The 53,502-nt window shown below is 38.5% G+C and overlaps 5 protein-coding genes across 6 annotated transcripts; all 5 read left to right on the top strand.

Moving 5' to 3' along the window:
• The first annotated feature begins 220 nt into the window (after positions 1 to 220).
• LOC125235354 lies at positions 221 to 8,967 on the top strand. The gene is made up of 6 exons (XM_048141896.1): positions 221 to 314; positions 2,227 to 2,284; positions 5,573 to 5,654; positions 6,258 to 6,429; positions 7,295 to 7,427; positions 8,373 to 8,967. The coding sequence occupies exons 2-5, from the start codon at positions 2,234 to 2,236 to the stop codon at positions 7,311 to 7,313; spliced, it is 324 nt and encodes a 107-aa protein (XP_047997853.1). The 5' UTR covers positions 221 to 314; positions 2,227 to 2,233; the 3' UTR covers positions 7,314 to 7,427; positions 8,373 to 8,967.
• A 9,197-nt stretch (positions 8,968 to 18,164) lies between these two features.
• Positions 18,165 to 26,914, top strand: LOC125235533. Of its 2 annotated transcripts, XM_048142120.1 has the most exons (4): positions 18,165 to 18,275; positions 19,654 to 19,875; positions 25,949 to 26,107; positions 26,138 to 26,914. In XM_048142120.1, exons 1-4 carry the CDS (start codon positions 18,264 to 18,266, stop codon positions 26,216 to 26,218), a joined length of 474 nt encoding a protein of 157 aa, XP_047998077.1. In that variant the 5' UTR covers positions 18,165 to 18,263; the 3' UTR covers positions 26,219 to 26,914. The 2 variants fall into 2 exon arrangements, with proteins under 2 accessions (XP_047998077.1, XP_047998076.1); XM_048142119.1 differs by having other exon boundaries at positions 25,949 to 26,914.
• A 7,956-nt stretch (positions 26,915 to 34,870) lies between these two features.
• Positions 34,871 to 37,361, top strand: LOC125235367 (cornifin-A-like). Its single transcript, XM_048141919.1, has 2 exons — positions 34,871 to 35,007; positions 36,443 to 37,361. Exons 1-2 carry the CDS (start codon positions 34,954 to 34,956, stop codon positions 37,085 to 37,087), a joined length of 699 nt encoding a protein of 232 aa, XP_047997876.1. The 5' UTR covers positions 34,871 to 34,953; the 3' UTR covers positions 37,088 to 37,361.
• Positions 37,362 to 45,675: 8,314 nt separating this feature from the next.
• LOC125235518 (putative uncharacterized protein DDB_G0286915) lies at positions 45,676 to 47,344 on the top strand. The gene is made up of 2 exons (XM_048142095.1): positions 45,676 to 45,815; positions 46,871 to 47,344. Exons 1-2 carry the CDS (start codon positions 45,804 to 45,806, stop codon positions 47,069 to 47,071), a joined length of 213 nt encoding a protein of 70 aa, XP_047998052.1. The 5' UTR covers positions 45,676 to 45,803; the 3' UTR covers positions 47,072 to 47,344.
• Positions 47,345 to 51,854: 4,510 nt separating this feature from the next.
• On the top strand, positions 51,855 to 53,220 carry LOC125235401 (5'-3' exoribonuclease 2-like). The gene is made up of 2 exons (XM_048141948.1): positions 51,855 to 51,938; positions 52,433 to 53,220. Exons 1-2 carry the CDS (start codon positions 51,927 to 51,929, stop codon positions 53,057 to 53,059), a joined length of 639 nt encoding a protein of 212 aa, XP_047997905.1. The 5' UTR covers positions 51,855 to 51,926; the 3' UTR covers positions 53,060 to 53,220.
• Positions 53,221 to 53,502: the final 282 nt, after the last annotated feature.

The raw sequence follows: 53,502 nt of genomic DNA, 5'->3' as shown, positions 1-53,502 counted from the left end.
AATGTTTAAAAAATAAATAATTATCATTTAAAAAATAGAATATTAAAGTTATAATTAACAGTTAATGGGTATTTATCATTTTAATTTAACACTTATATAATATACATTCATCGATGCTATAGTCTCATTATACTCAATCCCCTTTGATGATGCGGTGTCTGTTTGTGTAGTCTGTGTATTGGGTACTCCCATTTTTATCACTGGACGCAGATGCAGTGCAGTCGCGAGCTATTTATACCAGTCGCCACTCTGGCGTTGTCCCTACGCGTGTCAGTGAATCGTGATAAATAAAGGAAAATTGTCACATACAAACTGTAAGTATATTTTTAGTTTGTTAATAGCTAGGTCTTATAATAGGTTTTAAAAAAATATATTCGAAACTAAAGCGTAAAGTTTTATATATACAAAAGAGACATTCAATAGAATGCGTATTGAAATTATTTTGGAATATCGACTAAGCCAGACTGCGTTTCATTCGGCAGGACATACTGATCGTCATTTCTTTTAAATTTATAAATGAAAATATTTGAAAGAAAATCATATTTGATGACCAGTCTGACCTAGTCGGTAGCACAGAATACATATTAGTACCAACCCTGCCTGCTAAGACGCGGCCCTGGGTTCGATTCCCAGTAAGGGATGGGAAGTCATGGATGTTTTCTATGTACGTATAAGTAGCACCCATAGTCAAGCAGTATTTAAGTATGTACATATATCGTCGTCTAGCATCCGTAGTACAATTTTTTTTTAGTTTGGGGCTAGGTTGATCTGTGTAAGGTGTCCACCAATATTTATATTTATAGCCTTTCCACATTACGGTACTACTCGTTTCGTATATTATTTAGTTTTTTGTTACGTTCTCTGCAATTTATCATACTGGCTAGACCCCCATGCAATCATGGTTGCGCGATAAATGAGAAAACATAAGATCGTCCCTATCGCACATACGAATAGTGCGATAGAGACGGCCAATATTTCCAATTTTGTAACATTTTATCCTGAACAGGAGGGCGATTTTTTAATCTCGCATACGGGATTTTGTCACTAAAATACCGGTTGAAAACGGTGATTTGCTTATTATTTTCAGTGACAATTTTCAGAATTCGAACGCGTGAGACTCAAAAATCGGACCGCTGATAAATAAAATGATTGCACTTGTAAACATGACAGCGTTCGTTTCAATCACAACATGTTAAATAGGTAACGTAGTAACGGTTAATTATCAGTTCTGTTGTGCCAGATTGTTAACGTAGTCCAACACCTCTGACATATGTGTCATGTCGCGATAAGGAATATATTTGCGTACAATACGTATCATTAGATAGAGAGGGCCTATCACGAATTGCTTGTTAATTGCTATCTACTTACTCTCTAATTAACTCGCTGTCAGTTTTGTGAAGACAATTAAGCATAAAATATGTCGAAAAATTTACTTTTTTGACATTCTGGATGTAGATTGTCGCTTAAAGTTTATGTAACTAACACAAAAACAATATTTTTATTGAAATTTCATGCTTAATTGTCGTCACAAAACTGACAGTGAGTTAATTTTTGTTAACAACTTACGCTAATTGGGGTGTCCTAAATTCTGAAATTGCCCCTACAATGAATGGGGTAGCCAGGTATATGTTGTGGTATATGTTTTAGATGGCGCCATGGTAGTTTGAATTGTCAATCCTTTTAAATATGTCAAATTGGTTTTCTTTTGAATTTTTTGTCCTAAATTCAGCCCTTTGGCAAAAATCTCATCGTCAAATCAAGGGTGAACAGACATCTTCTGGGCGAGCTCACTCCATCGTAAGCCACGCCTTTGCCTTTCGCTGGTCTGTGGTCAAGAGTAAGCCCATTCATAATTTAAAAAAATCTGTGATGTAGACACACTTAGGCATAGACACATATTAATACAAGGTTTACTTAATACATACATACATACATACAATCACGCCTGTATCCCATAAAGGGGTAGGCAGAGCACATGAAACTACTAAAGCTTCAGGGCCACTCTTGGCAAATAAGTGGTTAAAAGAAAACGAAACTGTGACATTGCAGTGACAGGTTGCCAGCCTCTCGCTACACCACAATTTAACCCATATCCCCTAGTCGCCTTCTACGATACCCACGGGAAGAAAGGGGGTGGTGAAATTCTTAACCCGTCACCACACAGGCACTTAATAATAAAATCAAATAGGTTTACTTAATAATAAAATCAAATTTGTATATTTTCAGGACTAAAATGAAGATCCGCGTTGAGGACGTCTGCCTTGCCCTGGCCATCTTAAATGCAGTAAGAAACTTTATTGAATGAAACTTTGAATTATTCAACTGTTTCGATACTTTCGATGGATCTCATATGTATATTTTTTGCCACATTTCAAAATACTATAATTATATTTCAATCCGTGTTAAAAATATCGTGACAACTGACTCCGATTCTGATTTGAAAATATGTTTTGGTTTTGACGATCATCTTATCATTTTGCATACAATTTAATGAGGCTTTTTTTTTGATGTCGACATTTTCTAAAAATGTTATAACGATATTGATGCAACGATCGATTTAAAATGGAGCCTCTACGATAATTGACTTTTCCCCTCACTAGCTCGGAAACACGTGTTTTGTCCTTTAATACCAGCGGGTAAAAACGCATTTTATCCACTAGTGGGTAAAGTAATTTGACCTTGAATAGAGGCAAATCTTCTGCTTTAAAATTGATAAAAGTGGGTTAATCTAGTGATGAAGATGTTTTACCACCTATGGAACTACTGGAAGCAGTGATAAAGGCGTTTTTTGCGTTGTACTTTCCTCGCTACAGTGAGGGGAAAAGTTTTGTGTTACACACGAGTGTAAATGTATTTTACTTCTCGTGTGTTGAAAAACTCGCAAGCTCAGGATTCTAGTCTCGAACCACTCGATTCGCTCGTGGTCCAATTACAGAATCCTTTCGCTTACTCGTTTTTCAATTCCACACTCGGCGTTAAAATACAACTTTGCACTCTTGTATAACAAATAACTATTTTGGCGTTTTTAAATACGTTATTCAATATCATAAACGTCACAGAAAATGGTATACATCGCATGGAGAAAATAAACAGAACCCCCAAATAACTAGAACCAAAAATTACATAGATTTTCCCTCTCCTAAAATTTACGTTATCGACGTTTTAAATAACCTAACCGCAAAATTTTGAAAAAACCCCGACATAATGGACCGATTTCCATCAAACATGGCTAAATAAGAAAAACTAAATGTAAATCGGTACTAGACGTGTGCGCCGATCATAAAACGATCGGCGGCGGCGTTTGCCAAAAAATCGGCGGCGGCGGCGTATTTTCGGCGTGAAATCGGCGTGACCGTGATTTTATGTTTCTTATATAAAAATCATTTGTTTGTTATTATTCTTGAAATATTGATCAATACAGGTGTACTACGTATAATTTTATATAAACTATGAGTTAAATAACACATGGAAATGAACACGGAATAGGAAAAAATACTTTCGAGTAGGTATACGCTAATAATTATCCTTTGCTGGCACAAAACCTTTTTTGATCAATGTTGGCTTGCATTTAAGGATTCCTCCTTTAAATGTTCATGAATCTACAAGCAACTCTTTCATTATGATGAGCTTAGTGATGATAATGGGAAACTTGTAAATTGGGTCTCTCACTTAAGTTTTCCATTGGCGCTGTAAGAAGATTCATATCATCAACATAACAGCGACTATTTGATTTGCAGAATGTTACTACTACACTTAACTACTTCTACTGCTACTGAACGATATTATTATATATTATAACCCTAACCTAACCCTAAGTAATCCAGCATGAATGTAGTCTGAACCAAACGTTTAATTTCCACCTTTATGCTTGTATTTGCGAGAAAGCTGCAGAACCATTCGAACAATCTCTTATGATGGAAGCTTCGAAACAAGAACTTGGTGCCAATCGCGATCGTAGGCTGCAGCTACGTATATCAAAGCCAAAGCTAATTTTTTATTATGAGGTTGGGTCTACGTTGAAAAAGAGGTCTTTGATATTGATGACCTCTCAGAAGCATACAACTTCAGCACAATTACAAGAATTCCATCGTTATCACTGTCGAGGAAAAAAGAGCTTTACATGCTGAACTATGCTGGAAACGAACATCCGGCATATAGCTCTCGGCAATTTGAGTTGGACGCAGACAGTGGTTCTGTTTTTTTCTTCTTGGATCACTGAATAATTTTCCATGTGCTATATGATACGTGCAGGACATGTTTGCCGAATGCACCTGGATTGGTGGGCCAAAGTAGCAACTGAATGGTTACCGCAGCTTAGCCGGGGCAGAGGTAGATGAAAAAAATAGATACAATGACTGGCGGGAGCGGGCATCAAATCGTGATGAGTGGGGGAAAGAAGAGGAGGCGTTTTCTCAGCAGTGGGACACATATTAGGCCACTCAAATTAGGATCAAAATGAAGTTTGGTACTTGAAACCACAGAGAATGGAATGAAAAGCTTCATTTCCTGCAGAACAAAATTAGGATTATGCGAAGTGAAGCAAACCTGGGTTACCTGGGTAGTATACTTCTAAGAGTAAGACGCAAAAAACAATCGCTTCCTATTTCAATCTGCCGATTTACAGTCTTACACACGGCTATAAGCAATTTCCCGACGCGGTGGGCACGTAGGCATTTTAGAACGGACAATATTTCAAGGAGCCATGCAACCTTGAATGGATTACAATATGGTAGTCATCCAGATGAAACGATAACAGAAGATCCAACAGGGAAAGTTCTTGGCTCTCCACGTGTGGTTTTCTCGTAGACGCTGAAAACCATTGTGTCAAGTCGTATGCTAGGTCAACGTTGTCACTACCACAGATCTCCCCGCATATCCGGTTTTCGCATGCCATTATAACTTCACATTAAGGTTCCTAATCTTTCTTAGTGCTGAATATATAATATTTTAATAAAAGTAAAGTATATATAAGTCCAAAAATTTAATCAAATACTAAGTCTGAGCAGTTTATTAACCACCAAGGTCACGCCGATTTCACGCCGATTAATAATCGGCGGCGGCGGCGTGGCCAAAATCGCCGGCGGCGGCGGCGCGCCGGCGCGGCGCACACGTCTAATCGGTACATCCGTTCGGGAGCTACAGACAGACAGACAGACAAACAAACAGACAAACAGACAGACACGTCAAACTTAAAACATCCGTTCGTTTTTGCGTCGGGGGTCAAAAAGTAAGCGTCAACGATACATTACGAACCGAACTATTGTATTATAGATAAAATTTAAATTTAAATTCTAGGTAAAAGTACCTAATCTAATTAAAATTTCTTATGTCCTCGGTCATTCTCAAGACGTAAGGGCGAATTCTAATTACCGCGTTTCATTTGTTTCAGTGGAGTTTCAGTTCTAATTCTAATTTATTAGAATTCAAATTCCACTGAAAATAAAAGCGTCGCGGCAATTAGAATATGGACTAGACTATTGAGAATTACCGTCCTAAGACACCGTTAAGAGATTCGCTCGTATTAGATTTACACAGTGTATCAGATTTACAAAACATACGTGTTTATTTTCAGATCACCACAGGACTGGCTCTGTTGGGGAGCATTGTGCTGATGTTCATATTTATCGCCGGTGTGCTGAGCGATACCAAGTATTAGGTCAGTTCAACTTTTTTAAAGACGTGATTGGTTTCTTGACGTAAAATATATCATCATCATCATCATCATCATATCAGCTGAAAGACGTCCACTGCTGGACATAGGCCTCCCCCAAAGATTGCCACAATGACCTGTCCTGCGCCACCCGCATCCAGCGGACTCCTGCGACCTTCACCAGGTCATCAGTCCACCTTGTTAGGGGCCTACCCACGGTTCGCCTTCCGGTACGACCGATACTACTTTTATAACATCAAGAAAAGCGCGTACAGTACACCCATCATAAAGACCAACAACACAACTCCAACCTTCCTGGTGTTTCCAGTGTGGACGTCTATGGGGCAGTGATCACTTACCATCAGGCTACATCTACTTGTTTACCTCCTATCGCAAAAAAAACAGAATTTTGACAATATTATATAGGCCTGCGAATTTCTTGGAAATTAACCAAATCATTAAATTTGACGTTACCTGGGTAAAGGGACCTATATCGGTGGCGCTTACGTCCCGCGGCGTTGTATTTGTACACGAACACCGCTCATAACGCCATAAGCGCCATCGATAATAAGATCCCTTTACCCAGATAATGTCACAAATATCATTACAGGTGCAGGTCAAGAAATATACGACAGCAGCAATGGCGAAACGTACCAAAGGATGTTCGTGTCAGACGAAACTATATTCAACACGTTCTTCGGAACCTTTATAGCTGTGCTGGTGATGGGTTCCCTCATCGCTTTATATTTGCTGTGCTTCTCTGCAATGGAATATCCAATGTAAGTGCGGAGATTTTCTGTAATATTTAATGAGACTCGCCCTCTAGCCAAGACTGCAATGGTTGACGATTCATGCTGCAATCATTGTTATCTCCCTCTATCGCTCTTTTATACGGGTTCAACAGTGCGATAACTATTGAAGTTTTGTCTAGAGACGGTACGAGTTGTGGGCCAAACTCACTACAGAATGGGAGCATGAAAACTCTGATCGAGGAATTCGAGGATGCGATGACCCCGACGGCAATGTCGGGATGAAATGAACTCATTCTTGAACGAGTGACCAGACAGCACAGGATAGGCATCAGTAAAGCAATTGGGGAAGGCCTTTGCCCAGTAGTCGGACACGACAGGCTCCAAATGATAACAAATATGGTTCAAATAATCGACAGACCCTATATAACTTACTCCACCTCATCAAAACCTAATAATTAAATAAATAAATATTGGGGACACCTTACACAGATCAACTTAGCCCCAAACTAAGCAAAGCTTGTACTATGGGTGCTAAGCGACGATGTACATACTTAAATATATCAATACATATATATAGAAAACATCCATGACTCAGCAACAATACATATATAATATATCTGTCCTCATCACACAAATAAATGCCCTTACCGGGATTCGAACCCAGGACTGCGGCTTAGCAGACAGGGTCACTACCAACTAAGCCAGTCCGGTCGTCACATTGATGTGCTACATTTTGTCATATGGAGCCTGCATCCTGCCTTTGCAACGAGGTCCATAAGTTCATTAATCCACTCTCCTCCACTTCACAGCTCAGCACTGGTAGAAATAGGTTTGAGCATTTCTGTATCCATTCCAGGTGTTTAATATCTAATTATACCTATCCTATTTCCAGCGCCAGCCAGGACAAGTGAAGGCCTACTTCATCTACGGTGTGATAATCACAGCCATGGCAGCTCACTTCACAGCAGCGATATTGTTCGATGGACGTGACCTCATGACTGGTCTTCTATCGCTACTTGGCTGTGGTAAGTTCAAGCTAGTAACAGCTTTCTATAGATATCGGATGTGTCAAGAACCTAAGAGAAAGATCAGCTGCTAAAAGAAGCTATCAAGAGTGGTTTCAGCGCCAGCTAAGGCAGGTCCTACCCTTTTTTTGTTTAGGAGGGGGAAAATGCTTTACCATACCACTGACCCGAGTGGTTATGTGGGACTCCTTGTTAAGTGCTCATCCTAAGTCTACCCATTAAACAACCCTCCCGTCTGCCGCCATTATGCTGTGGCGGTGGGCTGCAGGTACGCTCGCGTTTTACTTCTACAGCACCACCAGCACTAGTCCGCTTTGCAGAGCACCACCTCCGGAGTCCTTTGATAGCCCCATATACTATTAGACCGTATTCAGTACGGTCGCATGTGTAAGGGATGGCAGGCGTCCCCGTGCCTGTCATCCTGCGATCAACCTACGGAGGCAGGCAGCGGTAAGGCAGGTCCTACCTTTTTTTTATTTTTTTTTAAGAGGGGAAATGCATTACGCATACCACCCAGGCGCGGGGACGGGCCTGGGATGGTTATGTGGGACTCCCTAGGCTGATGAGACCTGGTTTACCCACTATAACCCCTCTGTCGCCGTCGCCTTGCTATACGGCGAGGTCCCAGGCACTCCGAAGTACTCGTCCGCAACCTCGCTAGCGAGCGTCCAGACTCGAACCCGACTCTTAGGGGAAAACACCCCACCGTCTCAGTGGAAGGCAGGTCCTACCTAACCTAACCCTACCACTACTTAAGATCTACTTCATCTTTGGCATAATACCCGTAATGACGTACCGTACCGTATGCTAACCTAGTACTCCTCATCTTCTTCTTTATCAATCGTTATCGGTGCTACTTTCAAACTTCCCCTACTCCTTAATGCCGAAGGGGAAAGCCCCTACTCATTAATGAAGCTTATTTATTTAATGACATTTTTGTTTCAGTACTCCAGTCGCTATTCCTCGTGCTAGTCTACAAGACTTACACGAAGTTGGGCAGAGAAGCGATGTTCAAGAACCACGCTCGTCTGATAGAGAGTTAATTTTAAGTTAGAAGTTTGTCACTAGAAAAGTTGAAAAACCGCTTTATCTAGTGATGGAAATAGTATGACAGACTATAACCAGAAACCCACCTTATATCACAAAAATAAAACAGGGGGCCTAGTCAATGATACAGTTATTCAAAAGTAATGGATCAGACCACCTGCTCGATTCGAACTTTAAGATACGTCCAATATTAGCTCTGGATACGAAAGGGATCGGATATGTCAGAATCAGAAATGACGTTTATAAATTACAAATATTTTCCGTAACTATCTAGTAGGTAACTTATGGTAGCCATAATATAGTGGACTAACTGAAGCCCTTTATTTTTTTTTTACAATCTTTGTGATAAGAGAACGAAAGGTATTGTGTTTTGGGTTCTTAGATTCATTAATGAGTAGGTACTAGTTGCAAGAGTATATGGGAGAGTCGATCAGTCGACTATTAAAACCTTGTGCCAAAAAAAAACATTTAGCCAAAGACTTGTCATTTTAAAAATATACAGGGTGGGGCCTGTAACAAAAGCAAAAAATTAAACTGTAGGCTATACTCCTTAAACTGACCAACATTTGTTCAGTGACTTTTAAAAATTATGAAGTCTTTAATACGCCATTATTGTTGTCATTGACGTTGTCTGTCACACTTTAGACTTAACAGAATTCGCAATACATTACCTCTTAGAAAAAACTTTCAATGGTAATAAAAATCAAAATACAAGTTATTTTTAAAAGTCGCTGAACAAATGTTGATCAGTATAAGGAGAATAGCTTACAGTTTAATTTTTTGCTTTTGTTACAGGCCCCACTCTGTATGTTAAGTATAATAATATCACGTGCTTATGTTAAAGTGTTTACAAATAAAATATTATGATCACTGATTTTTGTAGTCGTTTCGTTATTTTTTCTAGCGTTATGTCCCTTGTCCCTTGTGATGACGGGTTAAAATATTCGCCATCCCGTTTCTTCCTCATGGTGTCATGTTATAGGTGTAGGGAAGCGCTGGTGGCCTAGCGGTAAGAGCGTGCGACTTTCGATCCGGAGGTCGCGGGTTCGAACCCGGCTCGTACCAATGAGTTTTTCTGAACTTATGTGCGAAATGTCATTTGATATTTGCCAGTCGCTTTTCGGTGAAGGAAAACATCGTGAGGAAACCGGACTAATTCCAATAAGGCCTAGTTACCCTTCGGGTTGGAAGGTCAGATGGCAGTCGCTTTCGTAAAAAATTGTGCCTACGCCAAATCTTGGGATTAGTTGTCAAAGCGGACCCCAGGGTCCCATGAGCCGTGGCAAATGCCGGGATAACGCAAGGAGGATGATGGTGTCATGTCAGGTAATCGTAGAAGTTGACTATGGCATACGGGTTAATGAGGAGGCACAGTGACATTTTATCCCTGTAAAATCGTTATTTTTAACCGACTTCAAAAAAGGAGGAGGTTCTCAATTCGACTGAATGTTTTTTTTTTTGTTTGAAAAGGTGCAACGATTTTTTCAGAAATGGTTAACTCGTCCCTATATTACACGAAAATGATATACGACTTGCCCTAGTCGCTAAGAGCAAGAAGAAGTAATGCCTAGATTTCAACGAGGAAACTGGCCCTATCCCCTTGTCTTTGTGGGGGGTAGTGACGTGCGATTTCATGACTATTGAGCTAAATCGGATCAGTTTGACCCAAGGAACAATTTTGTCAAGCAACATCGCCACAGGTAAAAGAGCAAAGTCGCTAGTCTTACTTATCGTACAGGTCATCAAACAGAAATATTGTTAGGGGAAAATGAGCATAGTTTGAAAATTATAAGTTCTAGCTATATACTTCCAAAGAGAATATTGTAAAGAATATTATGGAGAATATACTTCTCCTAGACATCGTGATGGTAGCTTTCACGGTTTTCTTGGAAATATTAAAAAACTGAAATCAGGGATACAAAAGTGGGGGGAAATAGGGGAAACATTGACACCTCGGCGTGTTTCTACTTCAATTTTTTTCTTATAACCCTGTAAGCTATATACATGCCAAGTTTCATGCTTTCTGCCAGACCGGACTGTAGATCTGGTAAAAGAACTCGTATAGTATTTGATGGAATCAAGCGTTAGGTACTTGTTACTTTGCGGAAATCCATGTTAATCAAAATCTAGAACATTTCCTTGCTGCATTCCGACCGTTATCTATTCACAGATTAGCAAAGGAATGTTCCAGATTCTTACTAATATAAGTACAATACAATACATTACTCTTTTTTGAACAACTCACATAGTTTACAAATAATACACAAGAACAAAATAACCTAACCACAAAATTAAAATTTTGAAAAAACACCAACCCACACTCCCGACTAACTCAGCTTTCAAGACAAAACAAACTAAATCTAAATCGATTCATCCGTTCGGGAGTTACGATGCCACAGACAGACACGAACACAGACAGACAAACAGACAAACAGACAGACAGACAGACACGTCAAACTTATAACACCCCGTCGTTTTTGCGTCGGGGTTAACAATTGATCAGAGGTAGCAACAGGCGGTCTTAACGTTTAAGAGCGATCTCTTCCAGACAACCTTTGGGTACATACAGATAAGTCTCCAAAAAATGGTAAATCCTAAACACCAAGGTCAAATTAAGTTTAGAAATAAGGAACCGGTTTACCATGCATTATCGATGACTTTGACAATGAAGTATTAAAATAAGTTCTCGCTGATGAGAGATAAGAGATTATCACTTACAAAAACAACTTTAATAGCTTTTACGTTAACGGTGTCCCGTTACGTATAGAAAACAGCCGCTAAATGATTCGGTCAGTCAACCGCGGAAAGATCCGCGATTTAATAAACATTGATCTAATTTTGGAATTGATATAAACAGATGGTTTTTTATGGTCTGTGACGCAAGGACATTCAGGACTTTGCATTAGTAGAATGTTAGCGCGGGCTCGGAGTGGTATAATTCTTTTAATTTTATTTCGTGTTTTTCCTTGTAATTCGGAGAAGAAGAAGATAGGACGCCCCTAGCTTGTGTTTAGTTGTGTTACAGTCACCAGCAATAATATGGTACACAACGAAGGCTGCAAAAATATCTGACACTTTCGCGAGAACAATCACTAAAAATATTTTTTCTAAGGTAGGTAAATTTTATGTTTTTCCTACTCAGAATCACGAGCCCTTTCCATCTAGGACAAAAAACGACAGACAAAAAAACGGTCCCAATTTTTTTTTTTTGCATACTTTCCACTTTGTAACCGCTGTACAAAGCGTGTTAAAAATGGTAACAAAATGGAGAAATTAAATTTGGGACTCTTTTTTTACCTAGTAGGACCGTAAGGGTTCGTGATTCTGAGTAGGAAACACATTAAATTTACCTATTTTATAAAAAAGTTTTTTTTTTTTTTTTCGCGAAAATGCCCATAAGAGTGTGTCACATAAGAATAACATGTTATTGCAGGTGACTGTACCAAAACCGAATCTAGGTATATTTAACATTATTTTACAAATACGATATGCCCTTGTTAATTTTTGTAACAACGACCTTATAATATTACTGTTACTTATACTAGGTTCTAGACTTGTGTGTCGAGCCATAACAAAAATACCCATTTTTTTAAATCTTGAACTTGGAATTTGCGTCACTAGTGAATAAAAGTGGGACATCATCACAGTTATAAATTATACAGATCTAAAACCGTAATGACCGAAAAGATGCGGAAATACAAGAAGTACTAGCGGTACTTCTTGTATTTCCGCATCTTTTTCTAGTAGAATAATTTTATTACAGGTGTGGTAATTTTTTTGTCTTTCAAACTTAAAAATAACTCTAAATTAATTATTAGCTTATTGTAGATATACATAATTATGTAAACGAATAGATGTTCTTTTGCGACAATTAGATGAATACATTGATATAATATAGGTACGCTTTACAAAATAAAGCAAAGAGGATCGAGTATTATAGAGAGTTACTGTCGAAGTAAAATGTGTAATCACAGTGCATAGAGTGCCATCTCTTGACACAGGCTTAAAACTTTTGAACCTCAGTTTTGACAATTTGGCCCATATTCTTAGCTTGATATGTTTTAAAACGTCAAATATTAATATTAGCGCCATCTAGCTGAGCGTACCCCAAAGGTGTAATGCCATCTAGGCCACCGTACCTTTTTCTCTATGGTACTGAGGTACGTTTTCGTTTTTCTTAGACTTTATCTGTCTATACGGAGTTATATATGTCTTTGAATAAATGGACATTGTCCACAATAAGTATATATAGGTAGTAAACTACAAATTATGCTACTTTTACTACGACTACAAAGACTGTGTATCTACTCATACCCAGAAAACTTTATTATATTCATCCCAACTTTGGGAATAAACCAATTTATACCAAATGTTTTGAAATTTACTTTCAAGTGACCGAGATTATTAATGTTATTATTCACATAGCCGCTCCCGGCCTAAATGCCATCATTTATCAGTATCAGGATTAGTTTGTTTATTGTGCGATCTTAATTACCTACTTATAGAGGTGAATATGACAGGGTGGGGTCGCTATGCGAACCGTTGGTAGAAAAAAACATAGGAATAGACTGGGCAGGATATGGTAACTAGCACATTAATAAACACCAAATGTCAACCTATTTTTAAATTTTGCTATTTTTGTATCACAAAATGTAATAGGTAAATAATTCTCAGAAAATTCAGAAATTTCTTTTTAACTAAGACGAAATGATCCCAAACATGAATAAATAACAGAACTTATATTATCTTATCTTTCAATAATTTTGGTACATTAGGTACAGGTAGGCAAAACAAAGTTCAAATTTCAGTGGTTGGTGAAAAGGGATGGTAAAATTGTCAACCAATCATCACACGGGGGTACACAATTTTGGTAATCCTGAAATACCTGAACCTTAGGTACACATCATTAATTCGATGGGGCTTCGTTATCTATCAGTCTGGCGGAGCAATTAATTGTATGAGTAAATAGAAAATCTATCATCATCATCGTTATAGTTAATTATACGAGCAATAGGCTACTTGACCCTTTTTCAAAGTATGTCTTATATTATTAATTACTGTCTAATTAAACCAAAAAAAATAGTACCATAATTATTTTACTACGACTTAAAAACCCGCAAAAAAATTATTTAAAGTTTACTTTTACGTGATCACTGTGATCAGGCAAAAACAACATCAGCCATATTAATCTATAGAATATCTATGACATGACGTCAGTATATTTAGAAAAAATATTTCACATTGTCACACCCGTCAACGACTATGAATTTTAATACAATAGAGGTTGCTTCTATGGAGATCAGATTACTACCTCTAATTTCCATAGTTGATCTGAATTATGTGACGTCACTCCATTGGCCAACACCGTTTTCGGAGTCCATAATTTAAAAATAAATTAATAGTTTAAAAAACACTATAAAACACGCTTTTATAAATGCACGTAAAAGCCAAAAATAAATTATGGATCGTTCAAGTTGTCTCTATTTGTGAGCTGAAGTTTAAAAACTATGTGCTTTTAATTATAATATTTGATTGTAAAAGCGTGGGGCGCTGGAACAGGAAAGACTTTTTGTATAACTTGCTGATAAATCAAATTATGCTATGTTACGGGAAGGAGGTTACACAGATTGACGCGCTAACTGGAGTTGCTATGACTAGTAGGTTCTACATTAAACAGTCAAATCAATTAAAAGTCAGTGTTCAAAGTAGGTACCAGTTTGTCGAACTCAGACAAAATATGCGCTAGTAGCGAGGAGAGTCGACAGTCACCGACACTTAGAACGCCGCTTTTTTCTGGTAATCAAAGTACAAAAGGGGAAAGTGTCTACAGTGACAGGATGCAGAGTTCTTGTTCGTGGACGAGATATCTTTGGTTCTCTTTGGTAACCCGGCGGCATATGTAAACGTTATGTTCTTATGCAACTTCATTCGCCAGGAAGTTCGGATTAGTATTTGTTTACAAGAAAGTCTTTCCTGTTCCAGCGCCCCACGCTTTTACAATCAAATATTATAATTAAAAGCACATAGTTTTTAAACTTCAGCTCACAAATAGAGACAACTTGAACGATCCATAATTTATTTTTGGCTTTTACGTGCATTTATAAAAGCGTGTTTTATAGTGTTTTTTAAACTATTAATTTATTTTAAACTTTTTAGTCATTAATAATGAAATACTTTTAACATTTATACATAAATTTATTTCAAGTAGGCGGATTTTACATGCCATTTGTGGCTTAACGTGTACTTATTGCTAATTGATACTTAATAATAACTAACAGCTACCTTCTTATTACGGTATTATCATAGAAATGTTTATATACCTAGTAAGTTATCCGTAAAAGATAGACAATATAGAATGTGCCATCGCGGACTTTTTGAAGACATTAGAGAGACATACTTTCGCCATACATTGTTTTGAAGCTCTCAGCTAGTGGGATTTTGTTTGACTCGATTAGAAAATATTGTCACATTTCAACTAATTCAAACAAAATTTAAGTATTTCTTTTTTGCCGAGCCCCCCTTTATTTGCTCTTAAGGGTCACAGGAAAACCATTACCCAACTTATTTTAAATACAACGTTGATCATTCTTTTATGCGGGGGCTTCGACCCCCGAGCCCCCCTTTGTTTGCTCATAAAGGTCACAAGAAAACGCTAACCCAACTTATTTTAAATACTACGTTAATCTTTCTTTTATGCGGGGGGGGGCTTCGCCCCCCGAGCCCCCCTTTTCGTTACTCTTAAGGGTCACAAGAAAACCCTAACCCAACTTATTTTAAATACTACGTTGATCTTTCTTTTATGCGGGGGGCTTCGCCCCCGAGCCCCCTTTTCGTTACTCTTAAGGGTCACAAGAAAACCCTAAACCAACTTATTTTAAATACAACGTTGATCTTTCTTTCATGCGGGGGGCTTCGCCCCCGAGCCCCCTTTTGTTTGCTCTTAATGGTCACAAGAAAACGCTAACCCAACTTATTTTAAATACAACGTTGATCTTTCTTTTATGCGGGGGCTTCGCCCCCGAGCCCCCTTTGTTTGCTCTTAAAGGTCACAAGAAAACGCTAACCCAACTTATTTTAAATACTACGTTGATCTTTCTTTTATGCGGGGGGCTTCGCCCCCCGAGCCCCCCTTCGTTTGCTCTTAAAGGTCACAAGAAAACGCTAACCCAACTTATATTAAATACTACGTTAATCTTTCTTTCATGCGGGGGGCTTCGCCCCCCGAGCCCCCCTTTGTTTGCTCTTAAAAGTCACAAGAAAACGCTAACCCAACTTATTCTAAATACTACGTTAATCTTTCTTTCATGCGGGGGCTTCGCCCCCCGAGCCCCCCTTTTCTTTACTCTTAAGGATCACAAGAAAACCTTAACCCAACTTATTTTAAATACAACGTTGATCTTTCTTTTATGCGGGGGCTTTGCCCCCGAGCCCCCTTTGTTTGCTCTTAAAGGTCACAAGAAAACGCTAACCCAACTTATTCTAAATACTACGTTGATCTTTCTTTTATGCGGGGGCTTCGCCCCCCGAGCCCCCCTTTTCTTTACTCTTAAAGGTCACAAGAAAACCTTAACCCAACTTATTTTAAATACAACGTTGATCTTTCTTTTATGCGGGGGCTTCGCCCCCCGAGCCCCCCTTTGTTTGCTCTTAAAGGTCACAAGAAAACGCTAACCCAACTTATTCTAAATACTACGTTGATCTTTCTTTTATGCGGGGGGCTTCGCCCCCCGAGCCCTTCTTTTCTTTACTCTTAAAGATCACAAGAAAACCTTAACCCAACTTATTTTAAATACAACGTTGATCTTTGTTTTATGCGGGGGGCTTCGCCCCCCGAGCCCCCCTTTGTTTGCTCTGAAAGGTCACAAGAAAACGCTAACCCAACTTATTTTAAATACTACGTTAATCTTTCTTTTATGCGGGGGGATTCGCCCCCCGAGCCCCCCTTTTCGTTACTATTAAGGGTAACAAGAAAACCCTAACCCAACTTATTTTAAATACGTTTATCTTTCTTTTATGCGGGGGGCTTTGCCCCCCGAGCCCCCCTTTGTTTGCTCTGAAAGGTCACAAGAAAACGCTAACCCAACTTATTTTAAATACTACGTTGATCTTTCTTTCATGCTTCCCCCTCGAGCCCCCCCCCCCCCCCCCCTTTTTCTGTTCTTATCTTCCGGCACCATCATCAGGCCTTGAAACCTAATCGTAGTCATAGTTTATTACAAGACTTTTCTAAGAAGCCCAAAAACAGCTATGATACGATGTTCCATCATGTAGTTCCAGTTCATATCTTCCGGCTCCATCATCAGACCTTGAAACCTAAACGTAGTCAAAGTTCATTACAAGACTTTTCTAAGAAGCCCAAAAACAGCTATGATACGATGTTCCATCATGTAGTTCCAGTTCATATCTTCCGGCTCCATCATCAGACCTTGAAACCTAATCGTAGTCAAAGTTCATTACAAGACTTTTCTAAGAAGCCCAAAAACAGCTATGATACGATGTTCCATCATGTAGTTCCAGTTCATAGAAACCCAAAAACAGCTATGATACGATGTTCCATCATGTAGTTCCAGTTCATATCTTTCGGCTTCATCATCAGACCTTGAAACCTAATTGTAGTCAAAGTTCATTACAAGACTTTTCTAAGAAACCCAAAAACGGCTATGATACGATGTTCCATCATGTAGTTCCAGTTCATATCTTCCGACTCCATCATCAGATCAGCTCAACAGTACTATATTATTGTATTGTCATCGGAACTACATATAGCTGCCAATTTTCATTACGCTACGACTCCTGGAAGATGGTTAAATTAGCTTCCTTAGATTCCATTACATACATAGTTACATACACGACGACCTAATAAAAGCGTGTTAAAAACATACACACATATTTAATTAAAAATACGCAGTCATCACGCACTTTTAATGCCCGCAAGCTATAAATATTGATATCTTAAGTCAAATACTACAGAAAACAATAACTTGATGTGCTAAATTCGATACGAGTCTAGTAGCCTATTCCCGAAAATTTGTACAGAGTCCATGATGCTGAGCAAGATCCACTAGGTTTCCCAAAATGTCCTATGTAGTTTGTATGAAACCTTCCTTTTTTGTTACCTAGGACATTTTGAGAAATTTTTTGTTCAGCACGGACTAGGACATTTTTTTTGATCCAAATGAAATTTAGAATTGTTGATCTTGCTATATTTTTGTTAAAATCCGTATTTTAAATCTCAATATCTGGGCGACCGACTTCGCTGGTTCTATTTTAATATATCACGTCCTTATAAATACAAAAACAAAAAAAAAGACAAAAAACAAAAACAATTTTTTCGAAACCCTGACAAAATCTGCGTACATTAGAGACCTCGTGCGACTGAGCTCCGGAAATGCGAAATTAAGGACCAAAGTTTACAAATGCGAAAGAAAAACTCAAGAAAACTCGAAAATTGTTTTGATACACGCTAGATCGAGCAAAACATATTTTCGTTAGAGCGGTTTAAATCGTCGGTATATATAAATAAATAAATAAATAAATAAATAAATAAATAAATAAATATACAAAATTGCTCGTTTAATAGTATAAGATAGACAGCCACCAATCTGCAGTGAATCAGCATAAATGTAAAGTATTTCTTTTATTGTGATCCAAGATCCTGTTTCGTTGTTTGTTTCGGTGTTTTCGATGCGGAGACTCGCATTTTTATATAAAACGGTCTTGCACAAGGTTGTCTCTAGTGGATAGTGAATTTCGGAAGAATAAAGACGCCTGGACGAAAGAGAGTGCAATATGAAGGCTGTGGTAAGTTAGTTGCTCATTTATTATTTTTAGGCATTTTAGGTTAAGTATACTAGATTTTATAAAATACTAGCGACCCGCCCCGGCTTCGCACGAGTACTATACCTACATGTAAACCTTCCTCTAGAATCACTCTATCTATTAAAAAAAACCGCATTAAAATCCGTTGCATAGTTTTAAAGATTTAAGCATACATAGGGACATAGGGACAGAGAAAGCGACTTTGTTTTATACTATGTAGTGAGTAGTGATGATAGTGATGAAGTGATGATTTTCAGTACAGATGGTGTTTTTTTACGCACTGGTGCGAGAAGTGGTTCATCATATGTCAGGTCGAAACTTCGGATGGCCATCTGTGCTTACCTACTGAAAATGTCGTAACTCGTGTCGATTTAAAACACTCCCCTCGGTCGTGTTTTAATTTATCGACACTCGCTTCGAACTTCCTTTTTTTCACACTTGTATCGTAATATACTATTTTAATATAATGTGTCCAGTACATCAGCAAGAAAAACTTAGGATGTAATGTATAAGAGACGTTAAAACGACCAACATTTGCTCAGCGACTTTTAAAAATAACTTTTAAGTAGGTATTTTGATTTTTTTACTTACTCTAGAAACTCTTTTGACTTAATCTAGAAATATTTGGTAATATTCAATTTATAACAAAAATAGGAACTTAATAATATAGTTAATAACGGTTAAAGTTGCAAAACATATATTATGTTTAGGTTTTCATACTTTTTTCACAGGCGCTTGTATGTAACAAACTCTACTTTGTTTAATGTTCAGTAGCTTTATACCTCACTTTTTATTTTATTTTATTTTCATTAAGCTTATTACAAAAAGATATACGTTTGGAGTCAACATTTCTCGTTTTTTGTTCAGCAAGCCTTTTTTTAAGTAAACTTACATAAGCATTTTCTTGCACTAAGTAACCTTTAAGTAAAATGTCATACCTACTTATGACTAAGATGTTAGTGATTTATTTGAATGGCTATTCTCCGATCCAATGGTATTTTACATATGATCAAATATGTTGTTCCTTTGTTTGAATATTTTTACTTTATTGAAAATAAAAACTGTAATAATTATAAAATGTTTTATATTATAAATATTCTTGTTTGTCTCCACGCGTTATTCTATGCTAGTGGAGATGGAGACATCGACACTGATTGTACAACTTTGTAAAGCTGACCAGGTCAGAAGTACCTATATGATTATGCGCCAAGTTGCGGAATTTCAAGATAAATACTTTTTAATAGTATATTGAATTTTCACCACATACATGATATTTACAGCGCCCTCTTGACAATGCCAAGGAATAGCTTGACAGGCTTTACTTATATGCATTACCTAACACTTTTTATTGCTCTTCCAGATCCTAGTCCTGACCTACGCCACGCTGGCCACCTCATCAGCGGTCCGGGACAAGCGGAGCTGGTCACACACCGCAGGCCTACCCCGTCTCCGTGCACACAGTGGTCAGGCCATCACACACGGTACTGCACGTGCACGCCCCACTCCACGCGATCAATCTAGTGTGCCTGCACGCGTTGTGTATGCTGCTGGCTTTAGACGCTGGTTTCTAGCTGCTGTCCTGGTGATTACTCACAAGGCTTCCAGCTTATATAGACATAGGGGTACCCAGTCCCGCACACAGTGGTCAGGCCATCCAAATTTATTTGTGTGATGAGCACAGATATTTGTTCCTGAGTCATGGATGTTTTCTATGTATTTAAGTATTTATATATTATATATATCGTTGTCTGAGTACCCACAACACAAGCCTTCTTGAGCTTACCGTGGGCCTCAGTCAATCTGTGTAAAAATGTCCTATAATATTTATTGACCGCAGCGAAGCAAGGGCTACGTTTTAACTCAAGCAATTTGCTTTTGTATGTCCGGATGTCTCGCTCTACAGCTCGTATTTCCCAACCGATACGCGTGAAATTTTGTGACCAGATTCTATGACTCAATAAAATTTTTTTGTCGTCCCAGATTTTGGAAATTATTAAAAATGACAAAGTCATGGGGCCTCACGCCTTAACTTTTAGCCGTATCGATATCTTAAAAGTCTTGTCTTTTAGATGCATGTATATAGAGTGCTTGGCAAAAAAATCTGACGTTTTAGAACACAGGTTTAGACGGTAGATGTAAAAATATGTAATTTTGCATGAGTATAAGCATTTTAATTTCGCCAAGCTACGTATGTGTTAGGGTGGCTCAGTGGTAAGTCACGGTGCTTTTTTTTTCAAATTTCTAATCACCAAGTTCTGCGTTCGAATCCTCCAGGTGCCATATTTTTTGTACTTTTTTTGCATTTGAATTTTATATTAATAATTATATTTTAACCAACTAAGCGATATATACATTTTATACACATACAATCATTTTTTTTTCAGTAGAAAGTAAAATCCTGTTTGCTTTTAGATCGAAATTTGCATTTTAATGTCCGTATATTTTCCTCTATTCAACCGATTCTCGTAAAATTTAATTATGTAACGAGAATATTTATATTATTTTTTTATGATCCAGTGTTTAATAATTTTGAAGTACACAAAAAAACTTATTCTTTATAAATAAATGTAGCGCCGAAGGTGGCAAGAATAAGTACTAACCAATTTGATATAGAAAAGATGAGCTGAAATAATTACGATGCCTCTCCTACAACGTCACGCCACAATATTCTCACAGATGGCGTTAAACAGAAGATAAAAACTTACCTCGGAAAAATCAACAAAATTGTGTTTGACTAAAGAAAACGGACGCAAACATTAAAAAATTGTGCGTGGAGTTCCTCCGCGCGGCATAAGTGAAACTTCGTAACATAATTATGATAGCTGATGGCAACAAGAAGAAAAATAATAAAAATAAAAATACAAAAAGTTTTGCATTTGCCGGGAATCGAACCTAGAAATATTACTAGCGTGAGGGCAAAAACGTACCATGAATGACACTACACCACCGTGGTTTATACTAAGCGGTGCGAATTTAAGTGTTATGCGCTGCCAACTTTCAAGTAGATTAAATTAGTGAGTTGGCGATGCATCGTAGTATTTAAAATATTTGGGTTAGGGTTTTCTTGTTATCCTTTAAAGCGAAAATAGGAAACCCACTTCGCGGGCTAGCGTCGACACGCTTATAAATCCTAAATTGATAAGAAAAACAAAATGGCCGACGAGGGGCGAAGAACCCACAAGGGGGGCTCGGTGAGCGAAGCCCCCCGCCAAAAAGAAATACCAACGTGGTACGTATTGAAAATAAGTTAGGTTAGGGTTTTTTTACAACGCTTAAGAGCAAAGATAAGGGGGGGGGCTCGGGGGGCGCAGCCCCCCGCAAAAACGAAAGATCAACTAAGTATCCAAACTAAGTGAGGTTAAATTTTACAGCCCCCCGCAAAATAAAAATACCGCTTGAGTATCCAAACTAAGTAGAGAGGGGCGAAGAATCCCCAAGGGGGGCTCGGGGGGCGAAGCCCCCCGCATAAAAGAAATACCAACGTAGTACGTATTGAAAATAAGTTAGGTTAGGGTTTTTTACAACTGTTAAGAGCAAAGATAAGGGGGGGGGCTCGGGGGCGCAGCCCCCGCATAAAAGAAAGAACAACTAAGTATCCAAACTTGCAAAATAGAAATACCGATTAAGTATCCAAACTAAGTAAGGTTAGGGTTTTCTTGTGACCCGAAAAAGCGAAAATAGGCAGCCCACTTCGCGGGCTAGCGTCGACACGCTTACAAATCCAAAATTGATAAGAAAATAGAAATACCGATTAAGTATCCAAACTAAGTAAGGTTAGGGTTTTCTTGTGACCCTAAAAAGCGAAAATAGGCAGCCCACTTCGCGGGCTAGCGTCGACACGCTTACAAATCCAAAATTGATAAGAAAAACAAAATAGACGGCGAGGGGCGAAGAACCTACAAGGAGGGCTCGGGGGGCGAAGCCCCCCGCTAAAAAGAAATACCAACGTAGTACGTAATGAATATAAGTTAGGTTAGGGTTTTTTTTACAACGCTTAAGAGCAAAGATAAGGGGGGGGGGGCTCGAAGGGCGCAGCCCCCCGCAAAAAGAAAGATCAACTAAGTATCCAAACTAAGTAAGGTTAAAGTTTTCTTGCGACCCTTAAGAGGGAAAATCAGGGGGGGCTCGGGGGCACGGCCCCCGCAAAATAAAAATACCGATTAAGTATCCAAACTAAGTAAAGATGGGCGAAGAACCCCCAAGGGGGGCTCGGGGGCGAAGCCCCCGCCAAAAAGAAATACCAACGTGGTACGTATTGAAAATAAGTTAGGTTAGGGTTTTTTACAACGCTTAAGAGCAAAGATAAGGGGCGGGGGCTCGGGGGCGCAGCCCCCGCATAAAAGAAAGAACAACTAAGTATCCGAACTTAGTAAGGTTAGGGTTTTTTTACAACGCTTAAGAGCAAAGATAAGGACAACTAAGGGGGGGGGGGGGGCGCAGGGAAAGATCAACTAAGCTAAGTGAGATTAAAAAGCAAAATAAAAATAAGGACAAACTAAGTAGAGGGGTGAAGAATCAAAACTTAGTACGTATTGAAAATAAGTTAGGTTTTTTTTGACAACGCTTAAGAGCAACGATTAAGAGCAAAGTTAGGGTTTTTTTTGACAACGCTTAAGAGCAAAGATAAGGGGGGGGGGCTCGGGGGCGCAGCCCCCGCAAAAACGAAAGATCAACTAAGTATCCAAACTAAGTGAGGTTAAATTTTACAGCCCCCGCAAAATAAAAATACCGATTGAGTATCCAAACTAAGTAGAGAGGGGCGAAGCAAGGGGGCTTGGGGGGCGAAGCCCCCGCATAAAAGAAATACCAACGTAGTACGTATTGAAAATAAGTTAGGTTAGGGTTTTTTACAACTGTTAAGAGCAAAGATAAGGGGCGGGGGCTCGGGGGGCGCAGCCCCCCGCATAAAAGAAAGAACAACTAAGTATCCAAACTTAGTAAGTTTAGGGTTTTTTTTGACAACGCTTAAGAGCAAAGATAAGGGGGGGGGCTCGGGGGGCGCAGCCCCCCGCAAAGAAGAAAGAACAACTAAGTATCCAAACTTAGTAAGGTTAAAGTTTTCTTGCGACCCTTAAGAGGAAAAATAAGGGGAGGCTCGGGGGGCACAGCCCCCCGCAAAATAGAAATACCGATTGAGTATCCAAACTAAGTAGAGAGGGGTGAAGAAACCCCAAGGGGGGCTCGGGGGGCGAAGCCCCCCGCATAAAAGAAATACCAACGTAGTACGTATTGAAAATAAGTTAGGTTAGGGTTTTTTTACAACGCTTAAGAGCAAAGATAAGGGGGGCTCGGGGGGCGCAGCCCCCCGCAGAAAAGAAAGGACAACTAAGTATCAAAACTTAGTAAGGTTAGGGTTTTTTTTGACAACGCTTAAGAGCAAAGATAAGGGGGGGGCTCGGGGGGCGCAGCCCCCCGCAAAAAAGAAAGAACAACTAAGTATCCAAACTTAGTAAGGTTAAAGTTTTCTTGCGACCCTTAAGAGGGAAAATAAGGGGAGGCTCGGGGGGCACAGCCCCCGCAAAATAGAAATACCGATTAAGTATTCAAACTAAGTAGGTAAGGTTAGGGTTTTCTTGTGACCCTAAAAAGCGAAAATAGGCAGCCCACTTCGCGGGCTAGCGTCGACACGCTTACAAATCCAAAATTGATAAGAAAAACAAAATAGACGGCGAGGGGCGAAGAACCTACAAGGGGGGCTCGGGGGGCGAAGCCCCCGCTAAAAAGAAATACCAACGTAGTACGTATTGAATATAAGTTAGGTTAGGGTTTTTTTTACAACGCTTAAGAGCAAAGATAAGGGGGGGGGGGGGCTCGAAGGGCGCAGCCCCCCGCAAAAAAGAAAGATCAACTAAGTATCCAAACTAAGTAAGGTTAAAGTTTTCTTGCGACCCTTAAGAGGGAAAAAAAGGGGGGGCTCGGGGGGCACAGCCCCCTGCAAAATAGAAATACCGATTAAGTATCCAAACTAGGTAGAGAGGGGCGAAGAATCCCCAAGGCCAAAAAGAAACACCAACGTAGTACGTATTGAAAATAAGTTAGGTTAGGGTTTTCTTGCGAAGTTTAAGATCGAAAATAATCGGGGGCTCGGGGGCGCAGCCCCCCGCAAAATAGAAATACCGATTAAGGATTTAAACTATGTAAGGTTAGGGTTTTCTTGTGACCCTGAAAAGCGAAAATAGGCAGCCAAGGGGGGTTCAGGGGGCGAAGCGCCCCTGCATAAAAAAAGATTAAGGTAGTATTTAAAATAAGTTGGGTTAGGGTTTTGTTGTAACCCTTAAGAGCAAAACAAGGGGTTTCGGGGGCGAAGCCCCCGCATAAAAGAAAGATCAAGGTAGTATTTAAAATAAGCTAGGTTAGGGTTTTCCTGTGAGCGTTAAGAGCAACACGGGTTCGGGGGGCGAAGCCCCCCGTATAAAAGAAAGATCAACGTAGTATTTAAAATAAGTTGGGTTAGGGTTTTCTTGTGACCCTTAAGAGCAAATACAGGGGGGCTCAGGGGGTGAAGCCCCCGCAAGAAATAAAGTTCTACGTAGTATTTAAAACAAGTCGGGTTTGGGTTTTTTGTTACCCTCAAGAGTAAAAAGTAATATAATAAAAAAAATTGTTGCCCTTAAGAGCAATAGACAGTCCACTTCGCGGACTAGCGTTGATACGCTCACAAAACAAAATGTGGGACGGAAGGCGAAGCATCCACGAGGGGGGGCAGCAATGCTAGCATGATAGCTCCGCAGTTTTTGAATAATTTCGTTAAATGTAGTAATTGCCATAAATGGGTTTGTGTTAAGTACCTATATAGCGTACGAGTATTATGTCGCTTGAAACTGTCACTGTCGTGATTGGACTGTGACAATCAATTAATATTTTTCAGCTTTGCGTTCTCTAAGCATGTCGCGAAGGTCTACAGCTCACAGAGCCACTAGTTTTTATTATTTATTTATTTAATATTATTATTAAAATGGTAGTCCACGTGTTCAATCCCGTATGCCTGAAAGCGCTGTGCATGGAGCCAGCGGCTCTAGACTTTGGTTTCTAGCTGGAACTGATGTCCCAGTGATTACTCAAGATGCTTTCAGCATATACAGACAAGCAGACAGATGGAACTTTTTTCAGAAAGCAACTCGAGAATCTTTTCAGGGGCCAATAATTTACTAGGTTGCTGGACGAAATCAGCCTGTCAAGACTGTCAAGTAGTAATCAAATAACAGTTGGGAAATATTGCCAGGCTGCTATCGTCCACCAAAGTGGTATTCTGTGGGCCCTTTTAGGATGACAGAAGCAGTTTGTTGGGTTGGGTTGCGATGAGATGAGAGTAACGACTAGCTGAGACTCTACATTGTTATACTTTACCCGTACCTAGACAGCTTTAAGACCAACAACTTTGTGTGCAACCAGGTGACATTCACATCAGATATTTTGGGGCCGTTACTTAAAAGTAGAATTAAATAACTCTTCACAGCCGTCACACTGTCAGACAACCTCACAACAAAACATACATTATAACAAGGTCTACCAGGATACTTTGCGTCTAGTGGGGTAACTGCTTATTTTGAAGAAGAACATTTTAGAACAATTGCAACCCTCCATGTTCGAAGTATGGTCACCAAACTTTTAGTGTACGGGCGGCTATCATAGTTATACGATTTTTTTCTTTCCAGCTCCCCGTCTACGAGTACCCAGAATCCACAGAGATCCACACCCACGCCAATACCGTGTACTCAGTCTCCGTGCCCGTCACACACACAGTCCACCTGGAGCAGCCTGCATATTCGCGGCAGGTCTACTACCACAACCCACCATCGTACAACTACAACACTGTGTACTCGCCACAGGTGTACTCGCCACAGGTGTACTCGCCACAGGTGTACACGTCAGGGTATAATGTGTCTCCGTGGCCTTATCAGCGTTATGCTAATACTTGGTGTTAATATTTATCATCAGGGATCGTAACTTTTCCAGCTAATTTGGTGCAGCATTGTCGCGTTAAAGGAATTTTGTATACCTATGTCCGAAGCCAGCTGGAATAGTTAATTAGGACTATTAACAATAAAATGAGCCTCAATTGATAATAAACACATGTATGAATTCCTTTATTTCTACCATGCTGCACCGAAATGGCTGTAAAAGTTACGATCATTGTTTATCATCTATGGGTTATTAAGGGTATATAATGGCGTGATAAATTACGTTATTCGTCAATAAAATTAGTCACTATCATAAAAACACACGTAGTCTTATCACGTCATGCGGACGCAGGTATAAATAGAAGACCGCACACTCCACAGATTTAGGGTTCGCGCCCACGGGCAACAAAGTTGCTCGACGACTTACGTATTTGTATGAAAAGTTGCGTCGCTTCGTGTGCGTACTTTCATACTAGCCCATAGACCGATGATGTGAGCGACAAAAAAGTCGCCGCCAAAAGTTACCCGTGTGTGCACTCTCTTAAGAAGGAGGAGATCGGATATGTTTGTGAATTCGACTGCAAAAATTAGCGACAAAATGACATTCAAATGGAACGGAATATTACTGGAATAATTTTGTAGACAAAACGAGTTGCAACGTTATTACTTTGCCAATGGCGTTTCGTAAAATTATTTATTACTAAATAAAAAAACTAGTTTCATAACTTTCACACGGTTTCATGGTGTTTGTTACCATTCAACACCATTGTTTGTATTAAATTAATTAGGTGATAATTATTTAAATCTGACTCACGATCAGGCAATTTTCTGGGACGTATTTTCTTATCTAAACGACACCTTTGTCACTTAACAATAGATATACAGATATAATTTCGTAATACGTAAAACGTCATTGTGTTTTGTCTGCATTATTTATAATAATAATAATAACTAAACTACCGGTTGAAAACGGTGACTTGCCTATTATTTTCAGTGCCAATTTTCTGAATTCGAACGCGTGAGACTCAAAAATCGGCCCGCAGTTATCGCGATTTGAACAGGGTGCGTAGCCAAATCCGTAAACGCACACGATAATATCTGTTTCGTAGCTGTATCTCTATCGCTCTTACTTATTGGCGCCGCAGAGCCAGACTGCATTTCTGTCGGCGTCTGGCGTCGACAATTCCATCCTAAGATTAACTATCGTCATGTTTTTGTTAGTGATTTGATGTCACTAGTGCAATGTTTTTTCGTGAGCGTTTGTGCCATTTGGCCACGTACCCAGTGCTTGGCTTGGCATGAATTTTGTAGATATGTATACTTATAGTGTGTTAGCATTTAAAGTTGTGAACTTTAGTTTTAAAATGTAATTGTAGTGCGTATGTGTTAAGTGACCTGAATATTTGTACAATAAAAGCTTTCCAAATATGTTTGTGTTTCATTCCTACTAAAACAGGTTATAAGTTCAAGTTCTGATTCTCTATGAGTCATCGTTGTTTTTCTAGACCGTCCGAGATCGACCGTGAATTATAATATTTATTTATATATTATTTATATGAGCCTAGAGTGTCCCACTGCTGGGCAAAGGCCTCCCTCTTCCCTTTCCACGTATCCCGGTCCTGACCCGTTTCCCACCAGTTCTCATCAAAAGCGTCAAGGTCATCTCGCCAACGCCATCGAGGCTTGCCGCGACCCCGGATTCGATTTGGTGGGACCCAATTGGTTGTCGCTTTAGCCCACAGGTCATCCGGCATACGACAAACGTGCCCTGCCCAGTCCCACTTAAGCTCGAATGAGAATTATAATATACAATATCATTAACAAGATTAGAAGAAAGAAATCTACTTACCAATTCAGATCCACAGGTCTTATTTGTTTTATCAAATGCGAAATTTAGTCAAAAGCTATGCGATATTACCTACTTACTTGGATTGAATTTAATTTAGGCCAATATTGTTAGATAATTTGACATTGACATAAATATGTAAATCATAAAATAATACTTGAAACAATCTTCTTTCGACAACCAGTAGGCTAGCATAAAAACTTTTTGTTAAGTGTTGTACCAAATAAATATGCATAAAGTGATTTCACTGTACTAAACCCTATCAGGGGGCCGATTTTTTAATCTCGGCCATTCGATTTCGTGAAATTCGTTCAATAATATCTCCACTACTAGCGATTTAACAAACAGAATCGAAAACGAGTGGACATTGCCACTAGTTTTAAAATTACTAGCCGTCCTTTTTCAAAAATAGCATTACGGCGTTTTCCACAGACTTTCGAACGGCGAATTTGTACGTTCGAAATTCAGAAATGGATCCCCAGCTCATAATCTTCAATCAATTCAATTCAAGGTAATCAGGCCTAAAGTGTAATAAAAAACGCATTTTGACAGCAATTTACCGAAGCGTATCATTCGCTAGGAGGGCGCTCTAGACCAAGACCCTAGCGTGAATGATATAGGTATTCGATATAAATTAGTAGAAATTACATGATAGCGCCATTTTCTTCGTAAATCTTACATTTTTGACATAAAACGCTTTTAAATACGGTAATAATTATGTACGAAAAAAGTGATAGAATGTATTTAATTTCTACAAATTATGCATATTAAAGCAGCAAAGTTGGCTAAATAAGCACTTCCTCGTTCACGCCATTATTGGCATAACTGTCGTCGCTCTCTAAAAGATGATTAACAAAACTACAATTTTTATAATTACTTACCAAAACTATTGGAAATGGGCTTCTCGTGGGACATGAATCCACAATCGCTGTAATCTTCACTACTAACACGAATGCTCTAAAACTAAATACTTAGTCGCAGTATTCATTGACGTTACAAATTCAATGCTTGGGGCCGGGTCTACGAATTAAACGTGGGAAGCGCCGCGGGCTGCATAATGCTCATATCAAGATATTGATTGCAACTGACAGATTTATGGAACTACATATTTAATTTTCAGAACAAATTAATGTTTTAACTGCTTAGTAAAATATAATTATTACTGATTTTGATATTTTAGTCTTATATAATTTGGTATTTTTTATGTGCATAAAATATCTTACTTTTCACAATCGTTTAACTATGGTTTTTATTAATATAAGTAGATAATTTTTCACATTTATCTACGAATGAGGAAAAACAAAAAAATGGTTACGCGGGAGGTATTTCATAATTTTATAGAATTAAAAATTGAAATAGATATCATACACGAAAGAAAAAACGGCAAGGCCCACTGGTGGCCGAGCCGGGAATCGAACCCAAGTCTTCAGCTTACGCGGCTAACGTCTTTACCACTAGACCACTGTGCTCAAGAAGGCTTGTGTTGTGGGTACTCAGACAACGATATATAATATATAAATACTTATATACATAGAAAACATTAATGACTCAGGAACAAGTATCTGTGCTCATCACACAAATAAATTCCCTTACCGGGATTCGAACCCGGGACCGCGACTTATCAGGCAAGGTCACTACCGACTACTCCAGACCGGTCGTCTACACACTCATCGTATTTAATATGCCTAGTAATTATTTAGTAATGTGTGTAATGAATACTTAACTAATATATTGGCAATTCCAATATGTAATTACCACTAATATAAAAGAATTAAAAGAAAGAATTAAGAATTTCACCACCCCCTTTCTTCCCGTGGGTGTCGTAGAAGTCGACTGTAGGATTTGGGTTAAATTGTGGTGTAGGCGAGAGGCTGGCAACCTGTCACTGCAATGTCACAGTTTCGTTTTCTTTCAACCCCTTATTTGCCAAGAGTGGCACTGAAACTTTAGTGGTTTCATGTGCTCTGTGAAACAGATATCATACACTAAAGGAAAAGCGACTAAGTCCACCGGTGGCCACGTCGGGAATCGAACCCGGTTCTCAGCTAAAGTCTTTACTACTAGACCGCCGTGATGAAAATTATCTAGCGCATCTTGTCTCTGAAAGGCTAGGCGCCTTTCATTTCCAACTTGTCATATTAGACATTGAAAACCACTTGTAAATTGTAACTTGTAGTTTCGAGAAAGTGGCCCCAGCTCTAAGGGCGGCGGAATGTTATCTCCAAGCTTTGCCTCGAGGTAGAGAACGCCTTAAGCATTAAGTCCGCCTTTTGTATTGTAAGATTTTTCTTTTGTGCAATAAAGATGAAATAAATATTTTATTTTAGTGATCTAACGTGAACAGTTTCACTAAATAATGGTATTAATGGTAATTAATGTCCGTCCGTTTTCATATTATCAAATGTCGGAAGGATTTCAATGTAAAAAACCGGCCAAGTGCGAGTCGGACTCGCCCACCGAGGGTTCCGTACAAACTTTCTTTCAAACTTAGTAAAAATAATCTCATATTTTCATATAACTCTAATGACTTGACTAGAAGACAAAAGTATAGGCACTAATGAGTATTATAGTGTATAGGTCAAGTGTATAGGTCAATCATCTCCCGGTCAATTTGCTAACTAATTTGCGCGACCTGGTTTTTAACACGCTTTTATTAGGTCGTCGTGTATGTAACTATGTATGTAATGGAATCTAAGGAAGCTAATTTAACCATCTTCCAGGAGTCGTACTACATGATGGAACATCGTATCATAGCTGTTTTTGGGCTTCTTAGGAAAGTCTTGTAATGAACTTTGACTACAATTAGGTTTCAAGGTCTGATGATGGAGCCGGAAGATATGAGCTGGAACTACATGATGGAACATCGTATCATAGCTGTTTTTGGGCTTCATAGAAAAGTCTTGTAATGAACTTTGACTACGATTAGGTTTCAAGGTCTGATGATGGAGCCGGAAGATATGAACTGGAACTACATGATGGAACATCGTATCATAGCTGTTTTTGGGCTTCTTAGAAAAGTCTTGTAATGAACTATGACTACGATTAGGTTTCAAGGTCTGATGATGGAGCCGGAAGATATGAACTGGAACTACATGATGGAACTTCGTATTATAGCTGTTTTCTGGTTTCTTAGAAAAGTCTTATAATGAACTTTGACCACGACTAGGTTTCAAGGTCTGATAATGAAGCCCGAAGATTGGCACTGGCATTCCATGATGGCATATCGTATCATAGTTGTGTTTGCGCTTGTGAGAAAGGCCACGTAATGAACTTTGAACGTTACGTTTTCAACGTTATAACAAACATATTATTGACCGAAGCGAAGCGAGACCTAAGTTAGGTTAGGGTTTTCTTGCGACCATTATGAGCGGAAAAAGGAAAGACCGAATAAGTATTTAAACTAAGCCAGGTAAGGGTCTTTTTTGTGACCCTTAAATATGTAGCCCAGGTCGCGGGCTAGCGTCCACATGCTTACAAAAAAAAATTGATAACAAAAGCAAAATTGGGGGCGGGGGCGAAGCCCCCCGGAAAAAAGAAAGATCAACGTAGTGTGTAAAATAAGTTGGGCTAGGGTTTTTTTGTGACCCTTAAGAGCAAAAGTAAGAGGGGCTCGGGGCCCCCCGCATAAAAGAATGATTAATGTAATATTTAAAATAAGTTGGGTAAGGTTTTCTTATGACCCTTAAGAGCAAATAAAGGGGGGCTCGGGGGGCGAAGCCCCCCGCAAAAAAAAGGATCAACAAAGTATGTAAAATAAGTTGGGTTAGGGTTTTCTTGTGACCCTTAAGAGCAAAACTAAAGGGGGTTCGGGGAGGCGAAGACCCCCGCATCAAAGAAAGATCAACGTAGTATTTAAAATAAGTTGGGTTAGGGTTTTCTTGTGACCATTAAAAGCAAAGAAAGGGGGGCTCGGGGGGCGAAGCCCCCCGCATAAAAAAATGATCAATGTACTATTTAAAATAAGTTGGGTTAGGGTTTTCTTGTGACCCTTAAGAGGAAAGAAAGGGGGCCTCGAGGGGCGAAGCCCCCGGCATAAAAGGAAGATCAATGTAATTTTTAAAATAAGTTGGGCTAGGGTTTTCTTGTGACCCTTAAGAGCAAAAGTAAGGGGGGCTCGGGGGGCGAAGCCCCCCGCATAAAAGAAAGATCAACGTAATATTTAAAATAAGTTAGGTTAGGGTTTGCTTGTGACCCTTATGAGCAAATAAAGGGGGACTCGGGGGGCCGCAAAAAAAGGATCAACGTAGTATGTAAAATAAGTTGGGTTAGGGTTTTCTTGTGACCCTGAAGAACAAAACTAAGGGGGGTTCGGGGGGCAAAGCACCCCGCAAAAAAAAATCAACGTAGTATTCAAAATAAGTTGGTTTAGGGTTTTCTTGTGACCCTCAAGAGTAAATAAACAAAAGGGGGGCTCGGGGGGCGAAGCCCCCCGCATAAAAGAAGATCAACGTAATATTTAAAATAAATTGGGTTAGGGTTTTCTTGTGACCCTTAAGTGCAAAAGTAAGGGGGGCTCGGGGGGCGAAGCCCCCGCATAAAAGAAAGATCAACGTAATATTTAAAATAAGTTGGGTTAGGGTTTTCTTGTGACCCTTAAGAGCAAAAGAAAGGGGGGCTCGGGGGGCGAAGCCCCCCGCATAAAAGAAAGATCAACGTAATATTTATAATAAGTTGGGTTAGGGCTTGTGACCCTTAAGAGCAAAAGTAAGGAGGGCTCGGGAGGCAAAGCCCGCCGCATAAAAAAAAGATCAACGTAATATTTAAAATAAATTTGGTTAGGGTTTTCTTGTGACCCTTAAGTGCAAAAGTAAGGGGGGCTCGGGGGGCGAAGCCCCCCGCATAAAAAAAAGATCAACGTAATATTTAAAATAAATTAGGTTAGGGTTTTCTTGTGACCCTTAAGTGCAAAAGTAAGGGGGGCTCGGGGGGCGAAGCCCCCCGCATAAAAGAAAGATCAACGTAGCGTAGTATTAGGGCTTGTGACCCTTAAGAGCAAAAGTAAGGAGGGCTCGGGAGGCAAAGCCCGCCGCATAAAAAAAAGATCAACGTAATATTTAAAATAAATTTGGTTAGGGTTTTCTTGTGACCCTTAAGAGCAAAAGTAAGGGGGGCTCGGGGGGCAAAGCCCCCCGCATAAAAGAAAGATCAATGTAATATTTAAAATAAGTTGGGTTAGGGCTTTCTTGTGACCCTTAAGAGCAAAAGTAAGGGGGGCAAAAGTAAGGGCTTTATCAACGAAAAATTTCACGCCACGCCACTGCTAAGCACGTCGCGAAGGTCTACAGATCCCAGAGCCACTATCAGTTTTTTAGTTGCTTAGCAAACTGTCGCGTCCACGTTCCATAACCAGGTTCAACCCCACGCAAATATACTAGAGAGCGACTGAGAAAATTCAACCTTTTGTCTCTTTCCTACTCTGTAAGATGAAATCCTTAAGCTCTGTATTGCATTAATCTTCAAATTAGCGCAGCACTATGAAAAATTTTTTAAATGAATGACTTTATTGTGATAAACTTGGTACCTATACATCAGGTGGTATTAATTCTTATTAAGCAATAGCAATACGTGTTAAGCCACAAATGGCTTGCGAAATTCGCCTACTTGAAATAATATTTTTGTTTAAATTTTAAATATATTTCATTATTAACGACTAAAAAGTATAAAATAAATTTATAGTTTAAAAAACTAGAAAAACACGCTTTTATAAATGCACGTAAAAGCCAAAAATAAATTATGGATCGTTCAAGTTGTCTCTATTGCTGGGATGAAGAGTAAACTATGTGCTTTTAATTATAATATTTGATTGTAAAAGCGTGGGGCGCTGTAACAGGAAAAACTTTTTGTATAACTTGCTGAGAAATCAAGTTAAGCTATATTACGAGAAGCAGTTTACACAGATTGGCGCGCTAACTGGACTTGCAGCACGACTGCAGCGCCCCACGCTTTTACAATCAAATATTATAATTAAAAGCACATAGTTTACTCTTCATCCCAGCAATAGAGACAACTTGAACGATCCATAATTTATTCAGGGATAATTCTTTATAATGTTAACCGATTTAAACAGTTTTTACTTTATTGGACAGAAGATGGTTTATGTAATATCTCGTATTAATTTTAAGTACGATATACATCCGCAAGGGTGGGTAAATTGAAAGTAAAAATCTGAAAAGTTTTTTGTGAATTAAAAAAAAAATATTCAAAATACAAACACGATTATATTTTTTCTGTAATATATAGCATAAAACCAATGTTCAATATTCCAAATTTCAAAAATATCAAAGAATGGCGGCGTAAGTATATGGGATATCGTTCCGACAGCCGATATCGGATCGGATAATGAAACTGAAAACGCACTAAGGCCGTTCAATCACTATCAAAGTGACACCAAAGTATGTAACGGAAGGGTTGCCTTGGAAGTCCAGCGTCAAAGTATCCAAAAGGTACCTTGACACCAAGCTGAGTGGAAACCTTTCAGTGACGTTTTAATTCAATTTTTGTGACATGTTTTTGTAATTTATGTATGTATGTATGTATAAGCTTTATTGTACATGTACATAAAGGAAACAAAAGAGACACAGTTACAGAGTCAGTAATATACAATGTAGGCGGACTTATCCCTTAATGGGATCTCTTCCAGTCAACCTTTATTTATATGTTTAAAAAGCGTCCTGAATAAAGTTTTTTCTATTATATTATATTCTATTCTAAATGTTCCTAAAGCCTACCATTATCTAATCTCTCCGAAAGCCAATCATCGCAAGTGACGTTAATATATTCTAATTTTAACATGTAGCATTGAAATTAAGGTGTCAACGCGGTTTCCTCACAGAAGGAGGGATGCCAGCCCTTGCGACATTTCCTTGCAAGATTTAGAGCCTACATCACTATAAAACGTCGCCAGATCCAACACATGGCAACATTGTTTCGTACAACGTCGAGCAAAACGGTGAAAATGAAATTCTTCGTAAGTTGAATTTTGTTTTTTACATTACTAAGTTTTTATACAGTGTGTTACCATTATGCGGGCATTTAATAACCTCGTAAAGCCCACCATAGTTAGTTTTCCCATTTTGAATTTGAACCTTTTCTAGAGGTATAAGTAAATTGGTACGAATTTCGTTTGTTTCAAAAATCAATGTATCAATGGAAATTCTACTTTATTTGGTTCATGAAAGATTCAAATGAGATTACAACAATATGTACATTGGGCCGTACGAGGTTAAAACCGATAATAAAATGATCCATTAGGACCATTAGCAATACTTTACATATATAGCAAATCACAGTTATTTAAATTAAATGCAAAATTAATTTTATCATATTAGCAAATCGAAACCGACGAGCGTGTATGAGAAACGTTATGAAAGTTATTTCAAATTGGAAAAATGCGTGATTGTAAATTAATTTTCCGAAATTAGCACATTCAATGCATTGCGTCCACTTTGTGATTATCTTTACTCACATCGCTAATACTTAGCGGTCATTTCCCTTACTTGATAAAGTGTCTGTGCTGTATATTGTTAGCAATATTTTTCTTATTAGAAAGAAGTCAAAATTTTTTTTTATTTATTAACTTAAGGGCGTGGTTAAGTTAAAGGACTAAATATATTAGATTACGCTCCTTTTAAAAAAGCCCTGTTGCTGGTAGCACACTTTACACACTGTATAGAACTGGTTAGCCTCGTCATTTAGTGTAGGCCAATGTGTGACATCCGAGTATTCTGAATCAAGGGCTAAGTTATCGCAGTGAACTTTGGCTGGAGAAAACAATTATATAAAGCAACATGTTGATGACGTTCTCAGACTTATTCAATGGCTAATATTTGATGCGAGAGTTGCTGATAAAATAAATATTTTAACACGGTCTTATTTAATGCCGCTGCAGTGCATTTTTGGCCAGTCTATACAAAGCTATTACATATAAACAACTTGATAAATGTTTACAGTACTTTGTGCCTAAAATGTAAACATAAATAATTATATTTTATAATGTAAATATATTTTTCATCGCACTAAGTGCGTTTTCACATTATCCGATCCGATATCGGATTTCGGACCGATATTCCATGCATTACAGGCGCCATCTTGGATTGTTTCCATTGAGATCCTTCCGACATCCGATATTGGATCGGATAATGTGAAAACGGACTTAATGTGCTATATTTATTGTGTTATAAGAAAGTCGTTCTCTTGATACCTACTCTCGCTAGCAATGTCCAACTTCCGCCCCGCGTTGCACAATTTACTATATTAAAGAGGCTAACATGATAAGTACTTTAATTATAACTTGTATTGCCAAAATAATTTAGTCATAGGTCTTTATTAGTATCCCATCAACACATGTACAATGTTTTGAGCATTCTATTTGAAACTATTATTAATAATATATGTAATTCCAGGTGTGCGCCCTCCTCTGCCTAGCCGCTTCGGCCTCCGCCCGTGACAAACGCGGCATCTACGGCGAGCCCGGAGGCCTGCTGTCGCCCCTGAGCGCCCACTCACACTCAGCGCCGATCCTGAGCGCCCACTCCCTCGACTCAGCGCCAATTCTGAGCGCCCACTCTCCACTGCTGAGCCACTCGATCTCCCCTACGCTAGCGCCCATTTACACTCAGCGCCGTTGTCTCTGCATTCAGCGCCGCTGCTCTCCGCGCATTCTCTGCATTCCGCTCCTCTGCTCTCCGCTCACTCAGCACCTCTGCTATCCCACTCTGCCCTGTCCCCTCATTCCCTCCACTCAGCGCCTCTGCTATCCCACTCTGCCCTGTCCCCTCATTCCCTCCACTCAGCGCCTCTGCTATCCCACTCTGCCCTGTCCCCTCATTCCCTCCACTCAGCGCCTCTGCTATCCCACTCTGCCCTGTCCTCTCATTCTCTCCACTCAGCGCCTCTGCTATCCCACTCTGCCCTGTCCTCTCATTCCCTCCACTCAGCGCCTCTGCTATCCCACTCTGCCCTCTCCTCTCACTCTCTCCACTCTGCCCCTCTACTGTCATCTCACGGTCTCCACTCCGCCCCTCTGCTCTCCCACTCCGCTCCCCTGATCCACTCCTCGCCCCTACTCTCTTCCCATTCTTCTCCCTTGCTCTCATCCCATTCCCTCCACTCCGCTCCACTTTTATCCTCTCACTCACTTCATTCAGCCCCTCTTCTCTCCGCGCACTCCGCGCCCCTGCTCCATTCCTCCCCCCTTCTCCAATCCTCCCCCCTACATACGTCCATCCACGCGCCCCTACACTCTGCCAAACTGATCGCCGCCCCTAGATACGCCGCTGGATGGTAAACTGCTATTATGCCAAATAAAGACGCTTTAATTTATTTCCTGTTTTTTTTATTATTTCAAGCAATCCCATTGACCTTAAGCGGAAATGAAAGTTGATTTTCCTTATGCTAGAACATTGTGGTAGCATATATTATATTTAAAATAGTTTAAAAGGTCATGAACCTAATAGAGAAGGTTTTAGCTCTGGTTTAAAAAATACTTCGATTGGTAGTTAGATTGCCTTAATTACGCTTACAAATCATAGAAAATTGTGACACTAATAATTATGCTCAAACCCACGAATATAAGTTTGCTATTCCATCCTTTTCAATGCGACTATGCGACAAAATACTAGCCGTTTCGGGGTCGATCTCATGTTAAAAGTTGTTTATAATCACAGGTCTATGTTTACTTAGCAAAATAAAAGAATTTAAGAAACAATGCTGCAGAAAATTCAGTGTAATTTGCGATACAGACGTGTCTATCTACATCGATGTCTGTGTAACCTATTAAAACTAAGGCACATCATATAAACCCAAAATAGTTTAACCTCAACTTGTTTATTAAAAACTTGTCACAGAAATAAACCTAAATCTTGATGAATATTGACCTTGCCTCATAACATTAGCCCAGTTATGAACAGGTTATAAGTATCAACACATAAACTGACCAATTATGTATTTTATTACCAAGGAATAAGGTCTACGAAATGTCAATGGATAGTAACGCCCATCGGATCCACTCTTGCGCAAAGATCGCTTCCATTTTGTCAATAACGTCGTTATTGGAAAATACGGACAGGTTTTCCTTGGGAATAGTCGCCATCAGATACATCGGAGCGGCTGAGGCGTTTAAAAATGTCTGAACACGCCTTAACACCTTGGATATAGAGGCACGTTTAAATATTTTTGAGCATCTTGAGCGTTCCGATATATCTGATGGACAGAACATCATATCAGTTGGTATATTCGAGATGAGTGCACTATTTTCGCTAAAATATGTGTAAAATAGACGGTCTTGTGTGCAGAGCGTTCAGCGAAGAGGAAGCAGTAAAAAAAATCTTACTTGAATATGCTGAGCTTTTTACTTTAGGCAAAGACATATTAAAGGTATATACGTATAACTCCGTATAGACAGATAAAGTCTAAGAGAAAAACGTACCTCAGTACCATACAGAAAAAGGTACGGTGGCCTAGATGCCATTACACCTTTGAGGTACGCTCAGCTAGATGGCGCTAATATTAATATTTGACATTTTAACACATATCAGCTAAGAATATGGTTCAAATACGACCGGTCTGGCTACATATCAGCCGCGGCAGGTTCGAAGAATATGGTTCAAATTATCTAAGTTGAAAACAATATTTATTTATTTATTTATAAATTGCTCAAAACCAAGATTCAAAAGTTTAAGCCGTGTCAAGACTGTCAAGAGATGGCAGTCTATGCACTGTGATTACACATTTTACTTCGACAGTAACTCTCTATAATACTCGATCCTCTTTGATATGGGTAAAACAGACGATCTTGTGTGCAGAGCGTTCATGAAAGAGGAAGCGGTCAAAAATTTTGTCAAGTATATAGGGTGTTACCAAATTGGTCACGGATATTTTAAGGGACGTTAATTAACGCCAAAACACATTTCACTAGAAATTACAAAATTTTTAAATGTTTTTTTTTGTTTTCATTTCCTAAACAAAAAAAAATATTTTAATTTATTTTCTAAATAACCATCCCCTATAATGTAATCTCCTGTTAGGATGTTTAACATTGTCTCTCATGTCACTTTAACAGTGTCAGAGAGATCTCATTTAATTATTTTATTAACAAGGTGTAACATAAAACCTATGATATGATATGATATGTCATGTCATATCATATCATATATTTATTCAAAAAACAATACAGGTATTGTGTTTGAAGCCTTAAAACTACTTAAATATAATGGTACAATAAAAATGGTAAAATATTATATATATCGTCTTCGGTGTAAAAACAAATTCTCAATAAAAACTTTTTAATTCTTTTTGAAATAAAGAGTAATCGGTGGTTCATACATAAATATACTTCAGGAGCGGAGTACCATATTTTATTATTATATAGAACAACTTTTATTATGGGACACGTTACAGTTTGACGACCGATCTAGCCTAGTATAGTGGGTACTCATGGGTAGGTGACTGTCTGCTACCGAAGGCGCCCGGCTTGGGTCCACGTGCGTCGGGCTGAGCTTCGCCCGACACTTTGTTAGGGCGCCGAAGGCGCCCGGCTTAGGACCGCGTGCGACAGGCTTCGCCCGACGTATTTAGTCTTAGAGGGTGCCGAAGGCGCCCGGCTTAGGACCGCGTGCGACGGGCTTCGCCCGACACTTTAAGTTAGAGGGTGCCGAAGGCGCCCGGTTTATGACCGAAGTCTGACATAAAAGGTAGTGAAGCCTATGGTCCTGAGTCCGAATCCCAAATCGTGAGCGCATATATGTAAACATATTACCTATATGTATAATTATTTCAAATGTGAGTGTGCACGGTAAAACGTCCCACTTTGTCGATTGCTATAAGAAAGCAGTTTTGTCAGTTTATTCATATAAAAATACAACTAAATCTTACCTTAAATGGTAACCGACAAAAAAAATGGGACGTTTTACTGAACACAATCACAAATTATCTTTTTAAGTTCAAAATACAAATAAGTATGTATAGGTGAAACAAAGTTTGCTGGGAGTGGCTAGTTTGATATAAGCTATGTAGGTATTCTTGTCTTATCCAACCATCAATAACCAACCAAACTTATGAAATTAACCTTTAAGGGAATCAAAACATGTCATTAACGTCAACGCGTGTAGGCTCCTTCGTAGGGATGTCATGACTATTCTGTATTTAGCCGGATGACAATATTTGGCCAAATAAACAAAATAGCATGTGTTATCCAATGTTTCGTAAAATTTTAATAATTTTTCGTTAGTAAACTTCGGAGATAAGGGGGGGCGGTATTATTTTTATATTTTCCTTCAAAATTCTTTTGTTTTTCCACAATAAAAAAACTATTAAAAACAGTTTTGATATGTACAATTTGAGCTCTTTCTAACAATACCCCACTTGACCTAGTAACTTGACATTTACAGTTTGCCCCCCCTTTTATTTTGGCCATTTTCTATAATTAATATTAATAAATTAAAAAAAATTATACCTTCAGTTTGTAGAGGTTAACAATGCACAATGTTCATAACTATTCAAAATTTCAAATCGATATAGCATAAGTAGTTCTCGAGATATTTAGTAATTAGACAGACGGACAGAGCTGCGCCATAAGGGTTCTTTTTGTGCCTTTTTGGTACGGAACCCTAAAAACAAAATTCGGCATTCGACCAACACCATCGAGACATCTCTACTCTTCAAGTACCTAAAGGACATGCGGTCAAATTGACCAGATATGGCATTTATTAAATACGTAATTAGGATTCCAATAATTGACTTGATGTTACCAGGTTTGGAACCAGTCCCAATCCCAGTGGTTTGGAATCGCCCAAAGTAGTACTGGCAATGTATTATATTATGTCCATATGCACTGTAGTTTCTTCTCCGTTTCGTTTAAAGCACTTCAGAGGCACAATTATAAAATAGAGCCCATAACCTAATTGCAATCTCGATCTCATAATTTCGGGATCTCGCGAGATCTCGCACGAATGTTTGGAAAGTAGGTTTCGAAATATTTTAAAATGTAACATGAGGTGCCCAACTCTCCTACGGATAATATGTATTACATCTATACGTGATTTTATTACAGATTTTCGATTAAAATCTGATTATTTTCGGCATTCCCAGATCTTAAATAAATAAGTAAATAAGTATTATAATCATAATCATAATCTTATAGGACATTCTTACACAATCTTGTCTCGAAAGTCTGACGGTCGAGATCTCGAAATTCCCTATCTCGATTCAGAATATTCGTGTGAGATCTTGAATTTCCAAACTTGTTGCGCGATTGCATTCCTTATTGACACCCAAGCTAAGTTCACAGCGATTTTGTTAGTCCGTAGCAAGTGTTATTTTAACACACCTATTTCTATGAAATTATGGCGTTTAGGTAGGTGCTTGGCCTTTGCACAGGCGGGACCATCAAAATCACTGTCGGCTTATCTTGGTATTACTCTATAATTATGATTCTAGTTAGATTTATTAAGAGAAACATGTTCCATGCGCAAATTGCATAATTTTATGTTACCTGAAAATATTTAAAAACATAAATATCAAACAATGTCAATAAGTATTTTTTTAACTCCCAACGCAAAACCGACACAGAAACGATAAGTTTGACGTGTCTGTCTGTCTGTTTATCTGTCTGTCTGTGGCATCGTAGCTCCCGAACGGATGGCGATTTAGATTTAGTTTTTTTTTTGTCTGAGAGTTAGTCGGAAGTGCTCTTAGCCATGTTTCATGAATGTTTCATTGAAAAATTGTTTTTTTTTTTTTTAATTTTGTGGTTATTTTTGATTGTTTTATATAACACTAAACAGTTAATTCCATATAAAAAAATTGTAGGAAGTATTTTTCTAAAGTTCCGGTAATATTCTGGCTACCTCTGCGAAAAATATAACTTTTAGCAAAATTTCTGGTCCCTAGTTTTATAAAACCTTGCCAGAAGCAATAAACCAATTGCATAAAGTGCAGCGGGGAAATCTTCACTGTAGGGCAATTGTAAAGACTGATCCATTTTTCCATTATTACACTATGATGTTGAGTTCTCCAGTGAACACTCTATTTAATAATTCAAACATTGTAAAACATGAAAAAATGGCCCAGTTACATTTGCCCCCAGTCGAGATTTGCCCCGCTGTACCTTACCTAATGTTACCTAATTGTAATGGGGCGATCTAGACCTAATTATTGCGACATGTAGACCACCTAAGAATGCTAAATATGTGCAGCACGGATAGCACAATTCACATTCCTGCATGAGTCGTTACGTATGTCGTGCTGCAAAACTGCAGCAGCAAAACGGCAAATAAGGAAAGAAAGAAAGAAAATAGTTATTTGGCAATTTTGGAATAAAGACATAATACATAATCAATAAACAAAATTGAAATTTTGAAAAAACCCCGACCGCGATATAGGGACCCATTTTTATGAAACATGGCTAAGAACACTCCCGACTAACTCAGCTTTCAAACAAAAAAAAACTAAATCTAAATCGGTTCGTCCGTTCGGGAGCTGCGATGCCACAGACATACACACACACAGACAGACACGTCAAACTTATAATACCCCGTTGTTTTTGCGTCGGGGATTAAAAACAACAATTAATAACTAGTATAGATGTAGTGCGAAAATCTATACTAGTTATTAATTGTTGTACGAACGTGTCATGCTATTTCAGTCAGTCTCAGTACAAGATGTACTGACATTGACTGAACTAGCATGACAGATACGAACGTTTCCGAAAAAAGACTAAGGAAACCCTTTTTGCACTACACTGTACACCAAATCCTATAGGAATAGGAATACGTAGTAATGTAGAAATTGCAGAACATTCCCAAAAAGCGGAAACATTCTTGAGAATGTTCGCAGAACATTCCTGCAACATGAAATTTATTGTTTAAACGAGAGAATATACTTGAAATAAAGTTTAAATGGGCATAATATAAAACTATATGTTATTATACATATAATATTGTCCTTTACAGTTAGCTATTTTGTTGATAAGTGATAAGTTACCAATAAGTTTTAACTATAAAACTCCCGTGAGACTCATACATATTTAAAAATATTTTAAGCGGGTTACTCACGTATTAAGTCGATATAGCGTTCGACATGTTTCGGCTCAATTTCGAGAGCCTTTCTCAAGAGTAGCGACACCCCGCCTTTACATGTCGAGAGCGCGACGCATACTGCGGGCGCTTGCTCGGTGCGCGCGGCTGCTGAGGACAGGCGCAGGGGGGGTCGGCGGCGCGGGCGACGTCACCGTGGCGAGATCGGAGCTACCCACTATGTTACTCTTGTCAAAAGCAGGATTGCACACAACACTTATTACGTCACTTGTTAAGTAACATGTTGTGTAAACATGTCGAACGCTATATCGACTTAATACGTGAGTAACCCGCTTAAAATATTTTTTAAATACCAATAAGTTGCTTAAATTCTCACTATACTTCAGGGAACATTTCGACTTTCAGACTTCACAGTTTTAGTCCTGACTTTTTTAAATTAGGTACCGAACTATTATTTCTTGATTGATTGATTGATCTTGATTTAATCATGTCAAAATATAAATTAAAGAAAAAGATCGCTGTCAGGATCGAACCTGAGAACATCGGCATACGAAGCCAGCGCACTACCACGGGGCTACGTCTTGACTTGCTGAGTCCGACGAAATCATGGTATAAACTACGAAGTTACTAAGTATTCTGATAAATTATCGTTTTCGAGAACATTCTCAGAAGTTACCGAAAATTCTCACGAGGAAAGTTCTGCAACTTTGGAAACTTCTCGTCCGTAGTGCATTGCTAGGAATACGTAGGAATATGCTAAGTATGCTAAGGTACAGCGGGAAAATCTCGACTGGCAATTGTAACTGATCCATTTTGTCCATTATTACACTATGATGTTGTCTACATGTATCCACTGAACACGCCTACCATAATGATGCGGTGGACACTCTATTTAACACAAACGCAAACATTGTAAAACATGGAAAAAATGGACCAGTCGACATTTGCCCCGCTATACCTTATTTAGAAAACGATTGCCATATAGAAACTGACTATCTCTCGGGTCATCTCGTAACTGCCCAATTTATACGTCAACATGTCCAAATTCTTATCAGGGTGGCTAGCCGAATGGCACAATCGCTCACGAAACGCTCACGACACGAAACGAAGCGCTAGTAGATATCTATCTCTATCGCGCTTGCGTATTGGCGCGACAGAGCCAGCGGCGTATCGCTTTCGTTTGGCGTCGGAGAAATGCCATTCGGCTACGGGGCCAGACCACATTACTCTGAAACTAGTACCTACAACTTGTACAACATGTTATACTTGCTTAAAATGCATTTCAAAATACACTCTTGAATCTGAACATATGGTGAGTGTGTTTAGTAAAACGTCCCACTTTGTCGGTTACCATTAAGGCGAGATTTACTTGTATCTTTACATAAATAAACCGACAAAGCGGCTTTATAGCAATGGACAAAGTGGGACGTTTTTCCGGGCACATTCACATAATATAATAAGTAATAACTCTGTTTAAAACTACTAGGTGTGACCTTATGAACTCCCGAAATATAACTACCACTAGTAACATTTCGATTTTCTCCTTCAAAATGAACTTTAAAGTTGAAGTAATAAGAATGCCAAATAAATGTAGGTGCAAGATAATCCTAAAATGTGTAAAACAAGTGACAGCTACGGAATTGCAGAAAGCACATTGCAATGCGTGAATGAACTGGTATAAGACGTGATTCGAACTTAAAAAAGTGTTATAATTACGCCTCATTAATAATTTATTATCATTTAAAGTAAATTAAAGTTCTCAGGCCCCTCCCCAAACTAGATGGTGTGTTAAAATTAAACGCAATTAAAACTGCACGAGGCCATGCGCTTGGCGAGGAACAGACGCCTATGGAGGGACCTAGTCTTCAACAGAATGACATTATGTCACCGATTGAGGGACCGACTGACAAAGAAATCTAATGATAGACGGAATAACAAAATGAGGTAGGTAGGTACGTTCCTTCAAACATAAACGTCACTCACATCACATCCAAAGTTTTCACGCGCGTTTGCTTGTTTGCCACATAGTGGTATAAAAATATATAGGTACACCCTGTTTTTATTGTATTCCGTTAACTTTAAGGGAAGGTTATTAAGATCAAATACTATTAATTTCTCTAAGAAACAAGCGTCTTAACATTTACGGTTATCGAGTTATTAAAAAAAAAGATAATTACTGAACACGTGTGTGGCAGCCTTTACCAATTCCTAATGTTATTTGTTTTGACAGGTGCCGTCAATCACTTGACACTAACTTGAATATAATTCCTAAGGGTCTCTCACACTAATCAATTCAATTATTATATATGAAAACGATGAAATTTTACTAAAAGTGATATACAGGATGGTTCCTGATAATGAACCTAACGACGTGTCGAATTTAACGGAAAACAAAAAAACTTGGTGTATATCACGTATCTTTAACATTACTTTTAAGTTCGAATCGGTCTCTGACATAGGACATTGAAGCTCATATAAAAGAGCATATCTTAGCAAGGATGCAGCTGAAATGACAATCGTTGACGCTAGACGCCGATTGAAACTCAGTCTGGCTCTGTCACGCCAATACGGAGCGATAGAGATAGCAACCTACGATAACGATATTATCGTAAGCGTTTTTGCATTTGGCTACGTACTGAGGTCGTTTGAATGAAAAGTGCATGCGGAAAGGTCCTGCCGGGGAGTATATAAGCGCAAGGATGCGCTTGCGATGCACCAATCTTGATTCAACATGAAGACCATTGTAAGTATTGCAAATATTATAGTTTATTTTTTTACGAAAGCACATTTAAATATACTTTGTTTATTTTCAATTTAACATTTATGTATTCTGTGATTTAAGGAAGTAAAGACGGTCAGCCAAATTTTGGCACTTTGACACTAAAAAAGGCGTCAAAAAATGTAGGGCTTACGGCCAAATGTTTACAAAACGCGTTCCTTCCTAGGTTTCGTCCATGATTCCGTCAACCTTTGACGTTGACGGAATCTTCGACGAGCCATTACACTTATTTATTTATATTATATAAATATAAATATATTATATGAATTCTTAATTTCCATGGAAAATTTGAATTTCGAGTGCTCCATTTTTAAGTGCCAAGATTTATCAATTAAGAGAATTTTCATCGGGTGATAAGCAGAAGTCAGTACTACAAGTTCAGAGCCATTGTGAACCGAAGTATTGTCAAAACAAGGTAGATTTCTGCTTATTTTTTTATGTAATTATTGACTTATGCTCGTCACTCGACAATTTATTTACTTTTATTTATATTTTGGCCCTCAGTGAAAAAAGTTTACCCACCACTGACCTACATAAAAATTCCCAGTTAATAAATAATAAGAATAACAATAAATAATAAATAAATATTATAGGACATTCTTACACAGATTAACTGAGTCCCACGCTAAGCTCAAGAAGACTTGTGTTGTAGGTACCTACTCAGACAACGATATATATAATATACAAATACTTATATACATAGAAAACATCCATGACTCAGGAACAAATATCTGTGCTCATCACACAAAAAGCCCTTACCGGGATTCGAACCCGGGACCACGGCGTAACAGGCAGGGTCACGCGCTAGGCCAAACCGGTCGTCAATAAAACGAAAAAACTTAACTTAATTATGTATAAATAAAATAAATAACAATTCATATGTACCTAGACTCCTTAACTCAAATAATCTTTTCAATTTAAGATTAGCAGTTAAGTTCATAAATGCATGTACGTTCTTAGAATTAAACAGATTTTTTTTTTTAATAAATAAAATAACTTGAAAAATGTTTTCTTTCCAGGCCTTCGTCTTCCTCCTAGTTCTGGGCCTAGCCGCAGCTGGTAATGTCTGGTACGGCTCCAGACCAATAATCGTCCGGCGCTACTCGCCCGGCTGGTCGGGCTGGTCCGGGCGTGGCTGGCACGGTGGCTGGAACGGCGGCTGGAACGGCGGCTGGAACAGTGGCTGGAACAGTGGGTGGAACGGTTGGAACGAATGGTAATGGAGTTGATTGAAAAAGTGGCTTTTATTACACTGTAAACATTTAGGGACCTGAAATGATCCGTTGTTTTTGTTTTGCCTTTAAAACGAAACGCAATACGTTGAGATGAATGTCAACTTGTTCTTACAGTATTTTAAAAGTGGTTAGGGATAGAAATGATAAAAATGTCGAAAAAATAAACAAAAAATAATCATGTTAACTTTTATAAAGTGATTTAATTGTATTTCGGTTTTTTTCTATGTAAATAGTTTTAAAATAAATATTTTTGCAGTATATTGGGACTTTTATTTAATTATTAATAAATGTATGCCATTGAGTACTTTTGTATACTAAGACACATTCGTCAGATTCCTTTTTCGTCAGAATAAATTATAGCCTGTTTTTTTTCTGACGAAAACAAACTTTTGGCCAGACTCTGCTTTCGGCAGAATAAATTATAGCCTGTTTTTTTTCTGACGAAAACAAACTTTTGGCCAGACTCTGTTTTCGGCAGAATAAATTATAGCCTGTTTTTTTTCTGACGAAAACAAACTTTACTATCTATATATTTTTACAGTACATATGAAGCTAAATTACCGCACTTGTTAGGTAATGAGCTCATTACGCAACTAAATAAATGTCATAAATGGAATTAACCATATGTACTGTAAAACATGACACGATACATGTGCGAATAATTAATTCGCAACTCGTGTCAACTTAGAACACTTTCAACGTTCGTGTTTTAATTTATCGTCACTCGTTTCGAATTACTTTTTTATCGCACTTGTATCGTATTAATGTACTATATTTCACCACAGCAACTGGTAAAGGCTTGATCCTTCGAAAACAGATAGCAAAATTGCATTTTATCCACAAGAATGCAAAGACAATTCATACAAATTGCAACGATGTCGCTGGTAGAATTTACCTACAAATAATAATTTTGAATCATAAGTATATTAAATAAATTGATGGATTTGATTTAATTTTATATTTCACAATTAGTGGTGAAAAATTTCGTGTTTTACTCGGGGTTGAAATTTGTTTAACCTTCGTGTCTTGAAAGCCTCGCAACGCTCAAGATTCCAGTTCTCGTATCACTCGCTACGCTCGTGTTTCAATATTGTCTTGTATGTATTGGCATCATGGTTAAACAACAACTTGGGCAAAGTTGTAAAACAAATATTCTACCTATAATGTGTAAACTTTTTCATCACTAAAAATGTTCTATGGACGCGTTTTGACTTTGTCGCCAATGGATGCAAATTTTATTTATTTAAACTATATTGCACAAAAATACACAAAAATTTACAAATGGCGGACTTAATGCCAAAAGGCATTCTCTGCCAGTCAACCATAGGGCCAAACAGAGATTAAATACAAATGGTGCAGAGAGAAAACAAAAAGGTGATGTACTAAGAAGAAAAGCAAACTATATGTATGACTACACATACTTTTACATAAATAGATATTTATAATAAATATTACATATAATACATACAATGAAATACAAATTTACAGCTTTTTTATTATAGATTTCTTCTCTTCTTTAAATCCTGTTACCCTCTGCTGGGGTGTAGGGATCATATTTCTCCATTTACTCCGGTCCTGGGCAGCTTGCGCAACCTAGCTACCTAGATTTAGGTACTAATATCTAGGCGACCGAGCTTCGCTCGGTTCTATTTTATTATATCACGCCTTTAGATAAAAAAAAACTCTTATAAATAAAAAAAAACAAAAATTAATTTCTGGCCGGGATTCGAAACGCTTTCACCTGCGATCTGCCTGCGAACATTAAACCGACCTCTTACGGCTGAGCTACGTGGAGCCGATGCGCAGTCGGCGAAATTAACGACCATATTTTACGTTTCCTAACGCGAAAGAAAAACGCATGAAAACTAGAAAATTCGCGTTTTCCGGGATCTAAGGCTAAGCTAGACCGTTTTTTCACACCCGAAACCCCCACAACAAATTTCAGCGAAATTGTTAAAAGGTCGCCAGACCGGTCGTCAAAATAAATAAATATACAAGAATTGCTCGTTTAAAAGGTATAAGATTTTATAATTTTTGTAATATTTTTTTAGGTAAATGCAACGATAATTATGGATCATTCCATAAAAACTGTGTAAATAAACAAGTTACATAATGAAGGGTAAGGTCGACTCCAATAGAGTCAAGTTCGCGTTATGTCATCGGTCAATAATGCGTTCTGAATGCAAGACGTTGCACGTGTACGATAGTAATTTATATGGATTGGACATCTCATACGATGCCGGTCGTGCGTTTTCTACTGTGCAAATTGCGACAGGAGTAAGCGTGGTTGGCGTCAGTCAATGGGATTTTGACTCCAATGAATAAGCACTATTCGCATGCTCGTATATTAAGTATATTGTATATATATGGTATGCAATTTTACAGAGCCACCTACATTTGCATGATTCAATTGAATGAGGGCGCCACTTTCTTCGTCTGATACATTTTTAAGACAAAATGCGTACGCAACAACTTTCTTTGGAAAACATTAAGAGGCAATAGGAGCGAAAATGCTAAAATGAAAAGGTATTTTCAATTCAATTAATGTGGGAACTTTAGTTTAATAATACTCGTGTAACTGACTAGATTTACAGAAAAAAACTATAAGAGATACTTTGATCAAACCAAAAATCGTTGAAAGAGTTAATTAGCATGCATCACCTCTATTTTTTTTAGAATTTTATACCCCGTAGTTATAAAAATAGAGGGGGGGGGACATACTTTTTACGACTTTGAGAGCTGATATCTCAAAAACCGTTCACTTTAAGAAAAATGTTTTTTAGAAAACTTTATATCATTTTAAAAGACCTTTCCATTGATACCCCACACGGGTATGTACATCGAAAAAAAATTTTCATCCCTCAGTTACATGTATGGGGGCCCCACCCCCAATTCTTTTTTTTACTATTTAGTGTCATAATTTTGTAGCGGTTCATACAACACATATTCCCATCAAATTTCATCACTGTAGTACTTATAGTTTCCGAGTAAATCGGCTGTGACAGACGGACAGACGGACAGACGGACAGACGGACAGACGGACATGACGAAACTATAAGGGTTCCGTTTTTGCCATTTTGGCTACGGAACCCTAAAAATGACAACAGGTGAGGTGAAAGATATTGCGAAAAAAAATTAAAATTGAGGTGCCGCTTTAGACTGTTTCCTCTCCCTCCAAATCGGAACGAAATTTAAGAATCTGAATAACAATGAAATAATCTGTGTCGGACTGTTCAGTTTTTTTGGCTAATTGTTATCAAATTTGAATATCAAACCATTTTTTGCGACATAATTAATTTCGCCGTTTTTGTAAAATTTTAACGCGCTTTAAAAATAAAATTATCAACAAAGCATAACAATCCCACACAGATAATAGTTATTTGTTATACAAGGGGGCAAAGTTGTATTTTAACGCCGAGTGCGGAATTGAAAAACGAGCAAGTGAAAGGATTCTATAGTTGAACCACGAGCGAAGCGAGTGGTTCGAGAATAGAATCCTGAACTTGCGAGTTTTTTAACACACGAGAAGTAAAATACATTTGCACCCGAGTGTAACACAAAACTTTTCCCCTCACTATAACGAGGAAACTACAACGCAAAAAATGCGTTTATCACTGCTTCCAGTAGTTCCACTGGTGGTAAATAACCTTAATTACTAGATTCACCCACTTTTATTAATTTAAAAGCAGTTACTTTAACTTTATTCAAGGTCAAATTACTTTACCCACTAGTGGATAAAATGCGTTTTTACCCGCTGGTATTAAAGGACAAAACACGTGTTTCCGAGCTAGTGAGGGGAAATAGTTATTTGTTATACAAGGGGGCAAAGTTGTATTTTAACGCCGAGTGTGGAATTGAAAAACAAGCAAGTGAAGAGATTCTGTAGTTGAACCACGAGCGAAGCGAGTGGTTCGAGAATAGAATCCTGAACTTGTGAGTTTTTTAACACACGAGAAGTAAAATACATTTGCACCCGAGTGTAACACAAAAATTTTCCCCTCACTATAGCGAGGAAACTACATGCGTTTACCACTGCTTCCAGTAATTCCACAGGTGGTAAATCATCTTTATTACTAGATTCACCTGCTTTTATCAATTTTAAAGCAGTTAATTTGACTTTATTCAAGGTCAAATTACTTTACCCACTAGTGGATAAAATGCGTTTTTACCCGCTGGTATTACAGGACCAAACACGTGTTTCCGAGCTAGTGAGGGGAAAAATATTTTTCAATCCACACAATGAAACACCGCCAATTTTCCACAGCGACCATTGACGAAAGAAATTAAGGTAAATTAACAAGTTATACAATTTTTGGAATAGGTATTAGCTTTTTCCCGCGGCTTCGCTCGCGTTAAATTCGAAAATTGAGGTATCCTTCATACAAACTTCCACCCCCCATTTTAGGGAAGTGTGGGATTAGATAGAGAGAAAGAAAAGTAGCCTATGTCATCTCCATCCCTTCAACTATCTCCACTTAAAAAAATACGTCAATTCGTCGCTCCGTTTTGCCGTGAAAGACGAACTAACAAACAGACACACACACATTCCCATTTATAATATTAGTATGGATATTTTCGTTCTTAATTATTACATATTTGCTAAAATTGTAAATACCACTGACTTTAATTTATTCAAAATATACCATTCACACAAGGGCACCTCGCCAATTTTCCACAGCGACCATCGACAAAAGAAACGAAGGTAAATTAACAAATTATACAATTTATGGAATATTAAATGTGTATTATAATATGATAATAGTGTCGCGAGGTCGGTTGCGCAAGCGCACCGTATAAAGGAGATAGATGAGTCTGAGGAAGCATTAGTCAGGACGACGCCATGAAGTCTCTAGTAAGTATTGATTAGATAATTATTTTGAAGATTCTGATAAGTTTGATATAGTCAAAGTTCGTCCAAGTCAAATTGAGCAAATCAGACAATTTAAGAACTTGATTCGATACATTGCTCACTATAAAGAAAGTAGAAAGAAAATAATCGATTGACAAAATACCTACAGAATTTTAACGAAAAATGGCGTAATTGTATGTTGTAACACTTGTAACATGCCACCAATTTAATATCAAAATGAATCTCAAATTTATATAGCTTACCATTTTTTTCAAAAGCAAAGCGAAGCTATTCATTTCTTTTGTTTATTCCCGTTGGAACACATATTCGAAGACTTTACTTTTGTTACTAAGGGTAAAGAGTGTATCGCTGGCTTAAAAATTCTACTGCTTTTACATTTTGCAGACTTTGACGATTACGTCTTAAATAATAATCACATCCGACAGTTATTATTTATTCTTGAAATTTTGCCTAACAACCCTTTATTGACTTTCCAGATAGCAATCTGCGTTCTACTGGTGACCGTGTCAGGGGGGAGGGTCAAACGTGGCGGCAGCGGCTGGCATAGCTCCCCTAGCTATGGAAGCAGCTATGGTGGCAGCTACGGTGGTGGCTACGGTGGTAGCTACGGTGGTAGCTACGGTGGTAGCTACGGCAGTGGCTATGGCGGCGGCTTCGGCAGCAGCTACGCATATAGTTCAAGTCCTTGTGGCAGTTTCGGATGCGGTCATTCCGCAGCTATCAGCCACTCCGCACCCATTAGTTACTCTGCACCCATAAGCCACTCCGCACCTATTAGTTATTCAGCACCTATCATCCACTCCGCACCAATTAGTTACTCGGCACCCATTAGCCACTCCGCACCCATTATAAGCCACGCTAGCCACAGCCCTTGCGGAGGCGGTGGCTGCCACCCTCCCATCATCGTCCACAAGCCAAGCTGTGGAGGATACGGCTGCGGGGGCCCTCGCTACGTCACCGCTAGAAAAGTGGTACACGTACACAAAGCGATCACCGTCCCTAAAGTGGTACATGTTACGAAATACGTCTCTGTACCGAAAGTGGTGACTTACAAGAAAGCAGTAAGAGGCTATGGTGGTGGTGGATCTCATGGCTGGTGGTAAATTCTTAAATCTAGTCAAAATTCTTAAGATTTGCTCACAAACGACGGTTTAATAAGAATGAAATTATTATACTTGTGGTTAACTGATATTTTGATATGTGATACTCATTATTACTTTATTAATGTCTTATTTTATTCAATTATACATGCTTATTTACAAAATGTTTTTATTATTTCCCCCGTTTTCATAATGGAAAATTTCTTAACAAAGAACTATAGAAAAGCAGATTAAACGTGCTTTTGCTAAAAGCTTTTCGTCAGGAGTAAAAACCAGTAGAGATTAAAAAAATGTATCTTTTAACATATTATACTAACCGATTGAAATTTCATGTTCCAAAACTTAATAAATGTTAATACATCTCTAAAATATTTATGTTTAGATTGTCTAATGTAACATTTTTGGGTTAAAATATCAATGTTAATTTATCTTTTATCTTTTAATGT

The sequence above is a fragment of the Leguminivora glycinivorella genome, chromosome 17 (genome assembly GCF_023078275.1).
Source record: "Leguminivora glycinivorella isolate SPB_JAAS2020 chromosome 17, LegGlyc_1.1, whole genome shotgun sequence".
Taxonomy (NCBI): Eukaryota; Metazoa; Arthropoda; class Insecta; order Lepidoptera; family Tortricidae; genus Leguminivora; species Leguminivora glycinivorella.
Note: the sequence above shows the minus strand (reverse complement) of the source record. Positions and strands in the feature narration are given on the sequence as shown.

Bases quoted from the DNA above. Each gene is read 5' to 3' on its own strand.
- LOC125235354 (XM_048141896.1), top strand. From the start codon at position 2,234: ATGAAGATCCGCGTTGAGGACGTCTGCCTTGCCCTGGCCATCTTAAAT. The intron at 2,285-5,572 runs GTAAGAAACTTT...GTTTATTTTCAG, and splicing joins CCCTGGCCATCTTAAATGCA to ATCACCACAGGACTGGCTCT. The intron at 5,655-6,257 runs AGGTCAGTTCAA...CAAATATCATTA, and splicing joins GCTGAGCGATACCAAGTATT to CAGGTGCAGGTCAAGAAATA.
- LOC125235533 (XM_048142119.1), top strand. The intron at 19,876-25,948 runs GTGATTACTCAC...TTTTCTTTCCAG, and splicing joins GGTTTCTAGCTGCTGTCCTG to CTCCCCGTCTACGAGTACCC.
- LOC125235367 (XM_048141919.1), top strand. From the start codon at position 34,954: ATGGCAACATTGTTTCGTACAACGTCGAGCAAAACGGTGAAAATGAAA. The intron at 35,008-36,442 runs GTAAGTTGAATT...ATGTAATTCCAG, and splicing joins CGGTGAAAATGAAATTCTTC to GTGTGCGCCCTCCTCTGCCT.